At 54.8% G+C, this 61902-nt stretch overlaps 1 protein-coding gene across 1 annotated transcript; it reads right to left on the minus strand.

Annotated features, from left to right (window-relative positions):
• Positions 1 to 3078: 3078 nt before the first annotated feature.
• TEX264 (testis expressed 264, ER-phagy receptor) lies at positions 3079 to 45344 on the minus strand. The gene is made up of 6 exons (XM_059823307.1): positions 45307 to 45344; positions 44199 to 44266; positions 42723 to 43014; positions 35965 to 36186; positions 10637 to 10808; positions 3079 to 3561 (listed from the first exon to the last, which is right to left on the minus strand). Exons 3-6 carry the CDS (start codon positions 42999 to 43001, stop codon positions 3248 to 3250), a joined length of 987 nt encoding a protein of 328 aa, XP_059679290.1. The 5' UTR covers positions 43002 to 43014; positions 44199 to 44266; positions 45307 to 45344; the 3' UTR covers positions 3079 to 3247.
• Between the last annotated feature and the right edge of the window lie 16558 nt (positions 45345 to 61902).

Raw genomic sequence — 61902 nt, forward strand, 5'->3', positions numbered from 1 at the left:
GCCGCCGGGGCGCGGCGCGGCCCGAGGCCACGGGGACGGGCGCGGCCGGGAGCGCCGAGGTGGGACCGCAGCCCTTACCTGGGCCCGGCGGGCTGTGCCGGGAGCCGGTGCCGGTGCCGGTGCAGCGGCTGCCTCGGAGCTGCGGCTGCCGCCGCCTCCCGCCGCCGCCTCTGACACTCCGCCAGCCCCAGCCGAGCGGAGCCGCTCCGCCCCCCGCCCAGCCCAGCCCGGCCCGGCCCGGCCCCGGCCCCCGCCCCGGCCCGGCCCGGCCCCGGCCCGCCGGGCAGCGGCACCCCCGGGGCCGCCCCGCCTGCCCTCCGCCCGCTCCCGGCACCGCCGCGCCGGGCAGGGCACCGGCAGGGCCGGAGGCTGGCAGGGCATGGGCAAAGGCGGGAGGGCACGGGCGGATCCGGGCAGGGCACAGGCAGGACATGGCCAGATGCGGGCAAGGCATGGTCAGACCGAGCCAGGGCACAGGCAGGAGATGGCCAGGGAAGGCAGGACACACAGCCAGGGAAGGCAGGACATGGCCAGGGAAGGCAGGACACACAGCCAGGGAAGGCAGGACACGGGCAGGACACAGCCAGATCCAGGCAAGGCATGGTCAGACCGAGCCAGGGCACAGGCAGGGCACAGCCAGAGAAGGCAGGGCATGGCCAGATCCAGGCTGGGCAGAGGCAGGACACAGCCAGGGCAGGCAGGACCAGGGCCACCAGCAGACGCGGCAGGGCACAGATCAGTGCCTGCTCCCCTGCCCCCAGAGCCCCGTCTCAGTCCCAGCCCCGTGAGAAGGGTCCCAGCCCCAGCTCCACAGCCGCAACCTGGTGTCCCTGGGGCCATTCCCCCCCTGCCCGGCATAGCCCCCCACCCAGCCTGCCCCCTGCTCCCCAAGCCCCTGGGGGGGCACCCAGGGGCCCTGCATCACCTCGCTGACCCCTGCAATCCACGCAGCCCCCGGCACTCACCGTCAGCCCAAGCACCAAGCTGGGGAAAGGTTTCGCACGGTGCTCCCTGAGATGCCTCCTCTGAAGGCAGAGGCAGCCGCTGGATTTAGTGTTCCAGGTCTCCACCGCTTGTCCAAACGCTTTCTGGAGCCATTTGGCCACCCAGGATCCTGCTGTGCTGCATCCCCATCGGTCCTGTGCTGGCAGCCTGGCTGTCCTGGAGAGTTCCGTGACTCAGGGACAAGAATGGGACAGGGGATGACACAGGACCCACAGGGATGGGCAGGGGCCAGGGGTGCCTCTGGGGCACCACCCCAGAGTAACCTCCTCACTGCCCCGTGCCTCAGTTTCTCCACTACCAGCTGCTGTGTTTGCAGGCTGCAGGTTATGGCACTGCAGTGAGTCAGACCTGCTCTGTCCCCCCTGCTCCCAGCAGTCCTGATTTGGAGGGGGGATAACCCAGGACCCCCATGGCACCAGGACCCCAGACCCTGCCAGCCTGCCTCCTTTCAAGACTGTTAGCACAGACAGAGCGGGGCACCACGGAGAGGAGGGTGCCTGGGCTGGGGGACCTCACCACCATTGGACAGGGGGGACAGAGAGCTGGGAAGGGCTGGAGACATGCCGTGCCGAAGGATGCTGGCACCGCCAAGGTCCCGCTTCCCCGCCGGCAGACGGGACCTGGCACGAGCCTCGCACGTGCCCCGGCACTGGCTGCATCCTCTCAGCTGCTGCTTCGGCACTGCTGACAGCAGGACAATGGCAAAGCCTCCGCGGCCCCCATCTTCGGTGGGGTTAGGGGACAAAGCGGTGTTAGGATCCGCTGCCTGGCTCCAACCCCCCAGAGCCTCAGCCAGGCATAAATATTTCAGGGGGCTTGGCAGTTTTCTAATAACCGGCAACAAAGATAAACACCGGGAAGAGCAATATTTTTCCATGTGGGCTGGAGGAGTTTAATATTTTATCACTCAGAGCACAAAATATTTATGAACAATCTCATGTCAGTCACTGGCTGAGGACTAATCATGACCTTTCCGAGCCAGGGAGGACACGTCCCCACCACAGAGGGACAGCCAGGCCTCCCCTGCCCCTTGCACCCCCACCCCCCCAAGCACCAGTTTTGGACCACCAAGTCACCGGGGAACAAGCCCTGGGCTGCCAGAGGCACAGGGGCAGGGCAGGGGCTGAGCTCTGCCAGCCGGGTGAGGTGCTCCGGCACCTGGCATTGCTCCAGGGCACCGTGGTGGTGATGTCCAGGCTGCTCGCTCGTCCCCAGCTCGGGGACAGGGAACTCAGACCAGCATAGGCAGCCCTCCCTGCCTGCACCCACAGCTGTGGCACCAGGCAGATGGGATGCCAGGGAGGCACTGTGTAGGCAGGCTGGTCCCTCCTGCCTCAGGGGCACAGCAGTGCCAGGCCCACCAGCAGCCCTGGGACCTGGCTTTACTGGTTTTACTTTCAACATGTTCCCAAGAAAAGCACGAATGCCACCTCCCTCCAGCCCAGCCCAGCTTGGCATGGCAGCTGGGACCCTTCCCCGCTCCCCCCACAGCTTGTAGAAGCCAGGGACGGTCCCCTGGCCCCACTGAGTTGACCGGACAGGGAGCAAGCGCAAGCAGCGGGGACGCATAGCCCTCGGGCAGCTCCCTGGCTCGGGCAGGGGGTGTGGGGGGCAGCCTCCACCCGCAGCCCGCTCCCCGCCACGGGGCAGGACGGCGCACTTAGCCAAGAGGCAGTGAGCAATGCCACCGGCCGCCAGTGAGGAAAAGCATCCACTTTATTACAGACCCCAAAAGCACCCGTGGCAGTGCCAAGAGGACCAGGTTTACACGGGATGTTTCCATTTTTCAGCAAGGGGAAGAGAAGAGGGGAACAAACCCAACCAGCCCTACTCACGGCTCTTTGGTGCTAGAAAACACGTGGTGGTGCAGCAGAGAGAAGCTGTGGGTGAGAGGGGCACTTGCAAAGACGAGGGGGGACACCCCTGCCATCCACCACCCCCCCCAAAAAACGCCTGCAAGGAATCTGCGACGCATCTAGAGACACACAAACGGCAAATGCATTTCACTACCACCACCCCGCCCCAGCCTGCACCTACCCCGCACTGCTGAGCGCTCAGGAGACCCCCCCCCACCTCCCGGTGTCCCCAGAACGGTCAAACACCCTTTCTGCAAAGAGGGAGAGTGGGTCCCGGGGGGAGTCAGCGACCAAAATCTCTTGGCTGGAGAGGAAGGAGGTGGGAAAGGCAACTGGTTCCCAGTAACTCAGACCCCGGTGGAAGGCGAGACAGCCAGGTCTCCACTTCACTCTTCTCCTCTCTCAGCAGCAATGGGCTCCTTGGTCCACTTATCTGTGACCTCCTGGTTGCCCGCATAGCCCATGTTGGGCAGCAGGCCTGGGGCTCCCTCCCCGTCCCCGGTGACCTCCAGGTCCAGCTCCTCGAAGGAGGAGCCACTGGCTCCGGACTCGCTGTAGCTGTGCTCGCTGCGGTTGTCCGCCTCCTCCCGGCCACGGCTGGCTGGGAAGGGCAGCAGGATGGAGGTGGCCACTGAGGTGTCTCTGCTGTCAGTTGTGGCCTCCATGCTGATAGAGCTCGTCTCACTCATGGTGTCGGCCCCTGGGATGGAGAGAGAAGAGGCAGGAGTGAATGCTGCGGGAAGGAGGCAACGGGGATGGGAATGGGGTGCCACAGCTTTTGAAGCCACCAGAAACCTCAGAGACATCAGGCCACAGTGGAGACCAGCTCCTACCTCTTGTCACCTCCTATGCCTTTGAGAAGTGACCAGGCCAAGACAAGCACAAGCTGCACTCAAGCAGCTCCCTGAAATCAGGGCACCCCCAAGCTGGCACAAACAACCCCCGGCTTCCCAGCCATGCCCTGGCCCTACCGCTGCTCTCCATGCACACGCTGAGGACCTGGCAAGCCCTTCCTTAGGGAGAATGCCCAGCCTGGGAGCTGGGGGACAACCCTGCCCCCAGCACATCACCAGGAACGAGGCGAGGAGCAGGACGCTGTGCTGCGAGGGTGATGGGGAGCTGCAGCATTGCCTGAGCACCCAAGGGGAAGATTGCATGTGGGCAGGTCCTCGGATGTGAGGCCGTCAGAGGCGGGTATATATCCAGCCTCATGCCAGGGCACCCTACCACTGCCTTCAGCACCCCCTACAACCCACTCCCGCTCCCTGCGCGGCTCCCCCAGAGCCGTCAGCTCCAGCAGCAGTGCAAAGGCAGGCAGGGCAGTGGCAGACGGGACTCAGGGTGCCAGAGGATGCGGGGAACCTTCCCAGCTCACTCGGCACTTCTCCATGTCACCCGGCTGCCAGCCCACAGCCCCTCTCACAGCCGAGCCCCGCGGGGGCTGCCCCTGCCTGCCCAGGTGGACCCCTTGGCCCACCACCCCCTCCCCACATCCCTGACTCATTAGCTTGGTCGACAACACAATTAAGGAGTCGACAACGAGATGAGTGTGTCAGATTGAGACCAGCAACTCGGTGCTGTTGCTGGAGCAACCAGCCAGGAGACAAAACTCTCCTGTAAAACATTAATCATTGTTGATTATGACATCACAGATCCATGTGGTTATTTATGACATCACGGACCCATGTCGCTGATTACGACGTCGCACATCCACGTTGTTAATTACGACAGCGGCAGCAAACACTGGGCAGGCTCCTCCATCATGGCCCTCCCTGCTCCACCCTCTTCCTGCCTGCCTCGCACCGGCGGGAAGCGCATGCTGGGCTCCGCCGCTTCCCGGAGGACCCTGCCGAGGATCCTGCCCCACGCCAGGAGGGAAACCAGGAGGAGCCCCGCTTGGCAGCGGCACCGGCGGAGGACCGCGGCTTGCCACCAGTGGGGCCGGGAAGTGGCAAAGAGGATGGTGACAACTGCAGAGGGGCTCCCAGGCGGGAGGGGAGAGCCCGCTCCTTCACGCTGGCTCCTGCCAGCGCAGCTCCATCCCCAGCCGCCAGCACGGGGCTGCCCTGGGCTCCCACAGGCATCTCCAGCCTCCCCGGGCTCCTGCAGCCGGGGTGCCTGGGGCTGGGCTGCTCGCCCTCCTCCAGCTGCGTGGCAGCCACAGATCTCCTGGAGACCTGCTGGGGAGGGAACTTTCCTTCCAAACACTCTTAAATCCCTTTTTTTGCTGTTTTTCTTCCTGGCCTGGGCAGCTGCCAGAAGAACTGCTTGTAAATGGCAGTCCTCTGCCTTCTGAGCAGCAGCATCCCACAGTCCTGTGGCTGAGCGAGGGCCATTCGGAGAGGACTGAGCAGTGGTAGCAGGACATGGAGCAGCCAGGAAAGACCTATAGACGCAGCACACCCACTGCTTCATATTGGCTGCATCCCACCTGGATGGCGTATTGGCTACATCCTGCCCAGTGGGCACCCAGAGAGGAGCCTGAGCCTCCAGCCTCTCGCCTCAGCCATGGTACGCAACCGCTTTGGCAGCTGGCACAAGCCAAGCCCTGGGCCGCCCACCCAAGCGGTGCCCAGTGACCCCCCCCATGAAAAAGAGAAAAGAACCATCACCCGCCGACACGCGCCGTGTTTGCTGCAGCATCAGGGAGCACCTCAACACGGAAACTACATTTACTCTAAGTTAAAAAGCATGTTCCGCACGCTGCTGGCCAAGCGCTCACCAAAGGGGACGGCGGCCACTGAGCGGGTGGCAGAAAGGCGGGAGATGCTGTCCCACCTGGCAGGACCTCAGCAGGGCAGTGGGTCAGCAGGGAGCCCTGGGAAGACAGAGAGCTGTGGGGGATGGAGGGGAGTGCACAGACCCCGAGCCTTGAAGCCAACTAAGGGTTTGCAAGGTCTCTAGTGGGGATCTCAAAAAAAAAAAAAAAAAATCCGATTTGGCCAAATTGGTGGCCTGAGGTGACACGGACATGTTCCCACCATGGCTTCATGACAGCTCACATCATTCATGGTCACCTCATGTCCCTCTGAAAGCTGGGACAAGAGTGACCCCAACCCTCAAGCCATGCCCTGCCTGCGCAGCACCCCTCCTGCATCACCCCAGGGGCCATTTCGTCTGGGAAGCCATCATGTAACCCCATGCCACAAAGCAAAGGAGCTCTTGAGGAGAGGAGCAGCAGCTCAGGAAGGGGAAGACAGGGACGAAGCCAGCCTACGCGCTGCTCCAAGCTGCCACCATGGGAAAGCACTGCTGTCCTCACCCCTGCAGCCGCCTCCCTCTCCCCCGTTCTGAGGGCGACAATAAATCGAGTCTTGTTTCCTTTCAGCCAGGCACTTTTTCACCGCTCTGTCACTTCTGATCATGTTTAAGCAGCCTCAGCTGGCAAATTTGCCCATTTCAGCAGCCTCGCTCTCCTCCACGCAGGACAAGGCTGGCTCCAGCATGGCCACCCAGCCTGGCTGGGGATGGCTGGCTGGGGCGGCCAGGGCAAGAGATGGAGCCGCTGCTGCTGGGGACAGTGTGGGGTCAGCTCTGGCAGGGGGATGTGGCAGGAACCCCCAACGGTCCCAGCACAGCCCGGAGAAGCCAGGCAGTGAGTGTGGTGGGGCTCCAAGAGGGCAACGAAAGCCTTGTTGGAAGGTGCCTCGTGGGCAAGCAGGGGTTCGACTCTCATCTCGTGGGGACAGAGGTTTCCGTCAGCCCTCGCATCCACTTCTCCATCCTGCCCCGGGCACCTTGCTTGGTCCCCCAGTAAGCTGCTGCCCATTCCCTGCATCCTACTTCCCAAGGCCGGTCCCTGCACCAGGAGCCTGCCCAGCACCCGGATTCAGTGTGGCTTTTCCCTCTGGCGTGCAGTGAGGTGCTGGCCGTCCCGTGGAAATCCCCCTCTCTGCTGTGGTCCCTCAAGGATGGCGTAGCCATCCCGCTGCACCTTCACTCAGCATGAATGGGGAACCTGGGAATTTTTATTTGGGAAAAAGAGGCACAGCCTGGGCTGAAGCCCCACCAGGGTGCTGAGGAGCCCTCCAAAGGCTCCTAGGAAGGGCCATGTAGGAAGACGGGAGGCCAAGCAGCCAACACCAAGAGACCAGCTGGGGATGGACGCAATGGGAACCACTCACCCCACGCTGCTAACGAGCCTGGCAGGAGCCGGCGCCCACAGGCAGCTCAGCCCTGTGCCACCCCGGGTATCGGCATCCCCAAATCCCCCTGGGAAGGAGGACCGGCTCCTCTCCCGCATCGCCCCATCATGATATTGATGCCCGAATGTCACTCCCCTCTTGGTGCACCCAGGCCTTCTCCCCCGGTTCGATCAAATATTCATTGCCTCTGCCGCTAAATAATAGATCAATGCGCTGCCAGGAGGGGCACAACTCCTCCGCGCTTGCCGAAGCTTGCACACAAGCCATCGGGAGAGGGGCTGGGGCAGGCAGACCAGCAGGAAGGCACAGCAGGAGCTACCCGCTGAGACCCTTCTTGGGATGTACAGGCAGGCAGAACAGGCAGGGCTCTTTGGAGGACAGAAGCAAGTGGGGACAAGGCAGAGCACGTCAGGGAAGGTGGCCCCCCATGGCACTGGGGCTCAGCGGGTGATGCCATCGGTTGCACCCAGACGCTGCTGGACAGACTCAGCTCCAGGCAAATGAGCACCTGAGACGCTGGGCAGAGCCATGTGCTTAGAAACCATCTGTGTTCATGCCAGCAAGTCTGTGTCGAGAGGCTGCTTTTGTTTGCTTCACCTTCCACGTGCTGCAGCAGGGTCACGCTGGAGAGCACGCTGCTGAGAACGAGCCGGGAGCGAGGGCCCACTGAGCGCTGCGCTGATGCCAAAGCCCTGGAAAATAATTAAGTACAAAACAACTAATCGTGATTGACACTGGCCCCCTGGAGACCCGTCAGCCGCCTTCCAAAAATGCTTTCCGTCTTTCCGATGACCCTGATGATGGCGAAGAAGGGACGGAATTGGTGCGGAGGCAGCCGCAGCCCCTGGCCCCTTCCTTGCGTGCCAAGTGTGTTCGTCCTCAACGCAGCTGCCAGCGCCCTGCTCCGCGCAGAGTGGTGGCAGAAAGCAGAGACCCTGAGCTGTGTCCCGCAGCTTCTACGGCCATTGGCTTCGCTCGGAGCCACGGGCACCCAGCACCTCACAGGGTGAGCTCAGGAGCAAGGACAGCAGACGACAGCCTGAAGGGAGAGATGCGCTCCAAAGTCAGGAGGCTCAGGAAAACAAACCCAAGCTTTTCTTGCACATCCAAGTCGCTTGGTTCCACCTGGCACCAGCCACACCGACAGGCGAGGAGAAACGGCAGCGCCTTCTGCCGGGAACTCCCGAAGTCTTTAATTTGAGGAAAGCGTAATACAGCTGCTGGCAGGGAGTTTCGTGAGCCGTGACCAAAAGGTGCTGCGTCCACACAGAGCATTACTAAATATGATGTTTCCTCTGAAATTGCCTGCTTATTGCTGTTATTTCAGTATTTTCTGAGAGGGAGGGAAGAGCAGGCTTCATCTGCTGCCATGTCAGGAGTGACAGCCCAAGGCTGCCACACATAGAGCATCATCAGCTGCCTCAGGGAGAGGAAAAGGGAGGACCAGTCTCAATCCGTAAGGTGTCATCTTCAAGGTGTTGTCTTCAAGGTGTCATCTTCAAGGTGTCTCCTTCAAGGTGTTGTCTTCAAGGCGATGTCTTCAGGGCATCTCCAGCAAGCGTCTGGCCAGAGAGGAGATCTGCTGGCTGCCCTCTCCAGCGGGATCTCCTCTCACATTGAGGCTCAGAAAACCCATGTGGGACTTCGGCGTTGAGATGTGGAGCCCAAGGAGACCAGCTGCCACCTCCCACCTTGCCTCACGACTTTGACCCTGCTGCTGAACCCTGCTGCAGCCCAACGGCTGCTCAACCGCTGCAGCTGGGGCAGTGCTGCCAACAGCAAATCAAGTCCCCAGCATCAGCAGGCCAGCGACGGTGGGACAAGGATGTTCGCCGGGCACTGTCTCCCTTCACACAAGCCTAGGACTTCCCCACGGGGTGCCACCCTACCTAGATGACAGCAGTTATGCCGGCCTGGGGCACCATGACATTATGGGGATGCAGGAGATTATGGGGACCTCCCAGATACTCAGACGAGAGCAGCACAAGCAACCCGAAGGCTTGCCACATCCTCAGCCCTCTCCAACGGACGGAGCAAGGATGCGATGCCCCGCCAGACCTGGTTCTGCTGCCGTGCCCAGCAGCGACAGTGATCACAGTGCCAACATCCAAGCTCAACTCTTTAGTCTTAGAGGCAAGGCCAACCTCTCACAGCTATTATTATTTTAAGCTGGTTTTGTGCAGACTCAGCAGATGACACTGCATCAGATTGCACCTACAAAAGCTCATCTGTGTGACTGGAAGGGGAGCGGTGGTGGAGGAGCTGCTAAGAGCTGCTGCCAGGGAGCCCGGCCCGGGGCAGGCGTCACCCACATGAGAAAGTCCAACATCATTTGCTGTCTAAAATTGGAAAATCTTTCCCAGCCCTTCTTCCAGCAGGGAAGGGGAATCCCCCACCATGGGCGCACCGGCAGTGGCGACCCAGGGAAAGCACTGAGACAGCCGGGGTGCAGGGCAGCAGCTGCACCGAGCATCCTCTGGCCATGCCACAGGGCTGGGCACCCCCAGAGCAGTGCAGAAAGGAGCACAGGCATCTGCCAGAGTCACCGACCTGAAGCAGCTTTTGCTCACATGGGTCCTGCCGTCCCTCTCTGAAACCATGGGGCAACCATGGGAAGGTGCTGGAGGGAGCGGGCTGTGGGGCACCTTTGGCCAGCCCGGACCGGCGCCAAAAGCAGCCGCCCGATGCAAGGCAGACAAAAAGGTGAAGCACTGAGTAAGCACTGCGAAAATACGGAACCTCGAAGCGCTGGGAAACTGCTCCAATTAGACCCTTCATTGCAGCACTAAATGGACAGAGCTCCCAGAAAGCAATTTCCAGGCTTGCTTTTATGCCGCACGCGATTAAGAATTAAAGCAATCCAAACCTGAAGATGCGTTAAATAAAATGACCAAACTCCCTGAGAGGTGAGGAGAGCCATGGTTTTTTCATGCCCGTTACACAAGCGCAGGCAACCCACGGGGCAGGAGGAGGCGGCTGCCCCCGCCAGCGGCCGGCTCGGCTGTGCCATCCAGCGCCCGGGAACGCTCGGCTAGCCGGCTCCCGCATCTCACAGACATGTGAGCACGTGGGCCGGCGACGGCAACTAGCATTTCGGGTTACTATAGCACTGCTGTTCTGCGCCTACAGCCATTGTGGTCCCTTCCTGTATGAATACATCCAGGCTCCAACAGATCTCGCTGAGCAGATGCTATCGGGCAACTCCACCACCAGCTACAACAACCTGGTATTTAAGCTCTTTGCAATCCCAATATGTAACAGATGAAGATGAGATCAAGGAAGATGTATATGACAAGGAGAAAAACAAGCCCAGCTGCAACCAAAAGCTGTGAGATCCAGCTCTGCTCTGAGAACAGCGAGCTGGTGGCTTGGCAGCAGCTTGGCTCTCGCCCCGATGCTGCAGGGGTGCCCGGGTGCTCCCCAAGGCGCAGTGTGACACCTTGGGGACGAGATCCTATCAGCCAGGGGTGAGGGGAAGAGGTATGCTGAGACTCAGCGGTTGGGTGCCAGGTGGGCACAGGTCGGCTCCTCTCTGCCTGCTTAGGTGGCAGCACCAGGGACACCAGGACCCCCACCTTTGGGAGGGTTGATGCCAATGGAAGACGGAGCCCGTGCGCAAGCCACAGATACCTGTGATGTCTGTCTGGGCATCCTCAGCCTCAGCTGCAGCAGCCCTGCTCTTCCTCTCCAGTTCTTTCATTTCAGGCACGTAGAAGTCCCCTTGGCGGGCAAGGGGACACACGAAGTAGATGCGGTCCTCCTTGTAGATCTCGATCCGGGGGTGGGCACACAGCTTCCTCTCCTGAAAGACAGCAGGCAACTGCGGATCAGGGATGTGCCCTTGCCCCCAGTCCTGGCAGCCCCCCACCACATGGACCTGCCAGCCTGGCAGCATCGCAGACTGACCCACTTCTCCCACAGACACGGGTGGCCAGCGAGGAGCGGTGTGTCCCGTCCTGAAACTGCATTGCTCCTTTCCCTGTCACAACAGCCCCCCACGTGCCAGCACTGGCGGGTTCGGCCCTGGGGGTGAGCAGCCGGCCGGGCTCAAGGAGGAGATGCTGAAGCCCCAGGGAGACTCAAATCCCCCAGCTCAGCCTCATTTTTGGTTGAAGTGAAGCCCTTCATTTCGGGCTGAAGTGAGGGGTTTCAGGGAGCCCAGCAGCTGCGTCGCACAGGCCTGCCAAGTCTCAGGTTCCTCCTGGCAGCACGGCCCCACGAGCAGGCGTAGCACTTCTCCACTAATTAATATAATCCAGAGCCGACAGCTCAAGCAGCTCCTTTCAGAATGGCGAGGGCAGGGGGAGTGGGAGATGAATCCCTGGCATTTCAGACAACTCCCCCTCCTCCTCTTCCTCACCCCACCTCCCCCTGGCAGCACACTTCAAGACCTCAGCCCCCGCAGCCTGCCAGGGACCCATGATGGGGACATGTTCCCCCCGAGCCGTGTCCCAGCCCACGCTGAGCCGGGGCTGCGGGGACTCTCGGGGTGCCAGGGCCTGGCCGAGGAGCAGCTGGACCCCCCTTGCCACCCCCTCCTCGCCCGCCTGCCCGCCAGCTGCTCGCTGGCAGAGGGGGCGGCTGATTACAAGCCGGGTGAGAAGGGAGAGTGTCTCTTCAGCGGGTTTTCTTTTTCTTTCTTTCCCCTCTTCAAATCAGTGACAGCTTTTATTTAACCCCGGAACCACCCTGATCATCCTCCTTCTCCTCCCTTCCCTCACTATCCTCTTCTTCCTCCTCCCTACCCCAAATGTCCTCTTCTTCCTCCTTGCTTGACTATCCTCCTCTTCCTCCCTGACCCAACGATCTTCCTCTTCCTCCCTGCCTCAGCTATCCTCATCCTCCTCCCTGTCACATCCCTCCTGGCATGGCTTGCCCAGAGATCTTCCGGCAGGATCCCCATCTCTCCGGGGTTCTCTGAAGCCAGGGCTGGCCCCTCTCCAAGGATGAGCTCTATGGACACATCAATCATGACCTTACAAAAGCCTGTTCGTTCTGACCCCTTTCACCCTTGGGGATGGACCAAGCTGATTTCGAATCATTTATTTCCCAGCCAAACGCTATCACCAGCCAGAATCCACAACAGACGGGAGCCAACACCGATCCTCTCCCTGGCACTGGCAGCAAGGCCACCTGGAGAGCCACCTCCAAGCTGGCAGGATGCTGCGCAAGCAAGACAGGGAGAAAACCCCACGTGAGCCACTTTGGGGTCTATTTTCCCAGCAAAGCCTGCAGGAGCTGGCTCTGCAGAGCCCCAGTTTACCCAGTGGCACTACAGCAGCAAAACACAAAGCCCAGCAGAAGCTTTATGCATCCCGTCCCAAAGCTTTTGAGCCTGAATTTCAGCAGAGTCCCTCTTCCAACTGAGGAGGAACCACATTCGCGATCCCGGTGCCGCAGGGACGCACAGGGACACGGGCGGGCTTCCAAGGCGCTTGGAGCCCGGAGTTCCCACTCGCAGGCAGGTGAAACAGTAACACACACAGATCAAAACTGTATTAAATAAAAACAAGCTGGGCTGTTTTTAGCAGCAGAGCAGAGGCGGCTCATATCACTCCTGCTTTTTCAGCAACAGCACAGACAAGAACCCTCCCTGCCACTCTGCCCCTTGCTCTACCAACCACAAGCCCATCAGTCAATCTTCAGCTCGGTTTGTTATTTTAGGTTACTGCAACACATTCCAGAGATGGGTATCTCCAAGATTCGCAGGTTTTTTGGATGCATCCAGCTGGCCCTCCACCACTTAATGCAGATGGGGACAACTCAAAGGATCTTAGAGCAAAGAGACCTTCACTAAATTCATATGAGGTCTCTAACCAGTCTAAAACCTCAGGGCTCCAGTCCGGCCCCCAAGACATCCCAAGCTGACTTCCAAAAGCCCACCCTGGGATTCCTAAACAGCGGATTTGGGACATACCCTCTCCCTACAATTTACCTAGGTTGCTACAACTCCCCTTCCAATTACACAGTCATAATAGTGACTCCCCCAAAGCACAAACAATGCCCCCTCCATGCACACAAAATGTGGGAATCGTAGCTTTTTAAGGAATAAAAATGCACACCTGTATGAAAAGCAGGGTCCTGGACTGGCTCTTAAGCCAAATGCTGCTTTACACTCAAGGTTTATCCTATAAGAGACGAGGATGCTCTACCCTACCAGGGTGGGAAGCAGCTTTGTCTCCCTGAAGCCAGAAGAGCCCAGGGGCCCTGCAGCCAAAGGCCATGGCCATGGACCAGGTCGGCGGGATGATGCTGAAGTGGCCGGACACTCACTGTCAATACCAACGCCTGCCTCGTTACGGACAGCTACAAGGATGCTTAATAATTGACTTCTTCCCAGTTCATCCAGGGTTTTTCCCAAAAGGAGCTGGAGGGAAACCAGAGCCTGGTGGTCCTAATTTATGCCTTTACAAATCAAGTTGGCCAGCGAGCTGGCTTCTGCTTCTGCGCTTCTTCCCGGAGCAACCCAGCTCCTGGCAGAGCTGCTGCACAGCTAAGCACCGGCAGCTGGGCTCAGGAGAGGACAACATTCCCAAGAAGGAGCAGAGAGGTGGCAGCTGGGAACGCTGTCCCGTCCAGGCAGGGACGAAAGGGATGAGGCTGTATAAAGACTTGAGGAAAGGGCAGAGGTGATGAGGTGGAGAGCCAGGACAACAGAAATGGATATGGCGATCGTACAAAAAAATGGATAAGGGAATCATCCAAAGGGAATGCAAGGGAGATCGCCCCTGTGATGATTCCAGAGGAGATCAGGAGGCAGGCAGAGGCCAGGCAAGCATAGGCAGAGGTGCAGCAAAGTGCAACCAAGAGGCGGGTGTCAGCATAGGACAAAGCGGGCTTAGGATTATCCCAGCGGAAAGGAAGGCTGCAAGGCTGCTGTAAGGGAAAGAAACAACCCAGAGAGACCGGAGAATAGAGTCCAAAGGTGAAGGCGTAAGCAGAGAGCGAATTAGCAAAGGCTCAACAACATGGCAAAACAACAGAGACGCCCAACAGGCACTAATACACTCTGCAGCCGAGGAGGAAGCCCCTTGCTAACTGTGCGGCTAAGCCAACAGATGGAGCAGCAAGGTGGACGTGGAGTTTGCAAGGCAGAGCCCTCGAGTCAAATCAAATGCCGTCTCACACGGGCGGAGGAGCTCAGCGAGAGGTGAACAGTGGGACGCTGACAGAGTCAGGGCCAGGCTTCTGGCTAGGACAGCAGGACCCAGTAAGTAGGGCAGGGAAGGGAACTCGTCCCTTCGCAAGGTTGTACCGAGCCACCTCCCATCTCAGCCTCCGCCAGGATCTTGCCCTTCCTACGGCCAGCAAAGATGGAGGCGGCAGCGCAGCGCTCAAGGCTTATTTCTATGCAGGACCCTCCACCGGGCACCTGAAGCATGGGATTTATTGCACGTAGTCCATATAGTCAAGCTACACATACACAGCAAAGGCCAATGCATCCAGAGCCCACCAGTTCAGTCCTGACATGCACAGCAGCTCTGGCATACTCCTGCTATGTCAGACCCACTGCTTCCCATGAAGTCAACTCCTTCTTGGCCCATCTGAGGGCCATGGCGGGGTGCTGCTCACTATCATCTCGGGAACAAGAGTTTATGTAGGGGAAGACTCTTGCACTCCTCTTTCCCAGGTGAAATAATACCCCACCCAATCTTTACCCCGGTTTGTTTCCAAATCACCCACCACCCCGACACCCTGTAGAACTTTCTCCAGGTTGGTCTCATCCCTCTAGGAATGGAGCATCCCCCAGTCTTGTGCATCAGAAAGGACAACAAGGAATATGCACCAAACCAGCATGTCAGGAGACCTTCCCCAGCAGTGGGACGTGGCACCTCCCCAGTGGCACAAATTTTCCTCTCCCCACTTGTCTGTTAAGGAATAGACCCCATCGTTTGCCCATGGAACAGCTTGGGCATGGCCTCCTGGCTGGAGGATGCCCCTGCTTCCCCAGGCGGGCGGGAGAGCAGTCCCAGGGCTACAGGACACATGACGAGGTGACTGAGACATGACCTGTAGTCCTTAAAATCCTAGCAGAATTGTGCCGAAATGGAAGGAGGTGGCAGGGTGCTCTTGCTGCCCCATGCCCCTCGGTGCCTGCCGGGAAGCAGAAGGTGAGCTGGGGCACTGCGGGGACCAGCTTTGTCACTCTGTCAGGCTCGTCTGCTCAAGAATTCAAATGCCACCAACTGGATCTGCTTCATCTCCCACTGTTGGAAGAATTCAGCTTGTTACGAGACCAGCAAACGAGCCTTGTGGATGCTCTCGGAATCCTCACCATGCCTGGCCATGCTGGCACTCAGGCTCCAGCTGAACGCACTGTCTGCCCCAAAACACTTCTAGGGTCTCCTGCACCAGGAGGGGACCCAGATTCAGGGAGAAGCCGTTGGGTTGTTTACCAGGGGCCATCTCAACATCAGTTCAGCACAACATGCCCGGTGCTGCCGCTTGCCTCTGCTCTTATGGCATGGAATGCCAGGCCACCATCACAGTGAAGCAGAAGGGTGCCGGCTCCATCCGCATCCTGCTGCGAGCCCAGAGGAACCCCAGCCACCGGAGGGGGTTTTACATAGGCAGCTGGAGAGCGGGGTCAGCCCACCGCCAGGTTGCAGCCAGGTCCACCCTGCTACCGAATTGGACTGGCAGCCTCAAGTACGATTTGCTAGATGCCAGTGATGCAGAGTGGGTGTCTGGCTCCTGCCCCGGGGGGGCGTGGGGGGGATGCTAAGGGACACCCCTCCAGCCCCTCTGCTGCACCAGGGCTCCCCTCCCTCCATTTATTATGCTGCTGCACCTGGAGGAGGAACAGATGGATCAGTGCAAACACACGGGGGGCTTGTGCCCATCTCTGGGGGTTGCTGCTCGCCAGGGGGGCTCACCAGCATCCCCCCAGCCAGCCAGCCAGAGCATCATCGCACCCTCACTGACACGGGCCTGCCCTCGCCTGTGCCACCAGCACTTGGGCCGCTCCGGTTAGTGCCAGCAAGTCAGCTGGCACGCAGCATAGTGTGGGGGGACTCCCAGGGGACCCGCCAGCCCCGTCCCCACATGCCAGCACCTCCTGCCTGCTCAGGCAATACAACTCCCCCACGTCTTGCTTCAAGCCGGAGGCGTCCATTCTCTCCTCCTCCTGGCAAAGGGGTCGGACGCTTCAGTCCCAGGGATTTTAAAGAAACAACAAAACCATGTGGAGCTGAAGGGCCCTAAAATCACTTGCTAAAATTAGAGCTGAAACTGAGCCACCAGCTAGGACCGGAGGGAGTGCGCTGTGTGCCACATCCTCCTCACTTCCTCACACACTCCACGCTCAGTGTGTCATCCCCGCTTATCTTAGACCACGGGCGCTAGGTAGTGCAGAGAGGCTTTGCAATTCAGTTTGCACAGCACCCAGCGCCCTTAGGCGCTCGCCCAGTTCAGCCAGGGGACTGACTGCTTGCTGGGCCATCCTGCCATCCCAGACCCAGACTGGGGATGTCCCTGTTTCCATTTCTCCTTGCCCAGACAACAGCTTGAGGTTAAACACCTCTTTGGTCCCAAGTCCGAGCTGATGAAAGCAAAAAAATACAAAGGCACCCCTTCCTCCCTGGGTTTCAGGCTTGGTTTCAAGGTGTGCTTGCAGCCCAGCAAGCCAAGCATCTCCTGGGCTGCCCTACAAGCAGCGTGGCCAGCAGGTTGAGGGAGGGGATGCTCCCCCTCTGCTCTGCTCTCCTGAGACCCCACCTGGGGCACTGCCTCCAGTTTTGGGGTCCCCAGCACAAGACAGTCATGGACCTGTCAGAGCAGGTCCGGAGGAGGCCACGGAAACGGTCCAAGGGCTGGAACACCTCTGCTACAGAGAAAGGCTGAGAGAGTTGGGGTTGTTCAGCCTGGAGAAGAGAAGGCTTTAGGGAGACCTTACTGCAGCCTTTCAATATATAAAGGGGGCTTGTAAGAAAGATGGAGAGAGATTTTTTTACCAGGGCCCGTAGTGACAGGACAAGGGGCAACGGTTTTAAACAGAAAGAGGGCAGGTTTAGATGGGACGTAAGGAAGAAACGTCTTGTGATGAGGGTGGTGAGACACTGGACCAGGCTGCCAAGAGAAGCTGTGGGTGCCCCATGGCTGGAAGTGTACAAGGTCAGGTTGGACTGGGCTTTGAGCAACCTCATCTAGTGAAAGATGTCCCTGCCCCTTGCAGAGGGGTTGGACTGGATGATCTTTGAAGGTCCCTTCCAACCCAAACCCTTCTGTGATTCTGGTCCTTGCTGCCGAGCCGCAGACTGACCGCGGAAGACACGGTTGAAGCCTGCGTGCCTGGGGCTGCCCGCCGAGGGGCAGGAGTCAGGCAGGGGCTGGGGAGGAACCATCAGCCCAAGAGATGGTCTGGGCAGAAGGGAGGACAAGCTGCTGGAGGGAGAGGCAGGCAGACCTGCTTTACACCAGTAATACCTCACCTTGCAGCTCAAGCAGGGTGCACGTGGAGCTGGCAAGCCCTGCCTCCCAGTGCGGCCAGCGCTCAAAGCCAGCTCCAGCACACGGCACAGCCACGAACACCAGGCTGCCAAGGGCTGCAAAACAGCTGCTGCTTCCCAGCCTGGAGAAACTCACATTTCAGAGGTGGTGAGACTGCTCCCACACACATGCACTTTATTTTCAAATCCTCCAGGCTGCGAGGTGTTTCAGAAACAGAAGGTGATATTATTGCAATCAAGAAAAGGCCATTTCCGTCAGCCAGCAGGAAAAATGAGCGGCACCACCGGCACTACAGCAGCAGAAAACAAAATCTCGCCAAAGGATAGCAAATCTTCCAGGTAGCAAAATACAGCGCCTGGCAATTAGCACCTCCCATGCCCATCAGCATCCCTCGCCGCCCTCCACACTAGCATGCTTCCCCCCTTCCCGCAGCAGGCCCCTGTCCTGCCTGCAACCAGGACACTGCCCTGCTGACGTGACAGCACTGTGGCTTCGGGACAGGCAGGTGAAAATCAGCCCCTGAGATCCTCTCTGCAGCGGCGAGAGGCAGTGCATTTGGACCGTGGGAGCCGCGAAATGCCAGGCTCGATAGCTGGGAGAGTTTTTCATTTTCACCTTGGCGAAGGCAGCCCGCCATGCAATTTACACCTTGCCCGCCTGCCCGCGCTTCCCAGGGCCGAATCACCCAGCTGCTCCCGCCCCAGCGGAGCCGCAGGAGCTGCAAAGCAGCAGCTGTCAGGCACAGCCAAACCGAGAAGCAAAGGAACAAGCCTGGGTGGGTTGGTGGGTACCGGAGGTCCCAGCACCCTGACAGGGCTGATGGGGACCAGGCACAGGCTCCCAGGTTGCTGCTGGAAGCCACTGTGAGAGTTGTCAACACTTTTCTCCTCCCTGGGATGGAGACGGAGATTCCCTCCCATCCTCCGGCAAAAGGGAGGAAGCTTCAGACCTGCCTCTCTGCAGGCACAGACATGCTCCGGGCCTCCTCCCCTTCCAGCACCCACTTGAGCTGCAAGAGAAATCCTGCAGCACATCCAGGAGCATCCCCCATCTTCAGAGACGAGCCGGGCAGCAAGTCCCAGTGAGATAAAACCTTTCAGAAAGTAGCCATGGGCAGGCAAAGGCCCCGGTGTGGGGGAAGGACAAGCCCTGGACAAGGCTGCCAGCCCGGACACGCTCAGGTACGTTAGTCCATGTGCTTCCAGGGACATATTTTACTGCCCCCAACTATAGGAACATCACCTGCAGAATAAGGAGCAGATGGTGCAAACACACACAATTCATGAGGCTCAGGTCCCCCCCGGTGTCACAGTTATTTGGTAGTAATTAGTCCTGGAGCAGAGAGTTTCAGAAGTGAAGCAAACTTTTGCATTAAAAAAAATTAATTTTCCTAAAAACTCAGCGCTTTCCATGTCCCCACGTTCTGCCTCGCTCCTGTACCCACCATGGGTAAGCAAAGCCAGCTGGGGAGACGGTTCTTACCAGCTTCCAGGAGCTCCGCTATATGTTCTCACATTCTCCCTTCTACCCAACCCCAACCACATCCCTTCCTCTCCTCCTCCTTCCCCATCACTGCCACACAGAAGCTCTCTGAAGGGGACTTTGGTTTTAACCACTTGGAAAGCTCAAACACTGGATTTTCATTATAAGACAAGTAAACCGTGTAAACCCACATAGCTTCTCCTCCCTTGAGGAACCAGCCCTGGGTTCCTGTCCCCATCTCTAGGAACTCCATTGCTACGGGAGTGTGCAGGTTAACAGCGACGCACGAAAGGAGGCGGATGAGACCGCGGGAGAGGAGGACCACAGCTGGAGAGGGCTGCTTCAGCTTCGGAGTGCAGGTCTCCAGGGACCAACGCTCTCCTTCCAGCCCTCAGAGGATGCTTTTTCAGCATTAATTGCAAAGCTGAAGAGGTTGATGCAATGATCTCTGCCATCACGGATGATCGGAGCGATGCTAAATCGCTTTGCCTGCTCTGTTGCCTCGGCGAGGCTGCCAGGAGCAGCAGCTGTGGCAATTTCTCTGCCTCTTGTCAAGGCAGGGCCTTTCAGGAAAGGAAACATCACCCAAGACATTCTCCTGCCCATCTCACCTCGTCCAGAGAGCCAACTGCCGTGCAGCCTCTCACCCTGCGCAGGACATCACGGAGGTAAAAAGAGCCTCTCTGAAACATGGGTGTTTGTTAGGCTGCTCGCAGGGAGAGTAAGCCCTAACCTAGAGCACACCCCTGCCCCAAGACACCCAACACCACATTGTTTCTTGTGGTGAGAGATCTTCTTCCACAGCTAACTCACAGCTGAGACCCTGGAGGGCTCCTCATCCAGGTGGACATTCCCAACCCACCTTGATGGCTTTATCCCCTAGGCCACTAGCCGCTTGAGTACTTGCCCTTCTGCAATAGGGACGTCCAGCGGAGGCTTGTCATTCCCAACCTTCTCACACATGTCCTCACTCGTAACAGGTCCTATGATGAAACCCTTGTTTGGCAAAACCAAAGCAACAGAGATGGAGCAGGAGTGCCTGGTGCCCACAGCACGTGGGAGCTCTCGACCTCCCGAGCCAAGATCTGGGCTGCCTCCCCCAAATCTCAGCCCTTTCCTCTTGTTCTTTGACTCCACAAGCTGTCCTCTAGGAATCGCGGGCATCTCCAGCTGCTCTTCCACAGCTTGTTTGTCACCAGGACAAACTCAGGACACGCGTCACATTAATGGCCCCGGGAAGAAAATGGCATAGTGGAATAAATACCCCCCATCCCTTCCTACCTCCTTGAACAACCTTGTCTTTCTGCAATGCCCCCGGCTCCCAGGCTTCATGGAATATATTTCACGATGAGCTAAGCTCAGCCTCACACCATCCCTTCACAGCTCGGAAAGCTGAAAAGGGAAGCTGAAGAACTTAACCTTGCTGAACTTGCAGAGATAAAGCCAGCGGCAGCCCAGAGCAAAGCTGGGATGCAACCACCTGATTCCCAGACAAAATAGTCCCTCCCTCCCCACCGACGGGGACTTAATGTCAGGCTTATTGGCCTCATTGGGAAGGCAAGGAAGGTCACCAAAGAGGAAGACGGAGCGGGTTTCAACTTGGTTTGCTGAGGCAGAATGGGTAAGATGATCACAACGTCCATCAGCATGTCACCAGTACACCACGTCAGCAAATCTGACAGCAAAAAGCAAGTTTCCAGGATGGCAGGATCTTCCAAGCTATCGGCTAAGTGCAGCCAACAGTGGAGAAAGACTGTTTGACCTCCTGCTCAGTGAGGCCCAGGCTTGCCTCTGGTGACGGAGATCCCTCCCGGGCTCTCCGCTGCAGGACACTCGCTCACGGGCCACCGCTCACCCTTGGTTCACTGCTCCTCCTGCTCCTGCTCCTCCTGCCCTTGCCTCGGGGACAGACGCCTCCGTGTTTTAAAAGCAAGCCAGAGCCCAGGACAAGCGCCTTTCTGAATTTTTACAAATGAACAAGAGCCATTTCCCCACAGGCTTCCAGGAAAACCACCTTCAAACTCCCACATCCAAGAGATTGAACCTCTGCCCTAAAAGCAGGCAATCCTGCGAGGCAGAGGGCAAAGAACCAGTGACCCTGGCAAGCCCCAGTGTGATGATGACTCCCACCAGTGAGCTCGGCTAATGAAGCCCCCAGAGCCTCCAGCCACGGCATGCCGCCGGCGGTAACGATTTGCCCGAGGAAATCCCAGCGCAAACAAACAGTGCTGGCGCGCAGAAAGCAAAAGGCAAAAAGACGGGCAGGCTGCCTGCAACATGGGAAGAGCTGGAAATGCAGGCGGAGGCGAGGAGGGGGTAAGGGAAGCGAACGAGCGGCACCAGACAAATTCATCAGGGACCCCAGGATAGCTCCAGACATCCTCAAGCCAGGACATGCCATTTCAGCAGCTGCACATGCTGACCAACCTCTCCAGCTGCCCTGCCCAGAGCAGGCATGGGGAGGTGAGGTCGGGCTGGGCGCCTGCCTTTCCTCTGCAGCCCTCACCTCCTCCTCAGCCCGCCAGGGACCCTGGCACAGGGTCCCGGGGGGCTCATTACCTTGGTTTGGAAAGGAGAACGGCTGCCGAGCATGCCGCCGCAGTGTGCCAGGGCGTGCGGGAAGGCAATGGCTGGCGGTGCCGGTGGGGACACAAGCCGAGCGCTTCCAAAGCCAGACTCTTCTGCCGGCAACAGAGGCAGCAGGGGAGGTGAGCAGCTGCTTTCAGCGACCTTTGCAGTCTGGCGACTTTTCCTCCGCCAGCACAGGATTGTGAGTTTGACTGCGCAGATCAATCAGGAGATGAAATCGAAGTGAGTTAGGCAAGGACGGAGCCCAGCCTGACTCTGCCCTTCCACAAGCCTGTGGCTTTCCAGGTCCCATATGCTCCTAGAGGTGCTGCATGAGCCAGGAAAGCTCCAGATACACACCGTGCTTCCAGGTCTTTCCCTGCCAGGGAGCCACCTCCCCATCTCCACCACTGCTCCGCTCTCCCGAGTACCCCAAACCATGCGCAGCTCTGCATAACTTCATCAATGGCAGCACATCAACCAACGCCACAGCCATCAGAGCTGCCCCAGATCCTCATCAGTGGCCCCTGAGACCCGGAGGATACCCCTCCTCTTCCCAGTGCCGTGGATGCCCTCCCTCAAGTTCTGTAGCTGGAGGACAGGGAGGACTTTGGGCAAGCATCTTCTGCACCTCCGTCCCCATCCACCCCTTCCCCAAGCAGCTGCAGCTCATCGTGGGCAGGGAGCGGACTCTGCCCTGTGCCGCTGCAGCCCCATCCCAGGAAGGCTGCTGGGTCTAGGCTAGCAAGAGAGGAGGTGTTTGGATGCTGGTCCTGTGCCCCACAGCGCAGCATAAAGCCAGAGCTGAGCCAATACTACGAACCCCATAGTAGCTCCCGCCAGGTAACACAGCTTTGCAGGGGAACTGGTGGGGGATGCAGGTGAGGGCTTCTCAGGGAGGCAGGAGCCAAGCAAGGGAGGGACAAGTGAACATGGCACCTAGAGATGCATGTGAGAGAGGAGGAGGAAGATGCAGCCGATGGCTGCACTCCTCTGCTACAAGTTCACAGCATCAGGCAGCTCCTGCAGCCATAGCAGCCACTTCCAATTTGCTTGTCTCCTGAACCGCTCGGCAGAGAAGTACTGGAGCAAGTCTTTCTCTGACACTGACCTCTTGATAAGCTTTTGCCAACTCACAGTCTCGTTACTGTACTGCTGGGCGGATGTTACCCCAAGCTGTGAATCTGCACAGCGTGAAAAGAAGAGCAGCTGGCCACAGCAGATGATAGATATCTACCTTTCTGTATGTCAAGGAGCTGCCATCAGCTCCCAGCAGAAACAAAACCCAGAGGAGCAGCTGAGAGTAACTGGCCAGCCAGAGGCAGGGAGAAAATGCCGGTGTCCACAGAGGGAATGAGGCTGCAGTTTCCCTCCCTCCAGCCTTCCCGGGGTGCCTTACAACCCCATGGAGCAGGAACAGAGCCTGTCAGCAAATGCATGAAGCCAGCAGGCAGCTGTGGACAAATCCACTCTGTGAACAGCCACAGCGTATCTTCTTCAACCCCACGGGGCCAGGACACCCCTTCGGGTTTCATCTGAAAGGCAACAGCCCCCAGCGCCATGCTGGGACAGGGACGCCCAGATGGACCATTCTCCCAGCTGCCTTAAAGGTCTGTCCTTGACCTTCAAGCAGCACTCTTACCTTACGATCCACCCCGCAGAGCTGCAAAGATAAGGGAAATGGACACTGTAACAGCTTTAAATATACCAGATCTTCTGGTTGGTGGTGTGTGGAAGCGGGGGGGCAGAAGCAGAAGTTTCCAGGGGTCCTGTGATGCGAACATGTACCCAACCACAAGCTATCACTGCAATAAGCAGCCAGTCAGGGATGCAGAGCAATTACTAACCTTGCTCTCCCCACTGCACTCGGCTCCATCACCCCCCCTTCATCCCTCCGGGGTTGTTATAATTCCTCACATTAGCAGAAGATGAACAGGTAAAACCATCCATCTGTGGAGCGAGCACCCGGCGGTCATCATACAAGCCGCCAAAAAAAAATTAAAAAAAAAAATCACTCCAATTACTCCATAGCACCAGAAACTCCCAGGCATCCTTCTGCTCCCTCAGACCCTTTGAAATGTAAAGCCACACCGTTCAGTGTTATTTAATTTGGAGCTCAGCCTCAGCCCAGCAGAGCCTCACTGAGCTTTAGGAGGAATGCAGCCGTGCAAAATATAGATGTACAAAATCCAGATGTCAGTGCCCTGGAAGACAAGCACACCCCAAGCCCCACCAGTGACTCCATTTCGTGGTCCCAGTGTTTTGCTGTCCCAGTGTCGGAGGAGGCTGGCTGCGAGTCCCCCCCTCTCGGTGCTGGCTCAGGACTCCCGGCTCTCTTGGAGCGGCTGGCAGCCAGCACCCCTCGGATGCTACCTCGGTGTGAGCTGGAGCAGAGCTCAGCCTCGCTGCCGCAGCTGGGCTGCTCTCACAATCCTGAAAGCCTCTGAAAGCCTTCCTCAGCTCCCCCTCTGCACACAGGCCAGGAGATCCATATTTTGAACCCCCCTAAGAGATGAACATGGCAGCCACAGGAATCTGATCCTGTCCCAAAAGCTGTACCTAGGCTCTGCTCCAAGTCAGCACCGAAATCTCTTTCTAGTTTGTCTCTGCTACCCAGAAGGAAAGGTGACTCTCCATCATAATCTCCCCTCTTAGGCAGTTTTGTTCCTCTCCTCTGCGCTCGAGGCACATCCTTTTTCGCATTACAGCCCCAGCCCTCCTACCAGCCCTGGCAGGGCAGAGGCACCCTACCTAAGGGAGAACATATCTCTAACAAACCCATCAGAAATGCATCTGCTTAAGCCAGGCATAAGCCTCTACCTCCTCACGCTCACCAGCGCATCGAGGAGCCCAGGAAAGGCAAATATCAGGTAGGTGGGGGACAAAGAAATGGGATGCTGCCTTGGCACACCCGGAGGCACTGCTCCATCAGGTGCTGATCCACTCGAGGGTAACAGGTACCTTCGGTCTCCTACCAACGCCAGACACCGCAGAAGAGATCCTGAGAGAAGTCAGCTCAAGGGTGACAGAGGACAAGCACTGACTCATGCCTGAGCCAGACCCCAGGGAGCCACTGCCTCCTCTGCCTGCTGTGGTCTGACAGCAAGGGAATGAATGCCTTTTCTCACTCATATGCGATCGGACGGAGAGGTGCCAGATGCCTACCCACCCGGCCCACTGGCCATGAAGGTGAAGAGGCTTGCCATGGCTTGCCACTCATCTGGGATGGAGCAGAGGAAGCAGCACAGGAAGCCCAGACATCCCCACCGGGCTGCAGACCTCCATCGGGGCAGTTCTAACCTGGACTCATCCCTGCCAGCTCTGGGCACAGGTGCTGGAGTTACAAACTGCCAACGTTTCTGCTAAAGGCTTCGATTTTCCCTGGTTTGGCTGAAGCAGAGAGGCTGGAATAAGCTGCCACATGCTGGAAAAGAAATGGGACAAAAGGAGCCCTGGAGCTGAGGGCTCACAGGCACTCTCCAAAAGCCTGCAAGCCAAGAATTAAGCACAGCTTGACCTTCCTCTTTCAAGGAGCTCACAGACCAGGCTGCAAGCTGCTCTGGAGCCCTGCAACAGCAGAGGCAGCTGGACACCACAAAGATGAACCCAATCCTGGCAAATCCAGAGGAGTTCAAGAGGGCCAGGATTTGGCAGCATGATTTTCTGCAGCCTGTCAGGACAACCCACGTTCAGCACCAGGTGTTTACTCCTCAAAGCAGGATGGGATGTACTGGTTGTACGTAGGTCTGCACCGAACCATTGCACCTCTCTGTACCCTGCACCTGCTCTGTGAAGGCTGCGAGTCCCTACGGGTGCAGGCAGAGCGACAGCCACCAGGCAACAGCATAAACAGAGGAAAAGCACAGGCTGAGCCTGTGAAAGCCTTCCCAAGACGTGAGTGGCTCTGCAAACCACCGTGCCGGCCACAGTCACGAGGACTGGCAGCTCAGGACACCTCCAGCCTGCTGCCTCTACCCAAGGCCACCAGCGCGCAGCAGCATCAACTTGAACAGCATCCGAAGGGCAGTGGCTGCTGCAGACAAGCAGAGATAACAGGGTTATATATGTATGTACAGCCCTGTCGAAAGAAGAGACCCTGAAGGACTTTCAATGCGACCCTGTGCTTCAGAGCACACAGCTGGGCTCAGCCGCCTCGCCGGTGCTCCAGCCCCGATGTAGCCCCAAAGCCAGCGCCTCGCCTACGGCATGTAAGCTCTCAGCACGGGAAGGAGCAAGAACCAATTTTGTTCTTTCATCCCTGTGATCTGATCACCACCCAACCTCGCAACTCATCCATCCATATTTTGATTTGGCGCAGAACAGAAATGTTTTCGTTCTCCTGCCCTCCCCGAAGCAGGGCCTTTCCTACCATTTTATACCTAACTAGAATCGAAAAAGTGCAAGTTAGTCATAGGACGATGGTCCCTTTTCTGGAGGTAAAAATGCCACTGCTTTCAAATGTATTATCTCCCTGCTCCACAGGTTTCAAAGTGGGAGCTTCACAGCCAGGGAAACTGGGCCAACAGCGTTTGCTGGAAAAGAGCAGGATTTCTTAGAAGCTGTTTCACATTTGATCGGGTTCATTTTGCTGTTTCTCAAGACTGGCACAGCTGGCAAGGTCTGGCTCAGAGCACTACAGGGAAGAACCAACCCAGAAAAAAAATCATTACGACCCTGCTAAAATAATTGCAGAGAGGCAGATCAATCTCATCCTGGAATAAACTGACTAGCTGGAAAGGAGGGAAGACCCCAAGGTTTGGGACGGTGTCACTGCTTGAGAAAGCTGGACCCATCTCCAATGCCTGACAAAGAAAACCTTTTGAGCCGACTGCATCCTCTGGGATTCTCTATAAATACATCTGGGGAGAGCACACGTACAGATTGAGTCGATAAAGAGATATGACAGAAAAGCACTGTAGTATTTTACTCTCCCTCCTTGCCCAAGGCAAACCATTTCGGTTCTTTCTCTCCCTTGGACAGCCACATGAAATATCCCCAGCTTCCTCCGTGATCATTAATCCTCGCTGCAAAGGCGAGGGGGGAGCAAATCTTTGTGTCTGAGCGGATTTGTCTCTGTGACAATTTTGCAAGGCTGGGTAAGTCATTATAAGGCTACAAGCCCCAGCTTTCCAAAGCAGCGGCTGGGAGAGCGAGGTGGCTTCTCGCTCCCTCCCGGGATGAAAATGCCCCCCAGCAGGGCCATCGGCTGACAGGCAGCACTAGGACAGGCTTTTGGCCATCGGGCCATCAGGGATGCCCGCAAGGTTTGACATGCGTGGGAAGACAGGCGCTTGAAGTTTGCTCTCCTTCCAGGAGCTGCCTTTGGCAATGCTCCTGGGAAAGGAGCTGGGATGGTAATAAGATCAAAATGCTGGATGTCACAGGAAAGCACCCATGGTGGCAGGGACCTGGAGCTGAGCTGCCAGCTGGAACAACCTCCCCAGGGATGCAGTGGAGTCCCCGTTGCCAGAAGCTTTCAAGATGCAATCAGGTGCTAGATAACCTCGTCCAGGCTCCCTTTCCCATGAAAGGTTGGACCAGACGATCTTTCCAGGTCCCTTCCAACCTGGGCTGTTCCCATTCTGCAGTCAATCAGAATGGGGGAGGCCACGGTGTCCAGGAGTGCGTGTCCCACACCAGCCACTTCCCCAGGACCAGGACTCTTCTGCCTGCTGCTGGGGCGGACGCTTGCACAGAGTCAACAACAAATTGGGGAAAAAACAGGTGATTTCACACATGCGACAAGCTACAGATGCAGGGAAGAAGCCTTTGTAACTACCAAAGCTCAAGGCTGGCCAGAAAACCTCTTTTCTGCTCAAAGCAGTGATGCCGCCAGAGCTGCGGTTTTACACCTGTCCCCATGCAGCCGAACAGCAGAGCCGAAACTGAAGCCACGTGTTTGCACTTGCAAGAGGAAAGGCGCTTGCAAGCACAAGGTGTCAGAGCAGCAAGTATGGTGCTGGCATGTGCCGGGCAGCTCGCACACACGGCGACTGGCATACACCGGCCCGCCTCACACAAGTCGGCCATGCCGGCTCCATCAGGGCAGCACCCAGCACTGAACATAAAGCATGGCCAGTGCTAAGTTACCACTCGCCTGCCTGGACCAGGGAAAAACCGACAGCAGATGAGTAGTGGCCTGGGGCTGCCAAATTCCTCCGGAGATGTGGGAAAGCAGGGATGCCTGCTGTGAGTGGCAGGAGACGTGACGCAGAGCACCAGATCCCCATATGTTCCATTAGCAGCGCAGGAGGAGCACGTTTCCCGCAGACACAGGTTAAACGGACCCGCTTGCTGCACGAGCTGAGCCCAAGCCGGGTCCAAAGGTCCCTACGGCATTAAACAACATTGCCCACCAAAAATCCCTTCCGCCTGGCTCAGCTCCCAGCCTGCCCTCGTGGGCATCCTGCCCTCCCCTGCCCGCTCCCCCACGCAGCGCTGAACGCGAGGTCACTTGCGCTCACAGGACTGAAACGTCTTCGCAGGGTTTTGTCGCTAAAAATATTTAATAAATAAAAGTCGCCGCGAACGTGCCAACTGATGTGATGTGACATGCAGCTGGGGGTTGCCAACCGGCAGCGAGCAGGCGGCCTCGCTGGAGAGAGATGGCTGAAAACCACTGACCTGCACTGACAGCTGGGAGATGAATGTGCCTGCGAAGGCACCAAGCCCATGCAGAGACACCTTGGGGTCCCTTGCCGGTTCCAGCAGTTGCATGTCACCTTCCGGAGAGGCTCAGGCTGGAGCATCGCGATGCCCACCCCTCGCCTCCTCCTCCTGCCCAGCCCAAGATAAAGAGCTTCACTGGATCCTGGCAGAGAGCACACGCCAGCCACGGGTGTCCTCCACCACTGCTGGCCAAGCTACTCGGGCGCTCATCCTCAACATCAACCAGGCTGGTGGGCAACCAGGGATGAGTAGGGAGAGACTTGTAGCTTGCTGGGACCCCCATCCTTAAACTGTCTTTCCCTAAAATAAGATACAGCCAAAATCTCATCTACTTACATCACCTCTTTTACCAGCAGCAGAAACTGGGCGCGTAAAGCCTAGGTGAGAGGAGGGAGCATGATGGACTCAACGTGCACCACCACACGTCCCAACGCCCACCAGCCCCCAGGCAAATCAGAAACACTCACCCAAAGCCATCTCTGACATTGCCCTCTTCTGCTCTCCCTTCTTCTTTTCCTGTGGCCACGAGCAGTGGTGGAAGACCTCAGCAGCACGTGGCAGGTTGGATGCAACATCCCCCGTGCCTCGGTTTCCCTGGTTGCAGGGAGATGCTGCAAGCATCAGGCTATGCTCCACTGCCCTTTGGGAGAGCAGACTGCAAACACCCAACACATCCCCAAGCCCAACTTGGTTCCTAAAGGAGAAGAGCGACTGAATCCACTATGTAGCACTCACAGATATGAGTGACAGGTGATGAAGACAACACCATTGAGGGCTCCCTTGATCATAGGATAAACCAAGCCAGAGCAGCGTTTGAGTTGGGTTTTGTTTCTAAGAGGGGAGAATAAGTAGGATGGGTCTTGTTTCTCCCCCCTCATTTCCAAATCCTGCTGCTGGCTGGCTATCACCAGTGGGGCAAAACCAGGGAAGCAGCTTGTCATCAATACCCCACTCTGAGTCAGACCATAATGCTGAAGTAAAAAGAAACGACAAAAGCAAAAAAAAAAAAATCTGGAAAGGAAAAAACTCTCACCCTCCACCAGGAGTCTGTCTGCACCGTCCATCCCAAGTGTCCACACTTCCCCGGGGTTTCCCCATCATCAGCCACCTCCTGACCCCAACCAAGTACCACCCACCGGAGATGTTACCTCCAGTGTGGGTGTAGCCACAGACTGGGATCTGAGGGACAACCGCTGGGGATGGCACCAAACTGCCGCTGCTGCAGCCCCTAGGTACACAACCGGTGGGCACCGGGTGCTAGCGAGGTCCGTCTGCAGTGCGCAAGCCACGCGTGACCCAACCTACAGCCCGGCTTGGGACCCATGCAGACACATGCAAGGGCTCCCAAAACACTTCCCTCAGAGTCTGTATCCTTACTCCAAGCCCCTGCCAGCCCAGGGCCCAGCAGCCTGTCATGCTGTCAGCTCTGGTTTCGTCTGCGCCATCAATACGAATTAGACATGTCAAATCCTCTATGACTCTCAAGGGCTTTTTTTCCCTCCTGTTTTTATTTGATGCGTGAGGCTCGCTTAACAGTAGCATCAGATAACCTCTTGTCTTCCTGGGAACTCTACAGACCTATGTTCAAGTGCACGTGGTCTTAAACTGAAGGTCACCCCACCTAGCCAGGCAGCCAAGGCACCACCTCTCTCCCCAGCACCCCAAAACTCTCTCATGGCATCCGCAAACGGATCCCCACGGTCACCTTGGGGCATGGAAAAAAGGAAGGAGGAGGATGGAGAGCTCCATCTCCCAGAAAGCCCCAGGCATATTCTGCAGGGTTACCCACTGACGCAAGGAGGAAGAAGGTCATCTGGATGAGTCCTTCCAGGCCCACATGACATTGAGGGCAGCAAAGTCCCAGGTTGGTGGTGGTAAGTTCTGGATAAAGGTATCCTGCTCCTCGTCTTCCCTGGGGAGACGGATATGCAACTTTGAGTGGCCTTGGCTCAGTAAGGGCTCCACCTCGGGCAGCGGTCTTCTGCCTGTAGTCCCCAGAGCTTGCAGGAAACCAAAGGAGTTCATGAGGACAAGCAAAGCTATGGTTGAGGACCAGCACCAGCAGAGAGGACTGGGCATCTGTAGTATTTCCTAGACCCCTGGAGGAAAACCTCGGGCAGAAGCTGATCGGCTGGAGCTGCCGCTGCGATCAGGTCTCACGCAGACTGCAGCCTGGACCGCTTGCACACGACAAGCTGGTATTTAAAAAGGCTTCATTCACAGAGCCCAAAATAAATAAACTAAATCAGCCAGGAGAAAGAATTTAAGTGGAAAAACATCCCAATAATTGAGCCCTCTTTGCAAATGTTTTACCAGCTGCCAACCCCGGACCCCAGTCCCCAAACACAGCCAAGCAGAAAGATCGCTCTATGGTTTCGCCTTTGAAACACAAACCGTCTGGGATGGGTACGCAGCTCCACAGGCCTTCATTTATAACAACAGGGAGAAAAGCAATGTCAACAGATCTGAGCAAGCCAGCAGCGTGGTCAAGGGAGCAGGAGGGGAAAGATGAGGTGCAGCCATACTAAAAAGGGCACTGAGCACTGAGGCTTAGCTGCCGCAAAGAACCGCGTGTAGGTTCCCAGTTCCCCCGCTCCCCCAGACAGAAAGCCGTTCACGTTAAGAAGCTGTTTGGGGCGCTGGGTAGGGGATGAGAGTCTGAAGGATGGCACAGACCCCGGACACGTCAGCCGGGGGAAACCTCAGTGGCACCTCCAAGAAGGGCGAAGCATTCGGTGTGTATTTATGCAACTGATTTAGGAGAAAGCCAGACAACACGGGCAGAGGATGCAGGTGAAATGTTTGCTCTTCCATGGAAACATATAACACACGGCTTACAGGTCCAGATAACATACATTTAAAACATGCTGAAGTCCTGGCTGACAAGCTGTCCACATGTCAAAAGGTGACCTCTGGCCAGCTGGAGATGCTAGAAAGTCCCAGGAGAGACAGCAGCCTGTACCTGCCAATATTCAAACGGGTAAATAGCTGACTCGGGCAACCGCAGGCTGGTCAGGCAAAGACTGAGCCAAGGCAAAATAAACGGATGGTTGCAACCAGACCAGATCACTAGGAAGCAAAGGAGACCAGCATAATTAATGCTAACCAACACACATTTACAGCTGCCAGATCCTGTTGGCAAACGTGATTTATTTTTGTGGGGATTGAGGGCTTGACTGATAAACAAACCAGCACCCGTGCCATTCATTCAAACTCAGAGAAGACGTAGGAGTTGGTACCATTTCACACTTTTAATCAAGAAACTACAACTCCATCAATGGACAGTGGCACGTGTTTGAAGTCACTGTTAGCTGGCTCAGAACAAACCCATGACCAGGGGGTCCACGGCAGGGAACAAGATCTCCACCAGAGATCTATGCACCACAGCGGTAAGACCATTGCTGAAATAAAGCATCTATTTGTGCTACTGACAAGTCAGAGAACTTTCTAAGCTGAAAACAGGTCCAAAAAAAGGTTCAAAAAAGGACCCAGGAATTAAGATTGGAAAATACGGAAAATACTGAAAAATATGCCAGTGGAAGACTTTACAAGCTCTGTATATTTACCTTATCAAAGAGAGAGGCAAGAGGTAACTGGATCCTAAACTGCCATAGCCAACAAGGGGAGCAAAGCTCACTCCAAGCTAGCAGCCAAAGGAATAATGCGTTTCCCTGGCTGTAAATGGGAGCAAGCCATGTCTTTCTAGCACCTTATGCAGCACCCTGCCTCAGCTTCCCATAGACGGGGGACACAAGCTGCAGAGGAGCGTGGCAGCCCGTGCCAGGCAGGAGCCAACCTGTTAGCCTCCCAAATCCTTCCTGGCATCACGAGGCCCATGCCGGCTGCTGCTGCTCGAGATGTGCACCGTAAAGCAGTGATTCACAAGCCCATGGAGGTGGGGAACGTCCGAGTACAGAGCCCAAGGGAAGGGAAAGAGCTGGGTTTTTTGCTGAAAGTTGGAGGATGCCTTTTCAAGACCAGCTAAAGAGATTACACCCCAGTTTTCCAAGTTAGGCAGAGTCATAGTTTGGAGGCAGCCAGCCCGTGCTCTGGTTCAGAGCAGGGTGCAAGGCAGCCAGGGTGAAGCTGGCATCGCTCTCCTCCTTCAACCCTCCACTTGCACATCCTCCTCGGCTGGAGAGAGCACAAAACTGACCCAAAACCCCATGGAAAGAGGCCAGGTTGAGCCAGTCACTTCTAGGGCTGCAGTGAGAGACATCTGCCAGCTCTGCCTCGGATGCAGTCAGCCACCTCTCCAGATGCCAGGGGAGCCCAGGGGTTGGGAGATCCCAGCCCATCCACCTGGCAGTGCCCGCTAGATGCCAGCACAAATGCAGAGAGATGCAGGCACACACAGCCCACCGTGGAAAGCTTTTTACACCCAAGCCAGAATAAACGCTCCTTGAAATGGTGGGAGGTTACAGGGGAATAACCTGCTCCCAGAGCTGTCAGAAAGGGTCCCCACCAGCGAAGAGCTTTGCAGGAGCTCTCCTTCACACCCAGGAGTTGGGACTGCCAGGCCTGACCGGTAGCTGTACTGTGGGGCAGGAGTGTACACCCTGGGAAAGCAGGGCATACTTGCCTGGAAGCAGGGAGAGGCATCAGCAGGAGCTATTAGGGAAGAAATGCTTTCGAGGGACACTAAATAACCCCAGCCTATGCCTTAAATAACCCACGCTTGGAGCAAGGAGCCAGCAGGCTCTCCTGGGCTTCTCTAAAGGCGATTCTAGCCAGCAAGCCGCTGCTGCTGCCAGCCTTCCATCCCAGGGGAAGGATGTCCTCTTACCTGCCAGGGACAGCTGCAGCCATTTCCCCACAGTTCCCAAAAGCTGTGGCTGCACCCAAAGAGTTGTGGAAATGCCAGCTCCTGAGCCCCACGAGAGCCAGGGGGGAGAGGAGGCATGCTGCAAGGGCAGCCTGACTGCAGCACCTCCTGCTCCACGCCAGCCCATCTCCCTTCCGTCCCTAATGAAAGGGGACTCTGCCATCCTATTTAATTTTTCAATTATTGTTATAAAATTTATTTTCAATCTTCCCTGTCCCTCCAAAGCAGCAGCAGACTGGGACATATGAAGCCCAGGCTGCTGAAAGCCAGCACCACTGCACCCGCACTGCTCGGGAAACCCGAGCCACGGGCACCCCCGGTAACTTCAGTGCGGCACCAGCAAGTGCAGAGGGAGCCACGCTCCCCCTCCACATCCACCAGCCTTCAGCCTCTGGGGCCCGACGTCCCCAACAGTTAACCTCAGGGGACACCGCGGGAAGGGTGCTGGAGGGCCACCCACGGTGGGGCTTCCTCCAGCTCTGCCCCAGAGTTCCCCACCACCTCTCTCAGTCCTGCTCCTTCAACTGGTCCCCAAACCCTCAGCTCCTTCGCCCCACACATCCCCTTGAAGTCCCCATCTCCTCCCATTCCCCTCCCCTATTTTTCAGCATCTCCAAAGCTCTCTCCACCCTCCCTCCCCTCTCCCTGCCTTCTCCACATCCCTCTCCACTCCATGCTCTCCTGCACCTTCTTCCTATGACTAGGCGGCCATGCCATCCTCTCCACTTCAGCTAATTCCCTCTCTCCACAGGAGCCAGCGTTTCATCTCTGCCGCTGAACCCCCTTTCATGCCTCCTGCCATCCCACCCCCTTCCTCCCTGCTGCTGCTGGGATGGGAGGGCAGTGGGGGGACCCACACACTCGGCAGGCCTGACCCCCGGCTCTCATTAACGGCGCCCTTCTCAAAGAAAGCGCGGGGTGAAATAAATAAATAACGCAAATCTCTGTCTCGCTGCTGTCTCGGGTTGCTTAAGGGAGCCGGGCGCCGGGGGTGGGATGAAGGATGCTATTTGGAGAAGCTGTCTCCATGGTAACCCCCATTCCCACCACCAAGCGGGCACAGGTCACCTGTTTCCATGAAAGTTTCCCCCCTCCCTCCCCATCCCTCAGCCCCGGGAAGTGCCAGCACAGCCCCAGGGGTGCAGGCGGTCCAGCCCGCGGGAGAAGCAGCAGGGACGCAGGAGAAGCGGCAGGGATGCTGCCGGCATGGCTGCAAACGGCCTCCGAAGTCCCCCACGCCACATCGGAGGAAGCCAGGGCATCCCCACGGTGCAGTGTGCGGGGACTGGCAGCACCCACTCCCCTCTGCCCCACACCAGCAAGGCAACCCCATCGTCCCCCTGCCTGCATCCCCACGGTCAGCCTAACACAGACAGCGGAGCCACGTTCTGCTGCAGGAGTTGGGGATGGATGCAGGCACACACCCTGACACATGTGCTGTCGGGACTGGAGCAGAGATCAAAATGTGTCCCCTCCCTCTTCACGCGGCCCTGGGTGCTGCGTTTCCATACGATTTCAGTTATTTATTTTAATTCGCAATCGGCTGCTCCCATTAAACACTGCCAGGTGCTCCCAGAACAACCCGTGGTTCCCTTTTTAGCTCTTAACAACTCCATCTCTCATGCGACAGATGCGCTCGCCGGGACCTCTCCCCAAGTAAGGCAGCGTCAGCCCCGCGTCGCCGAGCACTCCTGCAGCCAACCTGATGCTCCCACCCGCGCCAGCCACCTCCCTGCACGCCCATGCATCCGCTGCAGGGCTGGCAGCAGTGCCCGATACCCCCCGCACCAAAACAGCCGGCAGAGCTCCAGGAAGAGATGTAGAGAGGATGGAGCAAGAAGAGGAGAACAGGGAACTGGTTCTGCTCTCCAGCACGGGGCGGGGGGGGCCACAAGCAGCAGCGGTCTCACTCACTGCCGGCGTTAATGCATCTTCTGCCTGTACCACCAGGCAGCTCCTGAGGCTGGGGTGGAGGAGAGGGTCGACAAATAGCCCCTGGCTGAAGTTCTGGGGTTGGCACCCGGGCAGCCATCCTGCGGCACAGCGCAGCCTGGAGGGATTCGCACGGTTCCCCCACAGGGCTGGGAGTTTCGCCAGGAAAAGCAAGTTTATAAATAGTGCATTTCAACACGAACAAACGAAAGCGGCAGAACTTGACAGTCAGAAAAGGCAGGGGCTGAGCGCCGGCCCCTCCCCACCACCCTCCCTCCCCAGGAAAAGCGGTCCCTTTCCTCCATCACCCAGCCGGCCAGGACCATCCTTGCTCTCTAGAAAGCCTGGATCTGGAGGTGTCTGTGTCAGATGGGCTGCTTGGGAACACCCTTGCCGCGACTGGTCTGGCAGCCTTAGCAAGGCAGCAGAGCTGGCTTCAAAACGACCAGAGGCAGGGGGTATGGCCACCTGCTCCGCTTCGGGGCAAGGGTGAACACAGCCCACAGCAGCCGGCTGCCCAGCCAGGGCCAAGGGCCACAAATTTCAATGTACTGCTTGAAATCAAGTCTTCATAAGCCCACAGGCCAGAAAGTTTCTAACTTCTCCTCCCGCCCCTGCAGAAGACAGCTGCCCCACTGGTGAGGCTGGCACTTAAAACAGAAGTTTCATGGCATGATGCATTACACCAAAGGGGCACATACCTGCCAGATCCTAACAACAAGCAAGACACTCAGGGGGAAAACCAGCTTTTATCTCTGCGTTAAGGAGAAGAGCAGCAAGTCGTCAGATAAGAACTTGCTTTTCGTAAACACAAAGCAGCAGAAAAGACACCCCTGCGCCTACGGAGTGAATAGGAGGACATCCCTGCTGGGGAACTACCTGCCAGATTGCAAAAGGAGGAGATCTTGATGGTAGTGCCCAAGGGAAGACATCAAGAGATGACACATCAGAGCAGCCCCATCAGCTGTCAGCAAGAGAAGCCCCTGACAGTCCACCGAACACATGAGATGCTTTTCATGCCACACTTGCTTACCTTGATGTAGGTGTCAAGGGCTGGGTGGACACGGTTGACTGCTAGATGGATGGACAACGGCGTAGTGAACGGGAAGGTCGCCATGACCACGTGGCTGGGAGCAGGGAAGGAGAAGATCTTGAAGCCATACTTCTGGAACCGCTTGATCTGCTCTTCCGATGGCTTTGCGTCTCCCTCGCTCAGGATTCGGCCTATAGCGAAGCGGCACTTCTCTGGAGGCACCTAATTGAGGGGGCAGACAGACAGACATCAGAAGAAGAGAGAGGCTTAAGACCAGCCAAAACCTCAACCTGCTGAGCACGGCAGCAGGAGACCACCAAGAACCAGGGTAAATGCAATGGCCCAGCATGATCGGGCATACCAAACCAGGTGCCTGCTCCTAACCAAGGCTGATCCAGGCCCAAACTGTCCACGCTCCTCCCAGCCTAAGCTCACAGCCCAATGGGGAAGGTACTGCTCCCCTCCTTGGAGGGCAGAGGGACTTGCAGCAGAGAAGAACTAAACCTCACCGGGATGCTCACCCAAACCCACCCCGGGTGACAGCCACTGCAGAAAGTGTCTCTCCTGATCCCCCCCATCAGAGACCCGACTGTTGAGACGTGCTCACCACCATCGTCATCTGCAGGACATCCCTGAGACTCTGAGGGGGGTTAAAAAGAGATGTGACCACAACCTGCCCAGTTTGCCTCCGTCCCACGCCCAAGGGGGTCGCCCGGCAGGGGCGCCTGCCCCCAGCAGCTGCCTGGACACACGACCCACCAGCACGGGCCACTGGCACTAAGCCAGAGAGAAATCCAGAGGCTGCTGGGTCCCTCCTAAGCAGGCACACTCAGTCTGGTGCAGTTTTAGGGGTGGGGAAACTGAGGCACATAAGACTTGCATGCAGTCACCAAGCTGTTTGTAGCAACATGAAGAGAAACACATCCCCTTCCATCCTGGACCCCAACATACAAGACTTAAAACATGCCCTCTTTCTGGATTTGGTGATGCCTCATGTTAAGACAGAAGGCTGCAGGGCTCCCAGACCAGCAAGAGGGGTGCTCAAGGCTCTGCTTCTGGCACAGTGACGGCCCATGGGACTCCGGCCACCTCCACACCAAAAGCTGTGGCCTGGGACAGCTTCATTTCGGGTTTTTAACAAAATCCCACCACTCAAGTTCACATTTACCCATGGCACTAGGCAGGAACGTGGCAGGGGGCAGGAGAGCCCAGCAAGTCCCTCTCCTCCCCAATACCACCTAAGGGCACAATGTGCCTTCCTACTGCTGAGATCGGAGCCCAGCTCCCTCCTTTAACTCCAGCCTTTGTCCCCAGCAGAGCTGCTGACCTTTCTGCCCCCAAAGAGATGCCTGAAGAAGGAGCTGGCAGGCAGAGACAAGGCTCCTTCCTCCAGGGCACACTGGCCTAAAAAAGGAGCCCAGGAAGAATAGGGGGTGAAGGGGGCACCAAGGAAGGGGGCACCAAGGAAGGGGGCACCAAGGAAGGGGGCACCATCTGAGTGTTCGTGCTTCCCCGCCACCTGCTCTCAAGCCTCCTGGATAATGAGACAACGTGGCAGCCAGCAATCAGGAGTGGCAGATTGCAGGATTCTGGCCACCTCCTGCCAATCTCTTCTGGTGAGGGCTGGAGAACCAAAGTCTCCAAACTCCTGCCACACAAGGCAGCAAAACTCACTGCCAAGACACCTGACAGCAGCAGCAAGACAGACAGACAGACATCCTGCAGGCGTTGGCATCACAAAGCTCTCATGGGGGTGATGGGAGGCAGAGAGAGGGTGCACACAAGGCCAGCGTGTTACCACTTCCCATCCCCACGTGCCCCCCAAGGGGTTCTCCACTCTGCGCTCCCTAATCTCACCCCTAACTTTGCCTGTGCTAAAGCTCAGTAACGTCTCCTCTTGCAGCATAACTACCCCACACAGCACTCCTTGCCCTCCCTTTCCCTTAAACACCCTTTAATGTTGCACGGCAGGACCCTCCCGGAGGGGAAACACAAGCAGATGTAAATAGGAAGGAAGAAAACAGACTGTCAGAAGAAGCAGCAGCCATCAGGCTGGGGACTGGCGTGCCTGACGGCTCGCTCTTGCCCTCCTGCGCTGCAAGAGGGAGCTGCAGACAGGGCTGTGCCAAGCATCGCTGCTTTGGGGCAGGGAAGGAGAAGCAGATCCACCCCAAAGACAGCAAGACGTAGCAGTAAATGGCATCCATGGGGAAAGGCCCAGATGAAGCAAGGAGATAAGGGAAATCTAGATAAAATCCCTTTAAACATGAAATCTCCATTTACGTCCTGAGCAAAGACAGTTCATCCTCAGCCCCAGAGCAATTGATGGAAGGACCCGAGCTGCCGGAGCGGGCAGCACCACTTGGGCCAGGCATGTTTGCTTCCTCCCTTCTCCTCTCAACTTTCTTTTTTATAGTGTGCAGCCCCACAGGCGCTTTCTCAAGGGCAACAGCAAGGCAGATTTGCCTCCTCCCCTGCCTGGCAAAGCCCATCTCAAGGGAAGGAAGGGAATACTCCAGTTAAAACCAGCCTTTCCCTAAAAAATTTGTCCAACGGAGAAGTTTTGGCAATTATTAGTTAACCTATTTGGCAGCTTTGCTGATGATAGCAAAACCCATTCCTGCATTCAGAGAGTGTTTTGGCCTCATCCACCCAATGCTTGGGCACAGGCTGGTCGCTGAGCACGCGAACATGTGGACTGCAGGCAAAAGGCCCTAGCACGTGCCTACAGCTAAATGTGAACAGAAGCACTTGGCTGGAGCTGAGCACAAACCCGCCTGCCACATCCAGTCCTCACTAAGGAGTTATTTTTATTCCTGCCAGAGGTGGAAGAAGGAGGGAGAAGTCCTTTGGGCTGCTAAATATTAAATAAAAAGGAAAAAAGGCAAAAAAAGTGCAAATTAATATTAATCTTGTCCATTAAAACACATAAAATGTTGCTGGCAGGGGTTCAGCAGCACTCGGGGAGCATCCTTGTGTGAATGCCGGAGAGCCAGAAGCCAGCAGGGAGCCCTGGGGATGCCAGTGACGGCGGCTGCCCCAAGGCAGCCCACACGCTCCAGGCCACGGGGCTCGCCCAGCCCCACTGCCGGCTGAGAGCTGGCACATGGCCACCGCTCTCCAGCTCTGGTATCCCCATCCTCTCTCCTAGCAAGAGCTTCCTTTGGCCACGAATTCACCAGCACAGCAAATGCCGCATTAGCACCTGCCGGTCATCAGCCCCTTTCTGCCACAGCACCGGGGGCACCAAACCCTCCCGGAGCTGGCGGCTGTCTGGCAGAACACAGCGGGCAGCAAGCATGTTCTGCTGCCTGATGACAAAAGGCCTATTTTTGGTGACAAGTCAACATCCGTGGTCGGTGGCCAGCTCCGGGCGGACCAGCCTCTGCCAGAGGGTGCTTCACTGAGTTCAGGAGAGCACCGAGAATGAGGAGGAAGAGGAAGAGGTTCTCTCTTCCTCCCAGGGGAAAGGCAGTCTGAGTGACTGATCCCACCCCGCCAGACCTCCAGGAACGAGGAGCCAGCAGCACACACCATCTCCCATGCCGTCACGGCTACAGTGGGTACAAGCACACAGGGACACCCCAAGGGATGCCTGGGTGCTCAGTGCCTGGGCCAGCACACCAGGCATGAGCGCTGCAGCCCCCAGCCAAGTGACCCACCCAAAACTGGCCCCTTCTTCACCTGCCCAGAGGCAAGGCAGCCCTCTGACCACCCTGCCCAAGGACATCCTCACTCCCTGCCTAGCCTGGCCATCGGTGAGACGCAGATCTCTGTGAGAAACAATTCAGGAGCCACAGATCAGCCCACGGAAGGTACCACCAGCACCCTGGCTGCTCCGGCAGACCCAGGTCCGATGGCGTGTCAGGCAAGAGGAGGCTCCTGCCGCCACGTGCAGCCCCAGGCACCACAGCTACGTCCTGCATGGCCCCGCTGTGCCCCAGCCACCACAGCGCCTATGGAGGCAGGAGGCTCTGGCCAATGTCACCTGCCCAATGCCATGAGCGAAAGCAGCCCCTCCAGAGAAGGGCAAGGTCTGCAGGGCTGCCTGCCAAGCCTTTAAGGGCAGGTTAGGCTCCCATCACAAGAGCCAGCCGCATGGCCTCCAGAGCTTGGGATGCCTGGCCACAGAGATGCATTATAGGCTTTGTTGGTCCCCGAGAGCTTCCAGCACCCTCCAGGCTCACTCCACACACGTGCAGCGCCCAGAGCCTTCGCTGTGCCCATCCTGAGCACCACCTGTCCAGCAGGCTCCAAGAGGGAGGGAATTCCCTTGCCCATCGTCACCACCAGGATCTCCCAGCCTGACCCACAGACTTGGGGCCATGCACCCTCCAAAATATCTAGAGATCCACATGAACTCACTACCACCCTTCGCTAGGGCCCCACCATAGATTGTAGCTCCCCACAGTATCCTGTCCTATACAAGGAGCTCCCCTCGGCTCGCACACCAGCTGAAGGCACTCGCAACCCATGCCGGATCAGTGGCCAGTCCGCAGGCAAGCGAGTACAGGACCCGCAACAAGATGGGGAAAGAAGGCCTCCAGATCCAATAGCATGCCCCAGTCCAGACTGGGCACCAGCTGGGCCACCAGGCAGAGGTTCCAGTGTGCCTTGACCACAGCAGGCCAAAAGCTGTCTCCACCAGCTGAGCCCTGAATCCAGAGAAAACTTCTCCAGTCACCAACAGCAAGATGGGCCTCCTTGTCCACCAGATGCCATTCAGCTATGCTGGCAGAGAAGGTCTTCCCCTCCTGAGAGACCCGACTGCAAAAGGAGAAACAGCTGGCTTCCAAAACCCTGGATGACCACTGGAGACCCAGAAACAAGTTCTGCAGCCCCACTGCTTGCTCCAACCGCAGGGTGAGGGCAGAGATGCGACAGATGCAGGAAGAGGAAAAATGAGACAGGACCAGAAAGAGGAGGCAGCTTCATCCTGCATGGACAGCCCAGCTTTCCAGGATCATGTAGAAGCTACTCCTTCCCAGCCTCACCTGGTCCTGCCAGGGAAAGCGCTGACCATGGCAGGAGTCACCACAAATATCCTTATCAGTATCTGTGGGCCACAGCAGTACAAGCTCTCACTAGCCCTTGCTTTGGCAAACAGAGAGGCAAGGCACAGTGCCGAAGCAGAAGGTCTGCAGGGCAACCACAGGCATGTCCACATCACGTCCCCAGAGCACGGCAGCACCAAGCACTGACACTGAGCCCTTCCGACAGCATCGACTGCCCCGCTCTGCCCCTAGAGACACTGGGGGAAGAAGCAGCAGCACCGGGGTTCTCAACTCCAGATGAGGACCTCAACACAAGGACAAGGACACAAATTAGTGGTGCGGTAACTGGCCACTCTGACCACATGGACCCTAGCTCACCAGGTGCTCCACATGGCTCCCATCCCTCGCCCGCTCCAAACACGACACTTCTGGCGGACAAAAGTATCCAAGCACATCTAGTTGAACCCTGCCTCCGCCCAGCTCATCCTGGGGGAGAAGTCCTCCTGGCCACTCTCCTTCCCATGACAGGAAGAGGCACTGCAGAGTGTCTCTTCTCTGCATCCCATGATCCAGAAGCAAAAACTGGAAGGTAAAGATAAGTCAGCTTGTCACAGGATACAAAGACGCAAGATGGCTGAGCGCACCAGGCTCCACCGAGCACAGTCAAGCTCAGTGCTTTCTCGCCTCTGGTATCTTCCTGTCACAGTCCATGAAAACATAGCGCTGAGTGGACAAGTTCCCTCAAAGCAGGCCCAACCCTTGGGAGCACCATCTTGCAAGCAACGAAACCGGGTTCCCAAAACAGGACCCGTCACCCCCAGAGAAGAAGCACTGGGTGAGAGCTATCAGCCCAAGCACTGTGCCCCACGCCAGCCCCCAGCACACGTGCCCAAGCACACACACACAGAGCTGCCGGACACTCTGCCGTCCCTCCCCCCCACGGCATTCCTCCACGGTCACACTAGCTACTGCAGAATTACTGGGGAGCCAGGCTGTCTGCCACAGACAAATGCCCACATGCCATTATTTGGAGACCCCAGTGCCACCTAGCATCAGCAGCCAGGCTCCTCGCTCCCCAGCAAATTCTGATGCACTTTCGTTTGCTCCTTGTCCTGGACCGTACCCGCTGGATTACTTAGCTCTGGCTGGCAGCCATCAGGCAGTGCACTCTCTGCTCACCTCTCAGCCTGAAAAGCATCATGGAGTAACTGTTTCATCAGACAGGAGCCCTCAGCATGCATCACCTGAGATTTCAGTAAGAACTCTCAGGGGATGTAAGGACTACAGGGAAGCCCAGAAATACATAAGAGAACTAGAAACAAGAGAAGGAGTATGGATGAGGACACAGCAAGCTGAAGAGACCATCTGCTTTCAACCACAGAGCTGCAAGTCCAGAATAAGCCTCGGCTGCACTTCCTACAGCCAGGGGCTCTGCCAAGGAATGCCTTACTTTGGGGTCATGAACCTCTCTGCTCCATAACCAGGTCCACTATCCTGCCGATAGCTCCTGCTGAACAAGTTATCAGAAGACAGCAAGCTTTGCTCGCCCAATGCCTTCCAGTTAGGGTTATCCAAGAAACCATCTGCTTTCAGGTGCCTTTCCCCACAGAGCATCCTCTGCAAATCTGGGACACCTTGTGAACCCCACTGCTCATCTACAGAGGATGAGCGGCAAGTGCCTGAAACACAGTCAGGGAGCATCCCAAGCCAGGAACCTGGGTGCTGACCGCAAGAGGTTGCCGGCCCCACCAGGTCACACCTTACCGTGTGAGGGTTGTCGTAGTAGACACCGATGGAGCAGAGCTTCGAAGAGATGCTGCAGCCATCTGTGAAGAGCTGCCCAGATTCGCCATACGGGCCCACCCTGAACTTGTAGGCCAGCGTGATGTTGCTGACAGGCGGGGAGCCAGCACTTACAACCACCTCCGTGAAGAGCCCCGAGTAGACAACGAAACCGAAGATGGTCAGCAGCAGCAGCATGACCAGCGCCACGATCAGCCCGAGGAGCACCCAGTCGGACATGATGGATGCTTGGTGCTCCATGCTTCCTGACGCACTAGCAGCAAGAGGGGAGAAGAAAAAGGAGGGGAGTTAAGCTAGCACTCAGACAAGCAATCACTCTCTAAAGCTATTTATTTGCAGCAAAACACACCCACTTCCAATTCCCCTTACGCATGAAGCTTAAAGACAGTGGAAACCCCCAGAAACCTCCTGTATATTAGTCCCACGTTGCATCAGCCTGTTCCAATTGGTCACCAGGTGCAAATTACCCTGCTTCAGCACCTCTTGGGAACAGGGTGGTTATGGAGGCGGGATGGAGAGGCACTGTCCTCATCTCCCCAGAACCAGCCACACCGCTCACGTCCAGCCTTGCATCCAGGAGAGACCAAAAACCACCTCAGGAGCCTGCATCACCCAGCAGATCAAGAGATACACAGCACTGGGATTAGGGGACCATAATCAAATAATTTATCGTTTATAGATACCAGACCTGACATTGCAACCAGGGCAGCCCCTTTGTCAAAAAGTCTAGAGGCCCAGGCCTTTAATGACCTAAACGAGGACCGTGCCGGTTCAGAACTGAGACCTGCATCTGGATCCGAGCACACAGAGAGGCTTGGAGAAAGCTGAAGCCCCAGCCAGAAAAAGCATCCTCAACACACTCAGGTGTAATTAATTACCGCTATTCCTTTTAGATGGCTTTTTTTAACCTAGAGGAGTTTTTTATAACCCTGACCAAGGCTTCCTGTTTTGTTTGCCATCTTTTCTCTCTCGTGCTGACTGCAGGATACAGCAGCCTGGCAAACGCCTCCTGCTCGTTTTCACCCACCAAGCGCAACCGCTCTGGGGAGTTGCAACCCAAACCATTGCAGGAGAGTTGTTTGTGTTTTATTCTCCCTTGAAACACAGCTCTGGTCACAAGGACTGGTTGCGATGCTCCCCTGGGACCTTCACGGGAGCTAGGTTTGAAAGCGAAGGCTGAAGTAAACAATTCACCTGTACCTCCACGTTATAAACACACTTTGTCCAAAAAAAGTCGTTCACGGTGACTGCTTGCTCAGCTTCACATCGAGAGAAAAGCCACATCCTGGTAGGAACCACGGGTGACTCCATGCTGCTCGACCCCGGCAAGTGGGGCTGCAGCAAAACCAAGCCCTGCAGAGCCGGCACCGCTGGCACTGCTTTTGGTACCGTGGCAGTGCCAGGCCGGGCACCACCTCACATCACGGGCCTACTCACCTGGAAAACCAGCTCAGCCCAGAAACGGCTCACGACATCTGATCCACAGGGGAGCAGGATCCACGGCGCTGCAGCAGGAAAAAATAAATATCATTGCTTCCTTTCTAAGTCACAAGGCCACAAGCAAAACAGAGTCATGTCAGAGCACCCGAAAGGCACCCGGTCACCTCGGACCTGCTCCCCAGAGGAGGGGCATCCCGAAGAGCACCTTCTCTTGCAGGACCCCAAAGGCCAAGATTTCTTCCTAGAACGCTGCAGCTGAACATACCGGGACTGAGAAACAGAAACTGGAAAGGAACGGTGAAGGAGGACGACATCCTGCAGCCGCCTCTGCTGACGTGTCCCACCCAGGGCTGTCCCCACTCCGCTCCCCGGACACCTGAGCTGCACCCGGTGCTGCTCCTGGGTGACCTCGGAGCGGAGCACTCCCGGACCTATAGCTTGGCCAGAGCTATGCGTCCATCCCGATTCCCAGCCTCGCCTCCTGCCTATGACCGACACAGATTTATTACTTATAAATCGCGGTTGTGGTGATTCTCTGTGAGCTGCCCGTCCAACACCCAGCCCGAGGGCCCTAAAGACGGCCGGCCCAGAGGAGAAGGCGGTATTTTTGGCTGTTCCTCCCGGTTCCCGTGGCTCGTCCCCCACCGGCAGCAGGCACAGGCAGTTCCCCACCTGCCCTCCTCACGGGCAGCGGGAGCAGAGCTCGCCCGGGCCCTGCCCGGCCGGGAGGCCGTGCCCCCCCCGGTGCCCGTGCCCGGGCGGGGGACAGGCTTTGAGCCGAGCGGCCCCAACAAGTGCCCGCGGCGGGCGGCACCCGGCCGGCCTGCCCGGAGGCGCAGCTCTCGGCCCTGCCTGGCTGCGGGCGGGCAACGCCCTCAGCACCGGCACAGGCTCCAACCCCCGCCACCGGCCTGCCCGCCGGAACGCTGAAGGACCCGCCGAGCCGCCGCCGGCGCCCCCCGGCTCCAAGCAGGCCGCGGCCTGGGGGGGGGAGCGGAGCGCAGCAGAGTGGCGCTGGCCTGCGCAGCCCCGCCGCCCCCCAGCAGAGGCCCCCCGCCCCGGTGACAGCCGGAGGGATCCGAGCGCGCCCCGCTGCTCTCCTCACCCGGGGCTCGCCGGTGACGGCCGGGCCGGAGCGATCCCGGCGCCTCGCTCGCCCCGCCCCGCCCCGCCCCGCCCCGCCCCGCTCGCGCGGGGCCGCCGGGCCCGCCCCAGCTCCGGCAGGCGGCGGCTGCGTGCGGGGGGAAGCGCCGGGCGCGCGCGCGGACGCCAGAGGAGGGGCGGAGCCGCCGGCCGGGGCGGGGCGCTGGGCACCGGCGGAGGGAGGGGGCGGGGCTTTCGGCGGGGGGGCGGGGCTTCCGGCGGGGACACGGGCGCCGCCAGCGGTTTGCTCTCCCCTGCTGGGGCAGCGGAAGCGGGAGCGCCCTGCCCAGGAGAGCGTCCCCTGGCGGGCGGGCGGCATCAGGGCCCACGCCCCGCCGAGCGGGTCCGGCGGCCGAGTCCCTCCCCGCGGTGCGGCTCCCGGCTGCCTCCCGGCCCTTCCCAGGGCCTCCCTGCTACGCGGCACCCACAGCCCTGCGGCCCACAGCCCGGGAGCCCCTCACTGCGCTATGCAGGAGGGCTGTGGGCGCCGGGCCCGCAGGCCCGGGGACCAGCTCGCCCCCATGGCAAGGCCGGCTCTCCCCTCACAGCCGGCTCTCCCCTCACAGCCGGCTCTCAGTCCAAGATACTGCTGGACATGAATGATAAGCGACGACGTTGTGTCCTCCGGCTTCCCCTGTGCTAGGGCTGCGGCAGCTCGGCATGCGTCCCGGCTGAGTGACCCCCGAGCTTCAGGCTCCGTAACAGCTGGAGGCCGCGGTTCATGGGCTCCTTCTCCCGGGCGCTGGACAAAGGGGTGCCATGATGCTAGAGGACGCACCAGCCTGTCATGGCCACGACCACAAGGCCTGGCCTGGCTGGTCGGGGCAGTGGGCAGAGCCGGGGCCCTTCACACCAAACCCAGAGAGGGTTTTAAGCGGCCACTTACAGGTTCCCACAGGCCCATCACTGGGGCTGTTGCAACCTGGTGGAAACAGCTTGGCTTCAGGCTTTCCCACTGCCCAGCTGGAAGGAAAACCAGCCAAATAGCTCGGCAGACACAGACAGCCAACGGGGAGCACCAGGAGAGTTAAGAGAGAGTTAAACCTTTGTTTCATTCAAGGGTTTTGGGGCTTTGGCCAGATGTTCTTGGCTCATTTTGTCCTCCCCTCAGCCCGGTGCAGGCATGGGGCACTCCCCACCAGTGGCCAGGGGGCTGACCGCTTTCTTTTCCAACAGCTGGGCTTTATCACTCAGAGGGGAACCACATTAACTAGTTGCTGCAGACCCACAAAGCTTCAGCCAGCAGAGGAGCTGGCCAGGAGCACCGTCATCTTGCACACCCCTCACCAGCCCAAGCTCTGATGTGCTCAGACAACTTCTGTCACAAGGCATCTTCACAGCCCGCTCCCACCTCTTGATACCTTTGGGAGCGTGCCCCGTCCTGCGGCTCCCCCACGGGGCACGCAGCACCACAGAGCTCCGACGCTCAACTCACAGCCTTTGCTGCTTCTCAGACAACTCCTCAGGTCCCCGTTTCTTTTCAAGGAATGGGACCAAGCACAGTACCTGACAGGAGCAAGCAGTCTTCCGCACCTCCTGCTCCTCCTTCAAGAGAAATGTGCTAGAAGGGCCCAGACATAATTCCCATCCTCCTTTTCTTCCCCCTGCATAAAAGCAACCTTCACACCTCTCTCCTTACACCAAGCTTTCTCCAGACCTTTCAACCCTCTTAGCAGGGAAAGTTTGCTCTCCGCTGGTACACCCAATAACCTGCCCGCCCAAGACACCTCCAGATGCAGCAACAAGAAGGAGTGGAGTTTGCTGCTCTCTCTCCTGCTGCGGTTACACATCCATTTCCCATACGTCCCAACCCCCTTTGTCGGGGCTGTTTGCAGAGGCAGTTCCAGGCACAGCTTTTTCACCGATGTGAAGCCGAAGAGCTCATTTAAGAACAGTAGGTTGAAATACTGTAATACTTGACTTTCTCCAGCAACTTCCTAGTGAGGATCTCGAGGCTTTCTGTAAACTGGAATTAGTTAAACCTCAGAGGCCCTCCGTGTATTTGGCGTTACAGCTCTTTTGCAGCTGGAAGAAAATGTTTCAGCTTGGTTACGTGTCTCGCCTGGAGCCATGCAGTGAATCACTGGCAGGAAGAGGAACAGAACTCAAAAGCCCTTTAACTGCCAGCTCTGGCCATCAGACACTTCTCTTTCCTCCAGTCTCGGAGTTATTTAACTCAGCACACATTTAATACTTAACACATACGTTTTCCCATTACAACAGCAAACACTAAAATTTGCGTCTCATTTAACAGCTTCATCCCTTCACTCTGAAACAGTACATGAAGAAGAGCCAAGGCAGAAGGGTGTAAAACATGTGCTTTCTGGCAGGCTCCTCAGTTGTCCTCACCTGCTCAACACTGCTCAGCCGCATCGCACACCCACCGCTGGCATCTGATGGTGTCAGCCAGCCGGGCCAGCTCTCCAGCGGGGGTCCTGGGTGTCCGGTTGTGGCAGATGCTTGGTCTCAGAAGACTTGTTTGGGCCATGCTGGGCCCCCCATGTCTCTGATGGGGTATGCAGATCAGCCCATTCTCATTTAAATTCTCTCTTAGTGGCAGACAGAATCGGAGGTGGGTTGTGAGCAGGAGCAGATGTGGGCAAGCTGGCCTCGCGCAGTCCCACCTGTCAGGCTCCAGGCAACATTTCTCCATCAACCTTAGCCGCTGTATGGAGGGACTCCAGCTTCATCCCAGCAGTAGCAGTCAGCGATGATGCTCAACAGGGCAGTCACTGCACCGCACTCCCCCAATGCCCCACATCATCTCAGTGGAGCACGTGGTACCTGTGCCGGGGCACCTGGCTCAGCCTGTGCCCAGACCCTGTCTTCCCAATTCTGCTCTCACCTGCTGGACCCTCCATCCTCTGCTCCCGTGATCTAGCAAGAGGTTGTCCTTTCTCTCTCAGTTGCCCTGAGTGCCTTTATCTGCTGGAGAAAGTCAGCTGACCTTCGTGAAGTTCACTTTGGATGCCCGGTAAGCAAATAGATGTGGTAAGGATGCTTATCGCCTTGGGAACATGGCAAAACACAAACAACTCTGGCTAACTCAGCATGGAAATACCCTCCCTAGAGGGGCAGGCAAGAGGCCAGAACAGAGTGCGTGGCTCTGGGGAATTTCCATCAGCACCGACACAGACAGGCTCCACTCCGAAGTTCTTCCTGGCTGCCTGTAACATGGCAACTCCGCATTACCGTTGATGAACCAAGACCAGCACTTGGTCCCTTACAAACAAGGGAGACAGGCAATTGTGGGAATAACTGGAAAGAAGACAGCATAAGCACATCGAAAATGCTTACTGGGTGGGCAGGAGGCTGCCTGCAGAGGCAGAGCCAGAGGCCAGGGGCTGTTTCTCAAAGAAGCCCAAAGCTGCATTACTCAGAGCAAGATGCATGACCAAATGGCGTGGTAGTCCCCCACACCCACACGTCATGACATGCAGTTTGGCCCATGCCTGCCCCATGAGGCAGGCACCACGTCCCAGGACCTGCCTGTCCCTGCTCCAGCCATCCTGCTGTCAGAGGATCTCCTTCCACCACCCTGCCACCCGCCCGTGCTGCTGGAACCTGCTTGGAAACCTTCCCTGTTTTTATCACCGGCGCAACCCACCCCACACCAGGAACTGGAGAAGTCCTCTCCAGAGGAAAGTCACTGGGGAGGGCAGGGGCTGCACTGGCATAGCTCAGCAGGGCAGGGGGCAGGACTGGGCTGTGCGGTCAGGGTGAGGGCATGAAGGGCTATTCGGGTGCTGCTTGGTCCAGCGAGCCAGGACCAGGCTGTGGCTCAGTATTTAAGCCAGGAAGGATTCGGCCACTGGCCTCCTGAAGCACAGGGTTAGTGTCAGTGGCAGGGTTAGGGTGCCAGGAGCAGGAGGTTCTCTGGAAATTGTCCCCAAAGGCTACGCAGGACAGCACAGGTTTACCCCTCCACATAACGGCTTCCCCTTTCTCATCACCCACCATCGGCACCATAAACTTTTAATATTTGCCACTGTGGAGCTTCTTGTACCGATTGATAAATTTTCTAAAATATTATTCATTTGTTTAAATGAAACTGCTGTTGATGGGAAAGCCTCGATAGGAGACTAGGAAGCGCTCACGCGTGCAAACACAAGCATCCTGGCATCCTGCGAGAGCCACGCGTGTGAAAGGCAAACAGCGTGAGGAGCCCGGCGGCACTTCATCCCTTCACTTTTTGATGCCTCCGCTAATGCAAAAGAGGAGATGCACTGAAGGATTAACTATTGATCTGTTGTTTTCCCTTCAGACTTAAATTCATTTCCCACTGCATTCTTCTATGTTTCTTTCTCGTGACAGGAATTCGAGATTCACAGTGTTACAGAGTAAGAAAAGAAAAGGCATTTACACCTTTTCAAACAAACTTAAAAGTCTTAAGAAATATGCAAATTAGTCTTATGGTTAACTGTCTATTTAGGCCACAAATGCTAAATAGCAAACTATTTTCCTCCTGGATCTATTAGCAAAAATGGTCTTGTAATTAAATGCAAAGCTTTTAAGTTATGGAGTGAACTTTTCAGGCAGGCACATAACCTTCCCTACCTCCTGTCTTCTGAAACCAGAAGGGTTGAGTTTAGATTCTCGACTTGTGTTCAGATCCCAGACCCGAACCATACAAACCTGGTCAGGGTAAGATCCATTCGCTGAATCAAAACTCAAGCTGCCAAACCAAACAGAATGGACTGCAGTGACAAACAAGACACTCGGTAATGCCTGCACAGTGTCTTGAGCAGCAAAGACTTACAGCGGCAGGACAAGGAGGAATTTCCAGTTTGAAGTCCAGTCCTTTCTGGTCTGATGCATGGCATCCTATGATTTCTCAATAAATTTACCATGTGCTACCTTTAAGATAACCAGGCTCCTTGCTCCTGTAAATAGCTTTTCCAAACACTTCCTTTGGAGAAATGGGAGTCAGTAGAAGGTTCCCAATCCACTTTTATTTAGAAGTAGTGTGTACCCGTCTTCTCTTGTGTGTATATTCACTTCAGTCTCTGGTGAGTTTTATCACTTTAGGGGGAAACATCTTATTATGGCTTTCATTTTGCTGGGATAAATAAATATAAAAATAAATCTGTGTTCTTACAAATCACTCTCCATTCCCCTTTTCTACACCTATTCGATTTTGACTTAATATTTCAGAATAGGAATGCATAGAATTAGACAGATTACTCCAGGTATTTTGCCAGGCCCTTTGTCTTAATCCTGACTTCTGTCATGGGGAATTTCCATGGATATTACAAGCCAACTTTCATGAAGTTACGGAAGAAAAACTTTTGTAGGTTGTAGCCTATGAGCTCCTCCTTTTGCTGTTGAAGCACTGAACAGCAGATTAGAATTCTGCACCTCTGATTATCAGCTATTTAGCGAGATATTAAGGTGGTTTTTATTTAACAAATTGTGGTGGAGCTTTCGTCTCTTCCTTTCAGATGTCACATCATCTCTGGTGGCTACTGTGAATGATAAGTAGTCATTCAGACTCCCCTCCCCAAGGCCAGCAATCGCATTTGTACATCACTTTGATTTTCTGTGAATAAAAGATCACTTATGAGTCTGGAGGCATGCATTATTCATGTTTGAACTCCCCTGAAAATCATTTTAAACCATTTATAGCTCCAGTCGTTTGGAACTATGGTGCGCAACTTTGATTCATGACCAAACAGGTCTGGTCAAATTCCTCCCGTGATGCCAGGCAGGGGCCAGTGATCCCAGAGAAGGGATCTCTTCTCTGCAGCCGCATTCTGCTCTCCTCAAATCAGTAGTGATGCTTTTCACAGATGTTTGTGTTTGATGCAGAGGGGAGTATCTCCCTTCACCTGTGCTGTGAATATTTCTGTGTGTGTATCTCACACACACGAAGAACGGAGCTATACACATCTTTTCCTGGTGAAAAATGTATTTTATAGGGACATTTGCATTGAAATATTCTCTTAATTTCTCCTCCTGTGGCATGCCTTCAACTTTCATTGTCTTAGTGGCGATCGTGTACTTCCTTCTTCATCCTAAGGATGATCTTATATTGTCTTTGAGCTACAGAAGAATACACATCTACAAACAGGCTTTCCTGTCTTTTTTTTTAACCTCCTCTCTTGTACGTGAAGCCTAGATTAAGTTTAGATATTTTTCTTGCTGAAAATATGAGATGCTTTACCCAGAGTGTTCCGTTTTCCATCCAGACAGAAACAAGGGAAGCATGAACTCACTACACTCTGCCTCTCTGGGTTTGCAAACTGTGCTTGCAAAAAGCGCCGGGTTTAATGTGGTCTTGTCAACAAGCTCATTCTCTACAGGGAATAACACCTTAGACTGTCATCCAGCATTTTTAATGAGGGATCCCCTAACAGGCTTCAGGAATTTCAACAGGATTTTAAGAGCCTTACACAATTGCACTCTAACCAAAGAGGAGCTGACGTTCTACAAAGCAAAGCAGCCCAGCAGCGATGACACCAACAGAGCTTTCATGTCAATGGTTCTCCTTTAGTTTTACAAGAGTGACTGCGGAAGGAACAACAAACATGAACATTCGTTCCAACCTTAATTGCTAGCTTCAAAACCAGAAAATTAATTTCTTATAGCCATGTTGTGCTCCTGTTTTTAATGCACACATGTAAATAGTGCTTTTAAAAACCTCTCTGGCAACTGTGTAAAGAATTGCATGACAATGACAACTCCAAATTGAAAGCTGAAAGACATTTTTACTTTAAGATTTTCATCTCCTTCCTGGCAAAAAACTGTCTTGAAAAAATACTTCATGAGTCTCTTCCAACTAAAGAACATCTGCGGGGAGCTGCTGTAAATCTGAGGAGGGGGAGTTGTTCCAAAAGGACTTTCAGAAGCCCTGATTATTTATACTCTCATATTTCCCTTTCATTTCCTACTACCTTATATTGCAGTGGACACACCATTCATAATAAAAGCTATTAAACACAGGTGATTTCTGACATTATTCCACCTCAACACGGCCCCCCTACCCTCCTACAAATGTTAATGCCTACCAGTACACTACCACCCGCCACGAGTGCACTTCTGCCCGGTTATCAACTTGCAGAGGTGGTGGAAACATTTCCCGCTGCACTCAAACCTCCAAGTTTTAAGCCCAATCTGGTTCCTCTCAGCTTACAACCAGGTCAGGCCAGGCCACCTGCAAGCAGAGCAGGGTGCACTGCTCCTGGTGCAATGATGGCTTCGGTTCAAACTGGACCGCATCTAAACCCACCACTGCAGCTCTGCTAGACAAGCATGTTTACGAGTGCCCCCGTAGAACAGCTTGTCCCAGCTGACCCGATTTCTTCAGGAGGCCTGAACTGGTTCCTGTGGCTGCTCTTCTCCTTCCCTTCACTAGACAGGTTGAACTGCTAACCCTGACATAGGCTTAACTTTGCAGCAACAGAGCACAGAAGTGCAAATCCCATCCCCAGTGATGCCAAGTATGCCATAGCAAGAAGGGAAACCATTTAAAGGGAGATCCAGGAATATTTTTAATCCTATAGTTTATTCAGCTATAATGCCAAATCTGCATGTGAATTTTGAGTACAGAGCCCTACCACCAGCATGGGGGAGGAGACGGAAGAGAGTGTCACAACAAAGCGTGGCAGTGTTCTTGTCTTTTTATTGCATTTTTTATTGCTGCTGTGGAAGAGAGGATAACGTATGAGAAACCCTTGCACTGAACCAGAACAACAACGACCACGAGAAATTGCATTGCCCTCCTCTGCATAATACAGCTTCACCCTCCTTCCCTCCTTGGCTTGGTCAGGCTCAATCTCAGCGCCTTCATTTCCAGTGGCTAAAAGCACACACACACAATTTCTCTGGCTCACTCTTAAGCAACAGCCATTTGATGGTGAGTCTGAGCCCCTCCAGACACAGCTGATGTTGGTCCCAACTCTGCTTTAGGCAACACATTGCCAGTGGGTCAAGGGAGGTGATCCTTCCCCTTGACTCAGCACTGGTGAGGCCACACCTGGAGTGCTGGGTCCAGTGCTGGGATCCCCAGTACAAGAGAGACATGGACATACTGGAAAGAGTCCAGTGAAGGGCCACTAAGGTCATTAAGGGACTGGAGCATCTCTCCTATGAGGAGAGGCTGAGAGAGCTGGGACTGTTCAGACTGGAGAAGGCTCAGGGAGATCTTACCAATGTATATAAATACATGAAGAGCAGGTGCAAAGAGGATGAAGCTAGATTCTTTTCAGTGGTACCCAGTGACAGGACTAGGAGGTTACCTCTGAACATCAAGAGACTTTTTTACCGTGAGAGTGACCAAGCGCTGGCACAGGTTGCCCAGGGAGGTTGTGGAGTCTTCATCCTTGGAGATATTCAAAAGCCATCTGGACGTGTTCCTGGAAAATCAGTTCTGAATGACCCTGCTGAAGCAGGGGGATTGGACAAGACGACCTCCAGAGATCTCTTCCCACCTCAACCACTCTGTAATTCTAAACTGGAGACCTCCATACAAGATACCTACACTCCTCAGGAATGAGACCAGCAACAACAGCAAGACTCGAACAAGCTACTTCCCATCTAGCTGCACGAGCTGGGACTGGCATCAACTCAATGAGTTTTAGGTAGACCATGGATGTAGGTTATGGTGCAGCTGCATTGGTTCCAGTTCAGTCACAAAGGCCCTTCCAGGCCAAAATTCTCTGTAGGCACTTATTCCTATTTTAGGCTAAGGTAAACCATGCCTCAGTTTCATCTCTGCTTTTCTACACCAGGAATCTAGACAACTAATTCAAGCACAGATATCTAAGGAAAATGGAGAGAATTCCACCCATTTTGGTGACTGCTGGAAAAAATCTACCTGGGGTGCAGATCATAGCGCAGAATTACTGGGTTTTGTTGCAGCCTCAATAGACGAAGCCGGAAAAGGGAAAGGACTGGGATGCAGCCCAGAGGAAAGAGAGAGGAGCAATGGTGGACAAATGTGTCACAGGTTGTCACAAGTATTTTGTGACACTTGAGTGCGAAAAACCCCGAGCGTAAGGGACCAATTGAGCAGAAAGCATGTAAACCGCTAAAGCGCATTTTCTGCTGAAAGTTGGCAACTTTCCTGACCAGGCTATTTTTCAGAAACTGCTGCTCTCATCTGTGAAGTCAGAAATTGAGTTGAGGTGAATCTCCAAATAACAAAATTATATTTTGGCTCAACATTGCATATTTTGTCTTGGCTTTTACAGGTAAATCAATTTCCCAAAGTTTTAGAAGTTTATGAGGTGGTTCTGAGATTTAAGTGGTCCTTGCTGCCATTTAGGGATCAGTGTAGCCACCTCTGAGTTAGTCTTACAGAGTCCCTCTGAAGTTTTGAGAGAGCAGGAGGGTCTTCAGCCCTGGGATATGGCCTTACCAAGCATATTGAAATGATAGAGGTACACAGTGGTAGCAGTTAACTCAGAGCCATTCACCACACACTTGACATCAAAAAAAGCAACCCTTTTTCACATTTAACTATGAAACCTTTGCTCCTCCCATACAAGAGGGGAAGTCTTATGCCTCTGCTGTGTTTGCTCCTGCATCTTTTTCCTCTTGTCCAAAAGAAAAAAAAAAAAAAAAGGAGAACATAAAAGGATTGCATTAAGTCCATCACTGGGAAAAAACCATTTTTTTCCAGATAAAGCCCTTTCCTGACTTACTGAAGCTAAAATATGCTTAAAAAAACCTCAGCATGAAATGGAGAGATTAAGTCCCAAGTTTATGCCTTGATTTTTCTTAGGGAGTTTTTTGTGCAACTCTACATTAGTCTGAGCTGAGTTGCCTGGAACAAAGGCTCCTGTTGGTCCAAGTGATCCATTTTAAACTCTTTTCAAATTGAAGACTCTAGCAAGGCTCTTTGTACAATCCCCACATTTCAATATGAGCAATTTTAGAGGAAAACTTCCACAAATTGCCATTCTGAGTTGCAAAAACTTTGAATTCACAAATATTTCAGTGTGTCAGGGACAGTTCTCTGGCAAATTTGAGTGTTATTTTCCTGGAATAAGTGATCAAGTGAGCAGATGTGAGTCAGTCACCACTGTACAAGACACACAAGATTTACCATTAATTCAGGCCAGCTCAGAACCATTAGCACTAAGCTGATGCTGGTTCATCAACTGAGGTGGAGGAAAGGCTGCTGATTTCTAGCGCCAGTACCTTGGGGAAAGACGAACAGGATTTGGAGGACTGACTGGGGCTGAAAAGAGATTCTGTTTCATATAGCATTTGGTATTACCTCCTCATTTAGCCTTAGCTAAGTAACAACCCATCTTTCTTGGGCACAAAGCAACACACCAAAATCAGAACCACGATAAAGGCAGTGCGTGCTCCTAAATTGTCAGTTCAGGGTCTCACTACAATTTAAAATTACATAGGAATTACCTCCGTGCCTGGAGACACAAAGCATAATATGCTGGGTAGGAAGACAGGCTGCATTGACTTTCAATCTTTGTCACCTAACTGCTGTCAGAAGACAAGCCAGTCCACAAACATGTAACACAGCCACCACTTTTTCTTACTTGCCTTTTTCCAACAGCTAACGAATGAACGAACATGACTCGCAAGAATTGGGTCTGAGCCATATTTCTGAAGGCAGAAAGACTGCACAAAGACAGCTCCAGTATGAAGCAGAAGACGACCTTTGTGGCAAATTGAATTTAGCAACCTCAACAGGAGCTTCTGACTCAGAGCCCCATTCTGCCCAGCTGCGCTCTCAAACTACCACCACCCCACATACCTGCCAAACCAGCTCGATTCAGCCCAATTGGCGGTCTGCCATGAGCAGCTGGACAGAAGACAACTGGTACAGCCATAAAGCAGCATCTAATGAAGAAGTTGTTTTTATTTCAGAGTTGTAATTAAGCCATACTTTGTCACACTGCTACTGGCTGAGGCAGGAAGGCTGCTGACAAGTTGTACCAGGAGAAACAGCAGATGGAATCAGGTTGTTATTCCACTTTAGACCAGTCCACATTGGCTTGAGTCAACCTCAGGCCAGTTTAACCTAGATTTTTCCTTGCCTGTTTCTGCTGCCTGGCAGGTATCCCAGATAAAAGGGCTGCTGGTATTGCTCAGACACAGAGGAGGGTGCTCTGTCTCTAGCCATTAGCAGGAAGGTGTGGCACAAGCTACAGTTTTCCAGGGGCTCTTGGTGCAACGGAGGTGGGCATTGCTACAGCAACAAAAAGTGCAAGACCCTGATGCCAGATGTTCCACCTCTGAACAGCTTCTCAGGCCTGCTGCTCCCACTGTCCCTGCAGACTAGTTATTGTGGTTTTCATTGTACAGGGACACAAAACACCCCATACATGCACTCAAAGCAAAAGATTTAAGCACTTTCAGGTTAGCATCCAGCTCCTGCAAGTCGGTGGGCCACCCAGACAGCTCCCAGGTGGGCATCTCTGCTTGCTGAGCAGTTCAATGGTGAGCCGACAGCTCCCCCGTCTGTCAGAAAGCACCAAAAGCAACCTAAAAATCTGTCCTAGCGTCACTTGGAGCAGGGGACTTGAGTAACGGAGGATATTATGCATTTTTCTCTCATTTTTGCATGCAGGTAAGGGGAGTCTCCAGGACAGTTTCCTGGTGGTACAGGACCCCCCAGCCAAATGCACTGAGTGCTACTAAAACTTCAGCTCTCATCCTGCCCTGCTGCAGCTGATTTGGGTGAGCCTTACAGCCAGCAGCAGGGCATGGCCAGGACTTCCTTCCCTTTGCAGTTGTATAAGCACATACCAGGTGTCCTGCCCTGGTCCTTCTGTGATTTGGCTTCCCCAGAGTGTAGCAGCAGATGGCAGGAAGGGAGCAGAGGCACTGTCCTGCTCAGGCAAGACTGGAGGTTCTTGTAGGTCACTGGTAGATCTGCCCTTGCTGCTCAGCTACAGCATGTTTCACGCCGAGGGGGTATCTGTTAGTCCTGCCCTTCTGCATATAAGAAAAATAGTGGATTTACTGAGCATTTAATGGCAGGCTAAAATCACATATGAAAATTTAGTCCCAATAGGATGTTATCCCTGATACGTTCCTTCTGCTCACAAGCCAGCTTGGGATATAAGCTGAGCGTTGCATGTGCTGCACGTTTGTGCCTCATGCAGAGTTTAAGTCTAAGGGCTTTTTTGCTGGTTCTTGAAACAAAACCAGAACTGGGGGGGAGGGGGGGGCACACTTAACAGAAGAACAGATTTTTAAATACTAGTAAAATGGTGGGGAAATTAAATTATTTCAGGATCAAGTTGCATCAATATGTTCTGCTCAGTTTACCCTCTAAAACTAAGGGAAACTGGTTTTATCTCAGTTTCTCACAGTATCATTCACCGGAGCTCTTCCAAGTATTTCTAAACTCAGAAAACAGGAAGAAAACCATCAGATTATCTTAAATTGCACAAAAAGAGCTAGTATTAAATGCCTTACTGTACAACTGAAATCTTCCATTTCCTTTCTATTCTATATTCTAATGTTTTACAAAGCATTAAAATTTCTGTATAGTAGAGTTATTGCTGGATCCTACTAAACATCTCTGAATTTTGTCTGTTCTGCTCCATTTAAAAACTCAAAAAGTTCTGGATAAATTTGGTCTTTGAGCATAAACTGAACTTCACTGATCTTGCTTGCTGCCTGCTAGTCAAACTGTAGATTTTGCCGATAGGGTTTTTAATTCAATTAAGTCTCTCTGCACATGCCACAAGGTAAACTTACTAATTTTCATTGCATTTTCTTGCCATAGCAGCTACTGTGCACTTAAAGCCAGCAGAATGCCACATACAAGCTTAAAGCAAAGGTGCTATGTTGGTGTGAAAGAAGCTACATAATTGTGAATGGAAATTCAAAGCAGCTTTCAACTGAGATGCAAGTTAAAAGAATTGTGCAGAAAAATAAAAGACACTTAACAAGCAAATGATAGTGAAATATAGGAAAGGGTTTCAGAACTACATGAGGAGCTGCTTGTGCCCTCTTTGCAGGAGAGAGAAAGGTGGGTCACACTAGAATTAAGGGATGAGCATGTGAAAGCTCCTGCTGCCTGGAGCTGTCATGCCCAAGAGCCAGCCAGGGTCCCCAAGAGGTACATACTTCTGGATACACAACCCCAGGTAAGGATGTGAGATAAACTTTCAGTTCAGGTAATAAATTGCCTTCACATGAGGAGACCAGGAGTATGCCCCCACTTGGACAGGGCATACAGAACACAAAGATTTCCAGTCACTTCACTATAGTATTTTAAAGAGCGCTTGCTGCATCTGGGGAGGCAGAGGATAAGCTTTGAGACCCAAGCTGTTCTTGGAAGGCCTATGTTCCTCTGAACCTCGATGGTTTCTGTACCAGGGTTTCTCTCAATGGGAATACAGAGCTGCTTTCTCCTCCAGCAGCCCTGCAACAGAGTTCACTGCTCCTTGGGCCAGGGAAGCCTGACCAATGCCATCTAGGAGGTGCCTATGCCACATGCAAACCTGTGCCAGTGTCATACACTTCAACTGCACTGAGCTCATAGGGCTCATAGGCTTCATTTCTCCAACCATGGCTAAAAGCCTGTGTTTAACTAGAGGCCAGCAACTTTTTGAGGCTTCTGCTCTGCCTCTGCAAATCAGAGGCTTTGGATTTCCCTATCCCTGAGGAAGGGCAGTTCCCTGTTCTGTGAAAATCCCCTCTCCAGAGCACTGAAGGTGAAGCCCCCCCTCGTTAGGGCTATCGTGACAGCAACACTGACCAACACAGCACCCATGGGTCCATCTGCCAGCTGACACCTGTGGAGAAACACAAGTGAGTTAATTGCTACAAGCAACAGGGAAGGAGGATGCTAGAGGACTGGCTTTCAAGGTGGCCACTTACTTTAGTTCTTCAGACAGGTGACTTGCCCTTCAGGTTTCTTTATCTGTGAGACAAGTCAAAAACTAACTTCATCAAGGCCAGCACTTGGCCTAAATGCTATGTAGACCGGGGAGAGAGGAAAAGTGATGTCCTAAATGGAAGAAATAGATCTCCTTTTGGTTTGGACTTTGCTGCTTTTACTTTTTTTTTTATACTAGCACCATTGGGAGAGTTCCCATTTGCTTAATTAGGCCACATATGAGGAACCTGGGAAGGCACTTAGCATGTTTGGAGTGGCTTGACCTGCTAATTTTCACCCTTTATGAATCTGAGCAGCCTGGATTCAGATGAAAGTTTTGACTTTAAGAGGAGCTGGATATCCAGATCAGCTTGGCAAGGTAAGTCACTGGGGATTTCTGTTTTGCTTTTTTAAAACAACACACACCACCACCACACATTTTTTCTGGGACAGACAGATGCTTCATGCTGCTCAGCTTATAGTTCTAAAGCAAAGACAACACTGACATACCATCGTATTATGTTAGTAAGCATGTCTGGAAACTGGGAATGGTATCTAGAAAAAACTTATGAAAGCAAATTATGATACAATTAACTAGCAGAAAACATTTGAGCTAGGTAAGTTACAGAAGGATTTTTGCTAAATAATGTCATGCTGTGGTGTCAGAAGTAAGCTCCCAGTTTCCCAGCACAGAAACTACATTTACTTTTCAATCAAGTGTATAGCTTGACTAAAAATATAACCTATGTTACATTCCCTAACAAAAAAAAAGTCAGCAACTGCTTCCTATTATTTCCTCTCTGTTTTTGTTGTTTTTTCTGATAGCTGTAAACACACTTGAGAGACTGCCTGACTCAAGTGGAATTGATTGCAATAGGTATCACTGCAATAAAGGTATCTGCAAAAGATATTCTGGGCTGTTTCAGTTAAGAAATCAGTTATCTGGCTATCAGTTAAGAAATCTTTTTTCCCCTGTATGGACTCTTATCTTGGCAAAAAATAAATTGGGGGGGGGAAATGACTTACATTTATGACCAAACTAATTGTTTCAGAATACATTGCTTTAACTCATAAACGAAGTCTCCACATGTTATGTGAGAAGAGCTGGACTCCTCTACTACCTTCTCATCCCTGAAGCTGACACCTAGCAGGGTCCTGGCCATAACATGAAAGTCAGGATGAAGACTTTGTTTCTAACCATGACACACAAGAGACAAAGATAAGAGAACATGGCAAGTTAGCACTAGGGACACCTTTAAAAGTTGTGGTTTACAGAGAGAGTTAGACTGAGGATCCTCATAGCTGGTAGTACAGCTTGTTGGCTACCATCTTCATTAAAATCAAAGCTCTTGATCCATTAAAAGCTATTTACCAAATTGGAAAAAAAGCAGCTCTTGAAGCACTTCGATTAACACGTTGTCCACTTGAACAGTGCTCACCTGAGAGAGCAAGACCTGAGGCCACAGACCCATCCAAATCCAAAGACCTCTCTGCCTTGGGCAAAGAGATACTGCTCTAGGAAAAGGAGCACACACATACTGTGATCAAAACACCCGACAGTGTTTTGTAAACAAAGGCCAAACTTCCCAATGGATTGTAAAAAAAGTAGTAGACCACAAGGATCTCTATCAGACAGTAAGAATGAAAAAAAATTATGAAAAGAACCTATGACCTAGGAATAACTGATTTGCAGTTAGAGCACCACCAAGCTGGTGTCCAAACCACATAGGTAATTTCACTACTGACTTCAGACAAATGAACTTCTGTCTCAATGTTCCTATAATGTCAGAGGTGGAGGCACACCCATCACCCCACAGTAAAAACCATCACAGGCCCTCATGACCATGGACACTGTCGACTTGTCTGTCAAGAATCAGTACCAAGCTGTATGCACTAAAACCATGTATCAGTTTGTATCAAATGTTTGCTTCATTAAAAAAGTCAGCTTCCCTGAAAGGCTTCACAGAGCAAGCTAGTTCCAGAGACGTGCTTACTGACAAGGGTTAAGCAGCTCCTTCCTCTACAGACACCAGAGAGTAGACCATAAAAAGGTCAGTCTGAAGTTAGCTGGCAATGCAAATGCTGTCAAATGAGGAGGGAATGGGAACAGGCGCCTATTAACAGGATCACATACCAGGATTGGCACAGCACCCAGTTTCCCTTACGGGAACTCAGATTAAACAGGCTGTCCCCAGATGCCAGCTAAAGGCTACCATGCCTATTGCACAAGGGAACTTTGACAGACATGCAGAGGCTGACTGTCATCAACCACTCCATACACACAAATTCCATTTTCAGCAAAGTGATGCCTGAGTCCCTCAAAGGCTGGCTCACCTGTTGAACCTTCTCAGGTGGGCAAGGAAGGAAACAAGGCAACAGATGAAGCCGTACCCTTCCTCCAGGACACAAAGAGGCACTGCATCAACGGTGGGGGCTCTGCAGCCCCAGATGAGGGCAATCCTTGCTACCAGGCACACCAGAGACACGCTCAGAAGATCCTGGCAGTGAGACGTGGCACAGTCCAACCCTTCTAGCTCTCTCCTGTGCTGCCTGCCAGTTCCTCAGCTTCCTCCAGCTCTGCTCAGTTTTTGTTAACCTGCTCTACTGGAAGAAACAGGGAACCAGCTCCCAGCCCAAAGAGGCTCATGTGAAAGGCCTATAGGCAAACAGGGCACCCTGATACAGTAACTCCCCACCACAGCCGCCTTCCCTCGGCCTAGTGAGACCCAGATGCCCCGGGGCCGGCTGGGGAGC

This window comes from Gavia stellata, chromosome 12 (genome assembly GCF_030936135.1).
Source record: "Gavia stellata isolate bGavSte3 chromosome 12, bGavSte3.hap2, whole genome shotgun sequence".
In the NCBI taxonomy this organism is placed as follows: Eukaryota; Metazoa; Chordata; class Aves; order Gaviiformes; family Gaviidae; genus Gavia; species Gavia stellata.

Excerpts from the sequence above, each read along its gene's own strand:
- TEX264 (XM_059823307.1), bottom strand. The coding sequence starts at position 43,001 with ATGGAGCACCAAGCATCCATCATGTCCGACTGGGTGCTCCTCGGGCTG. Across the intron at positions 10,809-35,964 it reads CCCTTGACACCTACATCAAG|GAGAGGAAGCTGTGTGCCCA; the intron begins GTAAGCAAGTGT and ends GCTGTCTTTCAG. Across the intron at positions 3,562-10,636 it reads TGCCCAGACAGACATCACAG|GGGCCGACACCATGAGTGAG; the intron begins GTATCTGTGGCT and ends TCTCCATCCCAG.